Consider the following 72089-nt stretch of genomic DNA (forward strand, 5'->3'; position numbering starts at 1 on the left):
ATTCTTCACAGGCTTTGAAAGAACAATACTCAATTTCATATGGAAAAACAAAAAACCCAGGATAGCTAAAACAATCCTATACAATAAAGCAACTTCTGGAGGCGTCACACTCCCTGACTTCAAACTCTACTATAGAGCTATTGTAATAAAAAAAACAGCTTGGTGTTGACATAAAAACAGACATGTGAATCAATGGAATCAAATCGAAGACCCTGACATAAATCCACACACCTATGAACACTTATTTTGACAAAGAAGCCAAAATTGTACAATGGAAAAAAGAAAGCATCTTCAACAAATCTGGCATAACTGAATGTCAACATGTATAAGAATGCAAATAGATCCATATCTATCACCATGCACAAAACTCAAATCCAAGTGGATCAAAGACCTCAACATAAATCCAGTTACATTGAACCTGATAGAAGAGAAAAGTGGGAAGTAGCTTTGAATGCATTGGCACAGGAGATCACTTCCTAAATATAACACCTGTATCACAGACACTGAGAGCAACAATTAATAAATGAGACCTTCTGAACTGACAAGCTTCTGTAAGGCAAAGGACATGATCAATAGGACAAAACAGCAGCCTACAGAATGGGAAATGATCTTCACCAACCCCACATCTGACAGAGGGCTGATCTCCAAAATACATAAAGAACTCAGGAAACTAGACATCAAAATACCAAATAATCCAGTTAAAAAATGGGGTACAGATCTAAACAAAGAATTTACAATAAAGGAAACTCAATGCAGAAACATTTAAAGAAATGTTCAACATCCTTAGCCATCAGGGAAATGCAAATCAAAATGACTCTGAGATTCCATCTTACATCTGTCAGAATGGCTAAGATCAAAAACACAAGTGACAGCTCATGCTGGAGAGGATGTGAAGCAAGAGGAACATTCCTCCACTGCTGGTGTGGAATACAAACTTGTACAACCACTTTGGAAATCAACCTGGCAGTTCCTCAGAAAAACTGGTAATCAATCTACCTCAAGATCCAGCTATACCACTCTTGGGCATATATCCAAAGGATGCTCAGTCATACCACAAAGTCACTTGCTTGACTATGTTCATAGCACCTTTATTCATAATAGCCAAAAACTGGAAACAACCTAGATGTCCCTCAACCAAAAAAAAATTTGCTCTGGAGTAATCCTTCTGTACACTGTGAATATGTATTACTCTCATTGGTTAATAAAAAGCTGACAGGCCAGTAGCCAGGCAGAAAGTATAGGTGGGACAGCCAGACACTGAGGACTCTGGGAGGAAGAAGGGCGAAGTCAGAGGAGAGATGCCAACCAGCTGCTGAGCAAGAAGGACCTGTAGAAAATGAGGTATCAAGCCATGATCCACTTGGGAAAACATAAATATAGGTTAATTTAGATATAAGAGTTAGCCACTAACAAGCCTGAGCTATCAGCCAAACATTTATAAGTAATATTAAGCCTCTGAGTGGTTATTTGGGAATTGGTGGGTAAAAGAGAGATGTCCACCAATATCATCCACCATCTGGCATGGATCCACATAAGACCTGGGAAATCTTTAAAAAGGTTCTAAATGCACAGAAACAGAGCCACACTGGGCTTCCTAGTCTGTCATGCCAGCCACAGTGCAGAGATGCATCTCCATACAACTACCCATGAGATGGAAACAGCCACCAACCGCCATCAGCTAAGTGGTGTAGCAGGTTTCTGTAATCTCTCACACAACCCGCAATACAGAGAGGAGTTTCTCAGCCACTGCCTTTAGACTTGAGCTACAAGCACCAGCTCACTGCATGACAGATTTGGGGTTTTGCTCATGCAGATAGAAAAGGTTACAGATACACAGTAAGGACAGATTGAGATGGGAAAAAAAAACTCTAAATGGGTTACAGTGTATTTAAAAATATGCATAGGTTTTGGAGAGAGAAGAGAAAGAGTATATAAAATATAGTTTACGAATAAAATAGTAAAGTCCTTTAAAAAGAAATAGAGTAATAAATAAATATAATAAGCCATACAAAGATGGAAAATATACAGAGAGCCTGTTATTGTGTTGTCTTTGAATTTTTTGGCTGGTAAGAGACACTGGATTATAAAAACTACTAGATTCAACCAACCTATATATTTCAAAAATACCTTGACTTCAAAATTTAAGTCAAAAGATATGTTACTTTGAGGAAACGGTTATGCTTTTATTCCCACAGGAAATGAGAGGCTGTGAACTCATTCCAGGTTAAGGAAAATCAGGTTTGGTCAAGGAAGACACCCTGAAAATCCTGGCTACAAACATAAAAAAATAAACCTAAAAGAACTGCAAGACACGTGATGTATATTTTATCTGCTCAAACATAACACAAAAAAATCCTCTTTGGCTGATTTATGTACAATGCACAATCTATATTTGTATTAATGCAGATATGTATGTTACCTTTAAAAGTTTATGTATTTTCAGAGCAAGAGGACCAGACACCAATAAAAACAGATGGTCCAAGTGATCCAGCAACCAAAACAGCTTCAAGGCTGCTGACTCCTCACAGAATCCAGTCAGGACTTGATCATAATCTTGATTTTCTCAGGGTCCCCCCCACCAAAGATTACCAGTGCCCCCAGTCAACAGGAAGTAGTCTAGAAAACTATGTCCATATTCCCAAAAAATGGGTTATGGATATTTATTATCACTTAAGGGAGGTTGATTACAAATTGTTATTGATCATAGTCAGGAAAAAAAGCTAAACAAAGGAGTTAAATTTAAAGATCTCTTTCTAAAGGAAAAAGGGGGTAAGATATAGAAATAATAGGAAAAAAAGGATAGATATTGAATCTACTTTAATCCGAAAAAAACAACTATTAATCTCAAATATTTTACATTGGTGTGGATTTTGGTTTATTGATACAAATTTAAAGATAATTTTGTTATACTGTGTGTATATTTCTACTCTTATTTAAGGTATTGTGTTTATGAAACTCATTTTAAAAATGTAATATATGATTAAGAAATACAGATTAATAGTCATCTGTAAAAGTCAAATTTATAGTCACGTTAGGTATGTTTTCAAGGTCATACACAGATATATTTAGATAGACAGATGGTCTTCAAACATTTCAAAGACCTACAGAATATGACATTTCTTGACATGAGATGTGTCTGCTCCTGGCAGCACTGATGTACTTCTAAAGAGGATGATGGGCATTGAAGAAACTCCATATGGTGTAGCACAAATCTTAAAAGGTCTTATTAATAAAAACAAACCTGGGTATTGGGGTAAATTCTGAAAGATCAGAGAGACAGAACAAGCCACAGCCACCTCACCTCGCCAGTTCCTCAGCTGATCCTGTTTCCTCAGACTGGAAACCTCTGTGTCCTCATCCAAATGGATCTCAGCTGAACTGCTGCTCAAAAGCCTAAAAGCTTAACCAGCTCTAGTTCCTGGTCCTCACTCCTTATATATCTTTCTGCTTTCTGCCATCACTTCCTGGGATTAAAGGCGTGAGTCACCATGCCTGGCTGTTTCCAGTGTGGCTTTGAACTCATAGAGATCCAGATGGATTTCTGCCTCTGGAATGCTAGGATTAAAGGCGTGTGCTGCCATTGCCTGACTTCTTTGTTTAATATTGTGGCTGTTCTGTTCTCTGACCCCCAGATAAGTTTATTAAGATTCACAATACATTGGGGGAACACAGTATCACCACAATATGGAGTTTGCTTTCTTTGTGGCATAAGCTAGCCATTAGGGCAAGAAACTGTCTTTGCCTCAATTGCTGACAGTTACTGTCTAAACTGGACCAACAAGACACAAAAAAGGCAACTGCCAATGTTTGCCAAGACAGGGTAGGACAGTCCTTCAAAATTTCCTACTTCTGAAAAAAAGTCTGTCAGATATGCTAGGCCTGTAGGCCAGAGTTGGATGCCCCAATGTTACAGAGGAACTTTGGGTGAAGTACACTTTCAACGTGCTTATTATCCATCATAATTTCTGAACAATATTAATCAAAGCAGAGAATTTTTTTTAAATTTTAAGACAGGATCTCGTATAACCTAGGCTGGTTTTAAACTTGGTATATTGTTGCAGAAAAACTTAAACTCCTGGTCCTTCTGCATCTACCTCCCAAATGCAGAATTACAGGTGGATGCCACCATTCCCAGATTCAAAAGAAAAGAAAACGGAAATTGGCAATGTGTTCTGTGAGAAGACCTTGAGGGTACATGATGAGCAAGAGCATTGACAGGGACTCATTCCTATAATGAATGGGTCAATGTGTTTCAGTCAATAGTGGACCTATCACTCAGTGTTTTTTAAAAATGTTATTGGCCGGGCGGTGGTGGCGCACGCCTTTAATCCCAGCACTCGGGAGGCAGAGGCAGGCGGATCTCTGTGAGTTCGAGGCCAGCCTGGGCTACCAAGTGAGTCCCAGGAAAGGCGCAAAGCTACACAGAGAAACCCTGTCTCGAAAAACCAAAAAAAAAAAAAATAAAAAATAAAAATGTTATTGTTCTCTGTTGTTCTGGTCTCCCATAAACATGGCTACAAGATATGAGACATGAATTTGCTTATAAAAAATCATCTAGGGAAGTGGCTCAGTGGATAAAGTGCTTGCTGTGTAAGCATGAGGACCTGAGTTCCTATCCCCAGCCCCCACATAAAAGCCAAGAAGATCAGTGCACATATATAATCCCATCACTGGAGGTAAAGACAGGAAGATCTCAGGAGCTTGCTGACCAGCCAGTCTAGCCAATTGGTGAGCTCCAGATTCAGGGAGACGCTCTGGCTACTAAAATAAAGAAGCTAGTGATAGAGGAGGTCGCCTGACATCAACCTCTGCTCTGTGTGTGTGCATTCATGGGCATTCATACACACACACACACACACACACACACACACACACACACACACACACACACACACACACACACAGCCATTCCAAGATTTTTAAATGTTTCCCTTTAAGCTAATTCCGGTATTGGTCGGACCATTTCAGGCCACCAGGTGGCACCTTTGTATAATCCGTTAGGAGACTGAAAACCTGCAGACTACCAAGGCAGGGCTCATTTCTCTAGCTCTGGTCTGCTCTGTACAGGGATCTAATCAGACCAGTGTCTGCCTCCTTCCTGAGGAGAACAGAGGCGCCATCTCAACCAACAGCTTTCCTGCAGCAGCTCCCCTCTCCAGGCTGCCTGACGCGAGTTCCAAACCAGTTTTGTCTCCTGGGACTTTGACACAGCAATCAAGTTTATTGGTGCTGGGGCCACCACAGTTGCTGTGGTCAGATCTGGGGCTGGCTTTGACTCCATGCCAGTCTCATTGCTGGAGTGGGCTAAGGTTTACTATGAAACACAGCTTTTCTATTTTAAAACCAAAACCAAAACCAAAAGTGTTGTCTATCCTTGGCTGTAATCAGTGAAAGAAAACAGTGTTTCACTGGACTGAAACAAGGTATGCAAGTCAAACTTAAAAAAACAAATAACCAACTTGTGCCTCCCATATTTCTTTACTACTGCTTTGGAGGGGGTTGTTGTTGGTTTTGGGGGGTTGTTTTTGTTTGTTTGTTTGTGGGGTGGTGTTGTTGCTGTTGGTGTTGCTGCTGCTGCTGTTGCTGTTGTTGTTGTTTGAGACAGAGTTTCTCTGTGTAAAAGTCCTGGCTATCCTGGACTCACTATGTAGACCAGGCTAGCCTCGAACTCAGAGATCCACGTTCCTCTGCCTCCCAAGTGCTGGGATTAAAGGTGTGCACCACCAATGTCCGTCTGCTTTTTTATATTTTAATAAAGGGAGGTTTCCGTCACTCATTGAAAAATGATCACACCATCAGTAATACAGAATAGTTATATTCAACATAGAAAATGCCAAGCCTTTTTGGCTACAGGCTGTGGAAGTTAGAGGAAGCATATGATAAACAAGAAGTGTACACATCAGGCCGGAGGTGTGGGGAGGATTGTGGCTTGGGAACAAACACAAGGATCTGAAGGTACAAGGATCACCCCAGCTCACTTCTGGTTGCAGGGCATCAATGAATCTCAGAATTCAGTTGCTACAAATTGCGTGGATTCAGATTTATTTCGTTATAGATTTAAATTCATCCTTCAACCTTTGTTTGGGGATAAGTTTAATAGAACAAACACAGGCAATTTCCAATCCAACAGAATATAAATACTCACCATTTCCCAACACACATGTATCTGACCCACAGCAGCCCTCATGGGCTCTGTACAAGAAACATACTTTTCCTCCCACAGGAAGGGCTCCTGCTAGGGAAACCGACAGGAGGGAAGCCTCTGTGAATGCCATCTGTCAGAAGACACGGCCTGAGAGACACTGAGGTCGAAAATCAGCTGGTGCCACTGATTTTAAAACAAACATTTGAACTTTGTCTTTAGTAAGTCTAGGTGTAGTAGCACACACCAGCAACTCCAGCTACACAGGAGATTGAGACAAGATCTCAAGTGTGAAATCAGAACGGTTCAAGGCCAGCCTGGGCAACTTAATGAAATGCTATCCAAAAATAAAAATAAAGAGCTGGGCATATATCTTGGTGACAGAACACATAATCCCCAGAGCTGCAAATGAATGCATGTATGCATATATACATACATAATAAAGTATTGCAGGATCTGGAACAATATCTCAGTCAGTAAAATGCTTGTGTTGCAAGTATGAGGTCAGAAATTCAATCACCAGACCACACATTAAAAAAATTTAAGAAGTCAGGCATGGTCATGCACACGTGTAATTCCAACACTGGAAGGCAAATATGAGGATCCCTGGGGCTCATTGGCCGGCCAGCCTAGCCTACTTGACAAGTTCCAGTCCAGTAAGAGACCCTGTCTCCAAAAAGAGGTGGACAACACCTTAGGAAAGATACCTGCAGTTTTCCTCTGGCCTCCACACATATACATGCACAGGAACATCCACATGAATACACACACACACACACACACACACACACACACACACACACACACACACATTAAGTTTAGGAAATCATGACTCACACAAATCTAGTATCAAAAATGCAATAGCTGGGTACAATTCTGAATTTTAATCAGTCTCTCATGGTAACACCACAATGGAAAAAGGTTATATATAGATTTAAAACTTAAAAGTCAAGGCACATTTACACTGTTGACTCAGGATGCACTAAAACACATTGCAAAAACAGCCTTTATTAAACATTAAAAACACAATATAATACATATATGCATGCAATAACAAATAATAGGGAAAGGGCCATGAATGTGAAGGAGAGCAGGAAACTGTATATGGGATGGTTTAGAAAGAAGAAAGGGGAAAATGTTGTATTGTATTATAATCTCAAAAATAAAAGAAAAAAGAAATGAAATGCAGCAACTGTGATTGGTTGAACTACAAGTATGTAATGTGGCACCAGAGGGTATTTTTTTTAAAAAAAGATAAAGTATAAAACCCTAAAACCGTATCTTAAGACAAAAAGTCCGCCCAAACACACAAACTTTGAAAAAATTCATCTATCTAAATTTAAATAAGGTTTGTCATAACTTGCCACTTTGCCATCCTACGTGATGGCTGCAGCTGAACACAAACAGGGATGATGGTCTTCAGGCTGTCAGCTGACCTAAAACTGAATCGATTTCTTAGGAACTTCCAGTTCCAGGTGTGATCCTTGCCCCTAGCAACAAAATTTCTGTCTGGCGCTGCTTCTTAGGAGTGAAAGTTTTATCCTCCGCTGGGCACCACTGGCCCTGTTTGCACAAGCACTATGTAATCACGGCTGCTTTTCACTGGCTTGCTTGCTTCCGTTGTCGCATACTAGGGTGAGGGTGGAGGACGTTTACTTCCTTACTTGACAGTACTGCCATGGAAGGTGTAGAAGATAGTACCAGATAGCAGCACCTCAAACTTACTTCTGCCTTGATGAGTCCACGTGAACACGCAAGATTAACATCCTCATGCTTCCATTGATGGAAAAGCAGGAGACCCAGACATTGCCCCGCACTGTTCTGCGTGTCTCAGGCTGCTTCTTGGTGGAGTGGTCATGGTGAATCTCATCTTCCACCTGGCCTTTATTGACATTAGGTCCATGGAGGAGCAAGTCACACTGCCTCCCTTAACTACATTGTTGCTAGGTGAGGACAGAAGTTGGGAACTCTATTGAGTATGCTAACTCCCCAAAGCAGAGTTCCCACTCACACCCCTCGGGCCTGCCCCATTGTTGCCTCTTTGACACCTCATTACCACTGGGCCAGGCTGTATTCTCCCCCCAGGCCCCACTAACACTGAAGGGAAGTGGAGTGCTAACTAGCCCTACTTTGCTCCACCTATTGTTCCATGGGAGGGTAGCTTCTTGCTGTGACCCTGAAACCAGGGTGAGGAAAAGCACCTTGCTACTTAATGCTACCTTGTTTCTGTTGGCAGGACATAAGTTCAATTTCTTGCCAAAATGCACTTATACCATCTCTGTAGTTGCAGAGTTCTAACTCATATCACTGGTTACTTCTAAGAGGAGGGGGCAGCTGCACGTCTCACCGGGCCTTGCTAACACCAGATGTTAAGAAATTGGTGCACTGGCCAGTAGCATCTCATGACTGTCTTGTGGGGATAAACACGCAGTTCCTCATCAGTACCCACCGAAATCAGTAGGGATAGCAATGTACTGGCTAGTCCTGCCCCTCACTGACCATCTTCTTTATTGCTGCTGAGTGAAAATGGAAGCCCTGATCACTGCTTGGCCCCACTGTCACCACACAGATGTGGTAATCAAAAACAAAGTCTGTACCACCTTAAATACACTGTTGACTGAAATTCAGGTGTTAATGATTCTGCTAGTGTGGACATAGAAGTAGGGACGCTGTGGTAAGATGCTGTGGGATGTCTTTCTATATGCTGTGAATATGTGTTGCTCTGATTGGTTGATAAATAAAGCTGTATTGGCCTATGGTGAGGCAGCTTAGAGGCAGATGGGAAATCCAAACAGATATATGGAGAGTAGAAAGGAGAGAAGAGACATGCCAGCCACCGCGGAAGGAGCAACAAGATGTCAGCAGACTGATAATACCACAGCCATGTGGCAACATATAGATTAATAGAAATGGGTTAAGTTATAAGAGCTAGCTAACAAGAAACCTGCCATAGGCCATACAATTGGTAATTAATATTAAGCCTCTGAATGATTATTTTATAAGCGGCTAAGGGACTGTGGGGCCAGGCAGGACCCGAGGAATGTGGGACCGCGGGGCAGGGTGGGACCTGTGAAAACTTATGGCTACAGGAAGAGAATACCACCTTCAATTATGGCTAAGTCATCATGAAAAGACTGCTGCTGGAAATGTGGGTATGAAGGGCACCCTGTGAAGAAAGACAGAGACAGTAACTCTATTAAAATGGGCAAAAAACTGTAACAAGCCCTTCAGAAGAAGAATCTACAATTGATCAATAAACATATGAAAATACATTAAGCATCTTTAGATATTGAGAAAATCCATAACTAAACCTCAGTATATGCATGCACATGATTATATAAAGTTAGATATGAGAATCATAAATTTTGGCAAGTATATGGAACAAATTGAATATTGGTGACAGAAACACAAATAGGTTGTCTTTGGAGATCTGCTTTGCTATGTAGAAATTTTCAACATAAATACTCAATTACTCTACAATTCCAATGCTGTATAGTCTCAAGAGAAATGAATGTATCTACCCAACAAAAATGTTTACAAGAATTTTATAGAAGCTTTGTTTTTATTAATAGCTGAACTCTGGAGAAAATTCATCAAAAGGAGAATTAAAACCCTTATTTTCTATATTCATACAATGGAATAAAGTTCATCAATAAATAGGAATCAGTGATTATTCAAGAAGACAGATGTATCTCACAGATGTTATACTGAACAAAATGAGCAATACACAAATTATTTTAATGACATAACAGTAGTGGCAAATTTTACCCATGATAATATAATTCATCTCCAGGATAAGTAAGCTGTGTGTGTAGAAGCTTCTGGGTGACAGAAAATTCTACATTTGATCTGAATAATTGTTATACTTGGTGCATATACAAATAAATAATTAAGATTTATGGACTTCACTTAATTTCATATCTTTTTTTTGAGACAAGGTTTCTCTGTGGAACAGTTTTGGCTGTCCTGGAACTTGCTCTGTAGACCAGGCTGGCCTCGAACTCACATAGATCCACCTGCCTTGCCTCCTGAGTACTGAGATTAAAGGCATTTCCCTCCACCACCCAGTTTAATTTCATATCTTGATTTAAAACTCTACATACTAAGAGGAGGTGTGAGGATAAGGGAGGAGTTAGAAACATCCTTTCTAAGAAAATGTGGTACTCAGTCTGCATTCAGATCTCCCAAACTGGAAAAATGTGAGCACAGAGTGTTGGTCTCTTCAACTGAAATATCTCTGATGACTTATTATTTCAGATACAATGCATCACTTGGATGGCTTTCAAGATGCAAGTACAAACACAGCTGTTTCTGGAAATCGTTTCCCCGGTAACATAATTAGAAAATATTTTCCTAAGAAACCTTTTTTTTTTCGGTGGGGGGGTCGAGACAGAGTTTCTATGTGTAACAGCCCTGGCTGTCCTGGAACTCACTCTGTAGACCAGGCTGGCCTCGAACTCACAGAGATCTGCCTTCCTCTGACTCCCAGGTGCACCACCACACCCTGCTGAACCCTTCTTCTTAAGAACCTCTGTATTGGAATTTTGACCATGGTATACTGTTCTTGAAAGTAGTGATTCTGGGGGCATTATTCCCAGAAACTGAACTCCAAGGTTGTTGCTCAGAACATTGCTCCTAGAAGCATTTATCCTGGGAGTTTTAGCCCCATGAATATTGGTCCCTAGGGTTGCTGGTACAGGGAATAATCTAGGGAGCTTTCTTCCTGGTATTGTTGTGGATGGAGTAGGTTTGTCAGATGAAACATATGATTCCTGGTTAAAGGTGAGTTTTTCACAAGCAACATTTCCAAAACCATACCTTCATCAGCACAGAAGCAGCAGACATAACTTTCCAGTCTGCTGGTTCTCCTTCGTGACAGAAAGACTGCAGAGACATAAACAAAGGCCCTAGATCGATTTTGGTAGTTGTTTTTTAATGCCAGAGATTCTGATTCATGGGGACCACAGTAGGGCCCCAGAATGTAGGCTTTCAAAATTCCTCCAGTGTACTATCAAGATTAGGAGCTCCTATTTATTCTACAGTGGGGTATAAGGGCTGAGGATGTTGCTAAGTGATTATTTGCCAAGTATGTACCAAGCTCTGGGTTCACTCCATCAGTGCCCCCTCTCTCTCCACATACAAATTACCCAGTCTGAACTGGGAGTGATGGTACATATCTTTAGTTCCAACACTCAGGAGACAGAGGCAGGTTGATCTCTGTGAGTTTGAGCCCAGCCTGGTCTACATAGTGAGTTCCAGGACAACCAGAACTACATAGTGAGACCCTATCTTAAAAACAAACAAACAAAAGATAAATTACCCAGTGAAGTAAGTCTTTTTCTCTTTATGTATTTGAAAAAGTAACAAGTGTATTTAATAGTAAACATAGCAAGAAATAATGGGGGAAAAAACACTTTCCCAGTCCTTTTTAGGTGTTTCTTTGGAAGACTCTACACTATATTTCAATCTTTGCTCATGCTATTCTGATAAATCTCCACATATTTAAAGACTGCCATTAAGTCCCATCTCCCACATTACTCATCTGCTAATTTTCTGATGGCAAGTGATGTTTTACTCCCTCTACTTCTGAAAAGGCCATAAAGTACTAGTAGTTCAGTCATCTTTGCTTAAGTAATCCAATTTTTAAAAGTCCTTTCTCTAGCTGTAACCTTTGGTAGCTCGTCTCAAGCACACATTTGGAAGAATAGTCATATTTGCATTTCTAATATATTCTGTTTGATTCATCCCGATTTCTCATTTTCTTCTCTTAAAGAACACCGAACTCAGAGTCACAGATTCATCCAATGTCCCTTGAGGTTCAACAGCCTCGTTTTATATATAAGGAAACTGATTTCAGTCCATTGGTAATACTTAGGCTGGACCCTTCTTGAAGGACTAGTGGGAAGCATGAAGGACTGGGCAGTGTTGCTAATGGAGAATTAAGGATAGAGGGTGATTTAAAAAAAAGAAAAACAAAGATGTACTCAAAATTTTAAGGAAAATGGATGGACTTAGAACTAATAATATTGAGTGGAGTCACAAAATCTCAGGAAAACCCCCCATATATTCTTCCTCAAATTCAAAATCTAGCCAATAATATATATAACAAAAGTACACATGGGTACAGTATAACACGAAGAAAAGAGAACAAGAAAGGCTGAATATTATGAAATGAGGAGAGACTGATTGCAGGTAATGGACATGACGTATGAAGGGGACATAAAGCTAATTGTTTTTCTAGTTCTAACTCTGCCATGGATTTTGTTTTGGTTGTGAATAGGTGCATAAAAATATATTCAACAGTGAAAGTATAAAATCCAATGTGAAGGTCCACAACTTCTGTTTAAAATGGTTGCTCTAAGTGTATGGATGTTCAGTGAGTTCTTGGGTCTGGCTAATTTCAGTGTGTGACTTTTTTATTTGCAATATTTTTATAATAAAATTTAAGAACACACATACTTTTTTAAAGGGTGCTCAAAGTAATAGAAGTGAGGAGAGAAAATAAACCAAATTCTGCATTAGACTATCACTTCCTTCTCTTTCCTTCCCACCGCAAGCAACTGATAGGTGAGTGCCTGATTCCTAAGGGAACGATGCAAGCAATGTGCAGCATGAAGTTTTAAGTTACCTAGCTGAGTTATTGGGCTCTTCAGGGCCTTAATATAGAACTGTTTAGTTAGCATATGGTCACTGGAGTTATTGTATTTCTTCTTTGGTTCCTCTCTCTAAACTTTTTGGTCTAGGGGAAAATGGTCTTTATGGGTTTGCTTAGTTTTGTAATTAAAAATCCTGAGCTTTCGATTGAATTCTAATGTTGTCTCTCAATTTCAATGCTATTTGCACACACTGCAAGGGAAAACTTACTCAGGGAAAATTTAAAAACCCACTTGCACAGGTTTACTTGATCAACGTCAAGCCTCTCCTCAGTAAAGCACAGCCAGGGAATTGTGAGGACTGTAACCATCAACAGATAGCATCGCTATTTTGTATTCCAGCTCTTCTCACTGATTTAAGGAGCTTCCTTCCCAGCAACCCATCCTCCATCCTCTCAGTGTTCTTCAGATAAAAAGAGAATCCTCTTCTCCTGGAAAGATTATGAGACCTTCCTCATTATATATAGCCGGAGGCCAGACTCAACTTGATGAGAGAAAGGAACTGGTAAGGTTTATTCCAGTGTGACCAATGGGTCATAAACACCTCCCTTCTAACAGTTTTTCCTCCTCAAAACAATAAAGACTAGGATAGCCCTTTTATTTGCTGTGAAAATCCTCACCTTTCCTTGCAATATAACCCTTGAAGAAAGGAGGGCTGGGGAGGAACCCTGCTGCATATCAAAGCCATGTGAACTGTTAAAAGGGTCTGTTGCTCCAATATGACAGATAAGACCTCCAACCCCTAGACAAAGTAGGAAGCTCTTTTCTTAGACCTCATAATTCCTACAGAAAGAAAAGCATCAGCATTCAAGAAAAGCTAGTCTTGGGCTTCTCGCTTGGATCTCCTTAGTGGACGTGGGTAAGAGTGTCACCTTCAGATTGATTACATGAGGAAATAAGAGGGGCAGGGTAATGAAGTGACATCCCAGTGGAGAATGTACCTTTTTCCCACCAGGAGGGCCACATGATGATCAACAAAGTCTTCTCACATCAACTCCTACAAAATGCAACAGAGTACACTGTTTTGAGATCATGAAGGTGAAGTACTTATTAGATGTGACCTATTCCTGGACAGTAAACATCAAAATGAATGCCAGAGTCTCCTATCTAAAACAATAAACATGAGTCATGTCTCTGGGAAGCCAGAGCTATAAACTCAATCTTCCAATACACCCCCTAACTCAATATTGTCCCAACTCCTCTCTAAACTCAGAATGGAGCTCACAGAATTTTGGGATTAGGGAATGTCTTAAAATCACTCTAGGGTTGAAAACTGAGTAGGAAAGAATTGCTAAACTGCTGATAACGATACTAAACCTTGGAGTTAATTAATATTGCTTTGTATTTGTTTGGAAAATGTGGTTTGGGCATAGGAAAGGAACAATCAGCAGAATGAAGAGTTAACCTACATGATTATAGACATATTTAGCACCTATACATCTGCCTGGGAATAAAGCCATTATATAAAGAACAGAAACAATTCAATAGGAAAAATGTGGTTTTATAAGTGGTAAAAGAACCAGTGACGCACAAGCCAGGCAGGGTGGTGCATGCCTTTAATCCCAGCAGAGGCTGGCAGATCTCTGTGAGTTCAAGGCCATCCTGGTCTACATAGTGAATTCCAGGGCAGCCGGGGTTACATGCCAGGGCTACCCAGAGAAACTCTAGCTTGAAAAACTAAAAAACAAAAAACAAATAAACAAATAAAAACAAAAACAAACAACAACAACCAGCAAATGAATAACAACTATACAAAAAGTACTTCATATCATTTTTCACCAGGAAGATAAATGTGAAAACCACAATGAAATATCACCTCACTCCTGTTAGGGGGCGCACTATCAACAAAAGAGAACAAAGAAGCCAAGAATGTCGAGGAAAGAGAACCTTTGCATACTGCTCATGTGAATGTAAGCACAACCATTATGAAAAGACTATTGAAGTTCCTTCCACAAAAAATAAAAACGAAACTACCATATGATCCAGCAATCCTGCTACTGGGTATATATTCAAAGGACACAAAATCAGTATGTTAAAGAAACACTTGCATACCTAAAATTTTTCTTTTATATTTAATTATTTAATACATATCAAGTTTACATATTAGTAACTTTCAGTGCGATATTTCAACTTAAAAACATGATCTGCTGTGATCAAATCTAGCCAGTCTTTACCCATCTTCTTTTCTTCATACTTTCCAACCTCTGATAACACTATCCTACCTTTGGATTGACATTTTGGCTTTCACTTATGAGAAAGAACACATGGTATTTGTCTGCCTACGCTAATCCTATTTCAGCTAATGAAATAGTTGTATTCCATACATTTTTCTACCAAAAAAAAAAACACACCAGGATTTCATTCTTATTTATGGCTGAATAATAATCACTTATACAGCACATTTTATTTATTAATCCACTGATGGACACATAAGCTGAATTCATATCTCAACTATGATGATTGCAATAAATTTGAATGTGTCTATCATTTTGACATACTGATTTCATTGCTTTTGCATAGGTATCCAGAGATAGGACAGCTGGATCATATCATAGATATTTTTGAATTTTAGAGCAACTTCCATAATAGTCTCCATAATAACTATAATTTGTATTCCTACCCAAAGTGTATAAAATTCTTTTTTTATGTCATGCTCAGTGTGTTTTTGTTATTGTTATTGTTTGTTCCTGCCTTGGCGGCCAGCCTGCCTCGGCAGAGGCAGTTACATCATCACTGGCCACCAGGTGCCTCTTCACCATCAGCTATGCGACAGTGCAACCCTTAAAAGTGCCCCACCATCCCAGCTATGTGTGGTTGTATTGTGTTCCCCAAAATATTGTGTACCCTAATAAACTTATCTGGGGTCAGAAAACAGAAAAGCCACTAGATACTTAGGCTAGAAAATGTTGGCCTCACGCCTTTATTCCTAGCATTCCAGAGGCAGAAATCCATCTGGGATCTCTGTGAGTTCAAGGCCACATTGGAAACGGCCAGGCACGGTGACACACGCCTTTAATCCCAGGGAGTGGTGGTAGAAAGCAGAAAGATATATAAGGCATGAGGACCAGAAACCAGAAGCATTTGGCTGGTTAAGCTTTCAGGCGTCTAGCAACACAGTTCAGCTGAGAGCCATTTGGATATGAGGACCCAGAGGCTTCCAGTCTGAGGAAATAAGATCAGCTGAGAAATTGGCCAGGTGAGGTTAGCTGTGGCTTGTTCTGTCTCTCTGACCATCCAGCATTTCACCCCAATAACTGGCTCAGGTTTGATTTTATTAATAAGAACTTTTAAGATCCCTGGTACAGCTATGCCACAGTCCAACCCTTAAAAGTGCCCCGCCGTCCCACCCTTAAAAGTGTCCCACCGTCCAACCCTTAAAAGTGCCCCACCGTCCAACCCTTAAAAGTGCCCCACCGTCCAACCCTTAAAAATGCCCCACAGTCCAACCCTTGAAAGTGCCCCGCCGTCCAACCCTTAAAAGTGCCCCGCCGTCCAACCCTTAAAAGTGCCCCACCGTCCAACCCTTAAAAATGCCCCACAGTCCAACCCTTAAAAATGCCCCACCGTCCAACCCTTAAAAGTGCCCCGCCGTCCCAGCTATGCCACAGTCCAACCCTTAAAAGTGTCCCACCGTCCAACCCTTAAAAGTGCCCCACCGTCCAACCCTTAAAAGTGTCCCACCGTCCAACCCTTAAAAGTGCCCCACCGTCCAACCCTTAAAAGTGCCCCACAGTCCAACCCTTAAAAATGCCCCGCCATCCAACCCTTAAAAGTGCCCCACCGTCCAACCCTTAAAAGTGCCCCACCGTCCAACCCTTAAAAGTGTCCCACCGTCCAACCCTTAAAAGTGTCCCACCGTCCAACCCTTAAAAGTGCCCCACAGTCCAACCCTTAAAAGTGCCCCACCGTCCAACCCTTAAAAATGCCCCACAGTCCAACCCTTGAAAGTGTCCCACCGTCCAACCCTTAAAAGTGCCCCACAGTCCAACCCTTAAAAGTGCCCCACCGTCCAACCCTTAAAAGTGTCCCACCGTCCAACCCTTAAAAGTGCCCCACAGTCCAACCCTTAAAAGTGTCCCACCGTCCAACCCTTAAAAGTGCCCCACAGTCCAACCCTTAAAAATGCCCCGCCATCCCAGCTATGCCACAGTCCAACCCTTAAAAGTGCCCCACCGTCCAACCCTTAAAAGTGTGAATCTGTCAGATAGAAGCAATTTTCTCCTTGCCAGACTTTCCATCAACTTAAGTCTTCAACTGAATGAATGAATTCAGTCCATGCTATGGAAGGAAAAATACTCAAAACAACACTCTAGCTCTTTGTAGGGATGCATAGTGTTTTTCCTCTGGGGATAAACAAGATGCTATGGTAATGGTAATGAAGCTATTGACATTCAATAGGAAAAACCCTCCCTTGGGCATTCCAGCCAGTTACTTCCTGCAAAGCTGCAGGTGATCTGCAGAGATGCTGTATTCTGCATAGGAATTCAAAGGTTAAGTAAGATCAGGACTCGTGATAGAGTGGTGATGCAGACTTTGTAGTGATGCAGCTGTTTGGGGATTACCAACCTCCTGTAAGTAACCCCTCACCTAATCTCTGTAAGAAACCCCAATAAACTCATTGGTCTCACTAAACTGGATTTCAGTGAGGGTGAAACTGAACTTTGGTCTGTCATTGGTGCTCATCTGGGGTGCTTGAGTCACCTTAAAACATACTGAATTCAAAATAAAGACAATAATAGTATCATAATTCCTCCTAACATCTTGAACAATCAAACATGCACTAATTTCTTCTCCAAAAGAGGAATTAGTCTTTGATATGTACCCATCTCCCCACCCTATAAATTAAATACTCTGAAGTAATACATGTTAACACGCTTAAATTCATTGATGTAGTCAATAGGTTTTTCTGGGATTTTTGTTTGTTTGTTTTTTGTTTGTTTGTTTGTTTGTTTCTCAAGACAGGGTTTCTCTGTGTAGCCCTGGTTGTCCTGGAACTCTCTCTCTCTCTCTCCTCTCTCTCTCTCTCTCTCTCTCTCTCTCTCTCTCTCTCTCTCTCTCTCTCTCTCCTCTCTCTCTCTCTCCTCTCTCTCTCTCTCTCTCTCTCTCTATACCAGGCTGGCCTCAAACTCAGAGATCCGCCTGGCTCTGCCTCCCAAGTGCTGGGATTAAAGGTGTGCACCACCACCGCCCGGCTAGTCAATACCTCATGTTTCAAGACAAAGGGATAAAGGATTAAAACAAATATGATAGACAGATAGATAGACGATATATATACAGATACACAAAACAAGGAGAAAATATGTAATATTATCAATGAGTCTGAATGGGGAACGTGTATTTATTTAACTTTAAAAGCAACCTACTGTTAGATAATTCTCAAAAGAAGAAAAACAATTAGCCGCCAGGCGGTAGTGGCACACGCCTTTAATCCCAGCACTCAGAAGGCAGAGCCAGGTGGATCTCTGTGAGTTCGAGGCCAGCCTGGTCTACAGAGCGAGATCCAGGACAGGCACCAAAACTACACAGAGAAACCCTGTCTCGAAAGACCAAAAAAAAAAAAAAAGTCAATAAATATTTGAAAACTGTTTAACATCCTTGGCCATCAGGGAATTATAAATTAAAACTGCTTTGAGATGCCATCACACTCCAGTAAAAAAAAAACAAATGACATGGCCTGAGAATGTAGCCTGGTGGTAAAGGACTTGCCTAGCATGTGTGAGACCCTAAGTTCAATCCTCAGCACTGCAAAAATAAATAAATAGTTGAAAAAATAAATAAATAAATAGACAGACAGACAGACTGACAGACAGATAGATAAGGAAGAAAAAGAAAAGAGAAACTCCTCCTATCTGGTCCTTTGTCTTCCACTCTTTTTTTCTTTTAAGATTTATTTATTTATTTATTTATTTATTTATTTATTTATTTATTTATTTATTTATTTATTATGTATACAGTGTTCTGCCTGCATGTATGTCTGCAGGCCAGAAGAGGGCACCAGATCCCATCACAGATGGTCGTGAGCCACCATGTGGTTACAGGAAATTGAACTCAGGACCTCTGGAAGAGCAGGCTGCACTCTTAACCTCTGAGTCATCTCTCCAGCCCTGTCTTCCACTCTTAACTGTTTTATTCCTAAAGGCTTTCAAAAAGAATCATGCCTCTCCCACTTAAAAAGAAGGGGAAGAAGGAGGAAGAGAGAGGGGAGGAGGAAATGACAACAAATGATGGCCGAGACGTGGGGGAAAGGAATCCTTACACACTGTTGGCAGGAATAGAAACGGGTGCAACTACTATGAGAGTGTGAAATTTCCTGAAGGAAACTAAAGCTGGAACTATCACATTGGTAAGCTGTATCATTCCCAGGAATATACTTAAACCAATCTACATCCTACTGTACAGATACTTACACCTCCATATTCATTGCTGCTCTATTTACAATACCTAGGAAATGGAATCAGCCTAGATGCTCATCAATACACAAATGGATGGGAAAAAATGTGGTTTAAAATGGAATTTAATCAGCATTGCAAAAAATGAAATCCTGATATTTTCAGGAAAATGGATCAAACTAGAGATCACTGTGTAAGCAAAATAAGCCACGTGTAGAAATACAAATGCTGCATGTTTCTCTCATATGCAGAGCCTCTCTCTGTGTGTGTGTGTGTGTGTGTGTGTGTGTGTGTGTGTGTGTGTGTGACTGTGAGAGGAGAGGAAGCAGCCTTAAGAGAGGGATAAAGAAGGAAGAAAAGAGAATAATGGAATAGATGTGACATGGTCTCCAGACATGGCGACTACTCCGAGAGAGGTTAGAGACTAAGGAGAGGCAGGGGTGTGCTAGGGACTTGGGGAGGGAAACGAATAAGAACAAATTATAACAGCATGTGTGTGATAGTGCTTTTAATAAAATTCATTTGTATTATGTATGTCTGCTTAAAAATGCAAAAGCAATCTGCTAGGGGAGGGGGGCATACAACACAAATGACACATTTTTTTTTCAGAGCTGTCTTAATTACCCAGCCTCTACCTTTGTTCTCATTTTAGATGCTGGGCAGAGAAATTGAAAGAGAAAATGACCTAGAGTCATTATAGTTTGAGCCCATGGAAAGTGAAGATTGTCTATTAACATGATGGAAACAGCCACTGGTAAAATTCATTGAAACAATTCTACTACCCAGTAAGTGAGATTTTACTTTTCTTTTATGTTAAGAGAGGATGTACATTTAGTCGGGAAAAGGCCATTTCTAGGCCTAGATGTAATAGCAACAATAAAAGCTTTGCCCGGTAGTGATCTTCTGGTCTTTGTATTTCTTTTTCTTTAATATTTTATTTATTTTTATTTTATGTATATGGGTATTTTGCCTGCATATATGTATGCTTGTGCGATAGGTGTGTGCCTGGTGCCTGAAGAGGCCAGAAGGGGGCACCACTAGAGTTACAAATAATTGTGAGCTGCCATGCAGGTGCAGGGAATCAAAGCCCAGGTCCTCTGGCACATCAGCCAGTACTCTCAAACACTTTGCTATCTCTCCAGCCCCGGTCTTTGTCTTAAGGTCCATTTTATTTACGTATGGGTATGATGTGTCTGTGTGAGTGTATGCTCATGTGTGTGCGGGTATGTACGCCTATGCATAGACAGAGGCCATAAGAGGGTGTTGGAGCTGAATTTGCAGGTGTTTACAGGGAGGGTATCAGGCTTGTTACACAAACTCCAGTCCTCATGATTGACAGCAAGCACTCCTAAGCCCAGAACCCTCTCTCCAGCTCCCTTCGAGCATTTGCTCTTACACCTCATCATTGCATTTCACTGTATAAAGGTTTATATAGTAAACATAAGCTAGGTGGTCTAATAAAATCTGCACATAGTTACCATCTGCCTAGTTTTAATGGGCTAGTTTTTAATGGAATTCTCTGCTGACACTGGTATTTCTAAAGCGTACTAACGTGATTCTGGGAAATTTCTGTTAAACTTAGGTGGACATGTCCTTTACAATGTGTAACATATGCTATTTTTCTCTTCTCGGGTGCACTATATGACTCTAGAGTACTTGAAAATTAATCACATGCTTTCCCTCCACTTATAGCTTTATGATTTTACACACACAACACCACACACACACACACACACACACACACACACACACACACACACGAGCATATCTTTTTTCTTTCTCTTTTTTTATGTACATTGGTATTTTGTCTGCATGTATGTCTGTGTGAGGGTGTTGGGTCCCCTGGAACTGGTATTACAGACAGTTGTGAGCTGCCATGTGGATGCTGGGTATTGAACTCAGGTCCTCTGGAAGAGCAGTCAGTGCTCTTAACTGCTGAGCCATCTCTCCAGCATTTTTTTTGTTTTGTTTTGTTTGAGACAGGGTTTCTCTGTGTAGCTTTGGCTGTCCTGGAACTTGCTTTGTAGACCAAACTGGCCTCGAACTCATAGAGATCCTCCTGCCTCTGCCTCCCGAGTGCTGGGATTAAAGGCATGCATCAGCACTGCCCAGCTAAGAGCATATCTTCTATAGATGATTACCAGCTGTGATTCAAGTTATTCTACTAGGTAAACATGGGAGGAAAGCAGAATTATTATTTTTTTCCAATGTCAACGATTCAGAACTATCTTTCCCTATAGTGTTTATTTTGTTCATTCTCGCAACAATTGGTGTTTAGCAGAAGTGCTAAAACCATAACCTTCAGTCAGGACTTGTTAAATGGCAAAAAGAAAAGGCCCTAAATATCATCAGTCTTCTTATTAATGTCTTTAAAACTGTAGTCCAAAATTGAGGATCATATTGGTTCCTTTTCAAGGTCAAGTTCCACTTCATCCAAATGTCTACAGAGTCTCACATTATTTCCAGAAACCCCAAACTTTGGCATAAGTGGCAAGCATTCATGTAGTGAACACATAGCATGTTGTAAGCTCTTTTTGGTCTGTCATTTTCATAATTAAGTTATGAAGAGTAATTTGGCAAGCCAGGTAAGATTCAAGCAAACCAGACTGGAGAGGCGGCTCAGTGGTTAAGAGTACTTGCTGCTCCTGCAGAATGCTGGGGTTTGGTTCCCAGCACCCACATGATGGTTCACAACTTCCTGTAACTCTAGTCCCAGGGTAATCAATGCCCTTTTCTGACCTCCTTGGGCACCAGGCACACATGTGGTACACATACATATTTGCAGGCAAAAAACTTAAACACATAAAATAAAAGTAAGTAAAATACTATTCTGTCTGCATGTATGCCAGAGGGTACTGGATATCATTATAGATGGTTGTGAACCACCATGTGGTTGCTGAGAATTAAACTCAGGACATCTGAAAGAGCAGCCAATGCATTTAACCTCTGAGCCATCTCTCCAGCCCTTCTGAGCCATCTCTCCAGCCCTTCTGAGCCATCTCTCCAGCCCATAAACATTTTTTTAATGATTCAAACTGGATTACTATTCTGGATTTTTGAAATAGGCCAAATTTTAAGAAAAATGATAATGATGAATTATGAATTGCCAATTACAATCAGGACCTAGAAATATTTTTACTTTTATGAAATAATTTACTATTTTTAAACTATCTTCTAATATACAAAGAAAAATGTTTATACTACACTATCAGTTGTTTTGAGGAAGGATTTGTGCAAACATCAAGAAATACCATGCAAGCTACAGCTAAAATTGCCACTGAGAACTCTCTTGAAAGTCCACGTAATCTACTGCCAAATCTTGGCTTCCTTTGCATTAAACAGAGACTACCATCAAGCTTGCCCTGATCTTTAAACAATTCTGCTTCAAATGGCTGTTATCTTTCCCCACACTGATAAGAACTGCCACTCAGTTCCTCCAGTTCCCATAGTTTGCTTAGTTCCTGGGGCGAGAACTCCTGGAATGACAGCAACCCTGTCTCGTGAGTCTTTTCCTGTAGCCATGGGACTATGCTGGTGTCTCTTAGGACAGTAAGACTGCCATCCAGACGCCTACACTTACATCTTCATCTTTATAGGTCTCTACCCTCTCTGAATTGCTCTCCAGCCAGCAGACAAAGGCCCTGAAAATCAACGTGCTCTGGACCTCCTACAAAGGCAGGGTAAGCCAGTCTGAGCTGCTCCTGCTCCCGTCACTTTCCAGTTCTGTCCACTGCCCAATTCAACATGAAATTTCCCCATCGCAAATTAGGCCCGTTCTTTGGGCAATTCTGTTGAATACAACTTTTAAGTCTATGTGACAGACTCATCTGTCTTCAGAGACAAACCAAAGCTGGTGGTTTCCACAGCCCATCTACAGACATTCAATAATTTTGCAGGAACATTTCAGTGTCAACATCCACAAAATCAATGCCGTTGAAGAGGCCTCTCTCCCTCACTAAGGCATGTTGCTAATAGACAGATTGTTAGAATAGCCATAAATGCCTGTTAAGAGAAAATCTCTGGCCTGGGTGGAGTCATAAGAATCCCAGTTGTGCTGAATCAATCACCCAGCCAAGGGGCCACCCCTAGAAAGGCAGGCTAACCTTAAGGCATGCTAAAGAAATAGGCTAAATAATTTTTCCTTTAATGAAATACTGTGCTTTTCCTTCCCAGAATTCCCATTGGGCCACCATGACATTCCACTGGGCCCAGCAATCTTTAGGCACAACCTCTGCTTTTTCTTTTTCTGTCTTGCTGGCCAGAACCTAAGGATGCTTTTTCTGACACTTTGGGCCTCCTCATTCTTTCTCTGAAGCTCCCCTTCCCACCATGTGTCTGTCCTCCATACTAACTTAAATCACGTGGCTTTTCTCCTTTTATCCTCCATTCTCCTCGGCGGCAGCTGCTGCGGTTTACAGCTTGACTGCCATGGGGATTTTTTTCTTTTAAACTGTAATAAAATTGTCCTTGGGCTTCCATTTGAGTCCATTCTTAAATGCCTTTATAAGTGGTGACTAAGAACCCCAAGAGAGGACCCCAATTTCCTCTGTGTCATCTCCCCATATAGTGTGCAAGTCCCTAAAACCAAAAATGGAAGTTTCCATAACTAACCATTGCCTTCCTGAATAATGTGGATAAAACCACCTGCAATTCTTTCCACACTTTCCATGAATTCGTGAAGCACTGTACCCTTGCCAACTGTGATTGACGACTCTGAGAACTCCCTACAGTCATTCATTGTCACTTTGTGAAGGTTTCTTGACAGGAGGCCATGGAGGTGCTGACTGTCGCAGTTGATTGTACTCCCGAAGCTTCTGGTAAAAGGAAGTGCAAGCCGGGGTATATCACAGGTACCTACAGGCCACAGCTTGGAAGACTTAAGCAAACAATGAAGAGAGCCTCCAAGACTGGTAATCAGGATGAGTAGAGAACCTTACACTGGCAAGTGCAGAGAGCCTTAATGAAACGTCTACAGAAAGACAGAATGCCTCATTTTCCTGATGCAAAACTGGACTGGTGATGGTGAATAACCTGCAGGAGCATGGATCCTCCCTGTCTCCCTCACGCAGGCACTCCACAGCCGCCAGCACCTATTGAGAATTTTACAAACAGATGTTGACTTCAAATGTTTCAGCCAGATGTTTCTAGCCACATTTCGAAGTGCACTGTTGTCGGGAGGGGATGACACTCCAGCGGCTCTCTCGTACATCATAGTTACCAAGTTTCCACGGAGAAAGGCAAGTTGGTGGATCTGCAGGGCTCGCCCTGAGCTGCTGGTTAAAGGCTGTGAGCACTGCAGCAAGCAGTCAAGCAGACATTACAGAATGGCCGCAGTGCTCCGCATTGGTTGCCCTGACAACCTCATCTCACACGAAGAGAGAGTGGGTGGGGGAACTCAGCAACAAGACGTAGAGCGCTGCCTGGAATCAATTATAAGGCACAGAGGCCAACACACAGACCAGTATTGACACAACGTGGTCTTTCAATCCGTGGATACATGTTACTTTTCGGTTTACTTACGGATGTAATTTAGATTTATTTAAGCATTGTTTTGTAGATTCAGGGATTGCTTTTCACACGTTCAGATATATGCCGTTAAAAGAAAAAATGAGGTTTCTCTGAAGAGAAAAAAAATTGTCCTTGTGCCAGCTTCAGAACTCTGCTACTGATTTTCGTGCTGTTTTCTGAGTTGGTTCTGGTTTTTCAGGAATTTACTAATCTCAGTGCTAAAAGAGGGCAATAGAGCACCCATGATATGATGTTGCAATAGAGATATGCAAGACATTGTCTTAGTCAAATATTAATAAAATGTGAGGTCTGGATGCCTATGTATCTGATAGCTTAAAATATCTTTTCAAAAATAATGATTATAGTGAAATTAACTTTCTACTCCTGGCTGCATTTGGAAAAGTAAGGGAAGAAAGTGATGAGCACAAAACTACTTGATGATCTTAAATAATGCAAAAAAAAATGGCATTGGACAGAATTCATTGCCCTTTCAAGACAAAAAATAAACTCAACAAATCAGGCAAACAAGAAATATAACTCAACACAATAAAGGCCATATAAGACAAGCCCACAACTAATATCATACTTAACAATAAAATGTTGACGAGTCTCCCTTTAAGGAGGCCAGGCAGTATGCAGCAGGGTCAGAGGTGCTGCAAGCAGCTCCTTCAGAAGGTGGTATTTATGGAGATGTGAAGGTGAAGCCAAAGGAACACAGAGACCGCGGAAGGAAAGAGGTGTCAGGGACATGGACAGCATATGAAAGTGCCTTGAAAAGGTGGTCATGTGTAACTACACCTAGCAAGGTCATAGTAAGTAGAGCCGCCCAACCCCTACCTCAGCCTGGGCGAAGGAAGTGCCAAGCTTACACTTAGGATTCAACGTTTGCCCTGCTACATTTTGGGTTTGTTTGCTCCAGTCTGTCTTTTGTGTTTTCCTGTTCCTCTCTCTTGGAATGCAAATGTTTGCTCTGTGTCACTGCTTCTTGAAGCACACGGCTTGTCTTTTGATTTTTGCAGGGGCTCACAGCCGAGCGTCTACCTTGAGTCTCAGCTGAGACTTTGGATTTGGCGCTTTGAGCAGTGTTGGAACCGTTAAGACTCTGAGGATTCTTGGAGGTGGAATAAACGCACTTTGCAGTATGACATAGATGGAAGCCAGAAGCAAAGTGCTATAGTTTTGAGTTTGGAGTCACCCCCACTCCCAAGTCTCAAGTGTTGAAGACTTAGTTCTCAGCACAGAATTATTAGAAGGTGGTGGAGTACTTTAAAAGGAGGATCTACTAGAAAGTATTAGGTTTGGGGGGATATGCCTTGAAGGAGTCTATGGGACTTCCTATTTCTTCGCTTCCTGGCTACCATAAAATGAACATCTTTTCTACCATGTAGTTCCCACCATGATGTTCTTGACTAGCCCAGGAAAACTGCAGGTTCAAAACTGTCCTGAGATATCCACAGCAAGGCCTTGTCTCAAAAGCAAAACAATAGTATAATATTCTACTGAAGTAATTTAGCAATAAATCAAAACAATGGGAAAGTATGCTATATTCATAAACTGGAAAGTTATTTTTAATAATTTATTTTTATTTTATATGCATTGGTATTTTTCCTGTATGTAATGTATGTCTGTGTGAGGGTGTCAGATCCTGGAGTTACAGACAGTTGTGAACTGCCATGTGGGTGCTAGGAAGATGTCAGGAATTACACACAGTTGTGAGCCATCATGTGGGTGCTGGGAATTGAACCCTGATCCTCCAGGAAGCATAACCAGTGCTCTTAACCACTGAGCCATATCTCTAGTCCCCTAAGTTATTATTTTTAAATGTCTATACTATTCCAAACAATTTACAGATTCAGACTTTAATCCCAGCATTCGGGAGGCAGAAGCAGGCAGATCTCTGTGAGTTTGAGGTCAGCCTGGTCTACAGGGAGAGACCCAAGACAGCCAGGACTGTTTCACAGAGAAACCCAGTCTCTAAAAACCAAAAAAGGAAAAAAAGAAAAGAAAAGAAAAAAATCAAATCAACCAACCAACCAAACAAACTGATTTATAGATTCTTTGCAATAATCACCATCACAATGGTGCCGGGCAGTGGTGGCACACGCCTTTAATCCCAGCACTCGGGAGGCAGAGCCAGGCAGGTCTCTGTGAGTTCGAGGCCAACCCGGTCTACAGAGCGAGATCCAGGAAAGGCGCAAAGCTACACAGAGAAACTCTGTCTCAAAAAACCAAAAAACAAACAAACAAACAAAAAAACTACTAATGGTATTGTCCAGGGAAAGAAAGGTAATCTTAAAATTCTTAAAATTCATTTAGAAGCAGAAAACCTCAAAATAGCCAAAGTAATTTTTTTATTTATTTTTTATTTATTCTTTGTGTCTTTTACATCATGCCTTCCAGTCCTTCCCATCTCCCTCCCCCCACCCGAAAATAAAACAAAATAAAATTTAAGAGAAAAGGAGGGGGGAAGAAAGAAAAAAAGGAAGAAGAGGAAAACCTCATCATGGAGGCTGCAGTGTGACAGTAAACCCCTTTATCCATACATTTTTACATGCAGGTGTTCATCACAAACAGTGACTGGTCTGGTTCAAGGCCCCTAGTCTCTGCTGCACCATCAATGCTGGGCCTTCACTGGGACTCTTCCTGGACATTCTGTTGCTGCCCTGTGTCCTGGAGATCCTATCCTGCAGCCCTGGGCCACAGGTTTTAACATAGAATTTTACCAGACTTTCAAAGAAGAGCTAATACCAATACTCTTCAAATTATTCCACAAAATAGAAACAGAAGGAACATTGTCAAATTCTTTTTATGAGGCCACAGTTACCGTGATACTCAAACCCCACAAATACTCAACAAAGGGTGAGAATCACAGACTAATATCCCTCACAAATATTGATGCAAAAATATTCAATAAAATACTGGCAAACCAAATCCAAGACACACCAAAAAGATCATATACCATGACCAAGTAGGCTTCATCTCAGATATGCAGGAATGGTTCTGTAGATGTAATTCAGTGTAGATGTAACCAACGGTTTTATCAGACAAGAAACACACAGAGCCGATTCAGAGAAGAAAGTCAAGAGGTCAGAGCCAAGAGCCTCACCCTTCCTGATTCAGGGATCCTCCTCAGCCCAGAGAGCTCTCCGAAAGAGGAGCCCTACTTCCTGTGTGTCTGTCTCTAGTCTCCTTGTTCTGGCTTCTGATTGGTTGTAAACCCAATCATGTGACTGCCTCGTCACTGCCTGTATGTACCGCCCTCCAGGTCCTTAAAGGCGTATGCCACCACTGCCACGCACTTGCTATGGCTCTAATAGCTCTGACCCCAGGCAACTTTATTTATACCACCACAATTCCCCTTTTCTAATTTAATAAAAAGGAAAAAAAAGAAAAAGGTTATAACTAACAAAAGAAAAACTACATACAAAAGTACAATAACTATACACAGTATATACAAGTAATAAATGTCTAAATAGTTTCTAGTCCATTCTTCTTGGCTGTGTATATATGGCTTCATCTCAGCATCCCATTCTTCTCCACATCTCTCTGTCAAATGCCATATTCTGTAGATCTCTGAAGGGTTTGAAGATGACCTGTCTAAAATATATCTGCTCAATTTTTAAAACATATCTAATATGACTACAAGTTCCATTGTAATGTCTAACTACTAACTTTCATTTCTTTATATCCTAATAGTTGGTAATAATAACATTCAAGGATCAGAAAATTGCATTGTTAAATGAATGGTATAAGTACAATTAGAAATATACATATAGCATTTTCTAACAATATCAATTCCAACATGGTTCAACATACAAAAATCTGTTAATGTAATCCACCATATAAATAAACTGAAAGACAAAAACCACATGATCATCTCATTAGATACTAAAAAAGCCTTTGACAAATCCAACACCCCTTCATGATATAAGTCTTTAAAAGATCAGGGATACAAAGGAAATACCTAAACACATTAAAGCCAACATCAAATTAAATGGAGAGAAACTCAAAGCAATTCCACTAAAATCAGGAACAAGACAAGGCTGTCCACTCTCCCCATATTTATTCAATGTAGTACTTGAAGTCTTAGCTAGAGCAATAAGATAACTAAAAAAGATCAAAGGAATACAAATTGGAAAGGAAGAAGTCAAAGTATTGCTATTTGCTGATGATATGATAGTATACATAAGTGACCCCAAAAATTCTACCAGGGAACTCCTACAGCTAATAAACACCTTCAGCAAAGTGGCAGGATACAAGATTAATTCAAAAAAATCAGTAGCCCTCCTATATACAGACAATAAACAGGCTGATAAATCAGAGAACTAACACCTTCACAATAGCCACAAATAATATAAAATATCTTGGGGTAACTCTAACTAAGCAAGTGAAAGAACTATATGATAAAAACTTCAAGTCTTTAAAGACTAAAATAAAATAATAAAAGAAGATATCAGAAGATGGAAAGATCTCCTATGCTCACGGATTGGTAGGATTAATATAGTAAAAATGGTTATATTACCAAAAGCAATCTACAGACTCAATGCAATCCCCATTAAAATCCAACACAATTCTTTTTTATTTTCTTTTTATTTATTCTTTGTGTCTTTCACATCATGCATTTCCACCCTGTCCATTTCACTGTCCCTTCATATCTGCCCTTGCAGCCCACCCTTCAAAATAAAATAAAATAAAATTTAAGAGAAGAAAAAGGAAAAAAAGAGAGAAGGAAAAATCAATTTCATCATGGAAGCTGTAGTGTGACACAATGAGTCACGTGGTAAACCCTTTTATCCATTTATCTCTACTTTCAAGTGTTCACTGCAATGAGTCATTAGTCTGGTTCGAGGCCTCTGATCTCTGCTACACTATCAATACTGGGTCCTCACTGGAACTCCTCTTGGATATCCTGCTGTTGCCCTGTGTTGTGAAGATCCTGCAGCTTTGGGACTGCAGAACCAGTCCCTTCACGTACTCCAGCAGATAACAGATGGAGTGATTGTTGGGGTGGGCCAACCTATAACCTCTGGTAGTTTCAGGGTTGGTCAGCTTGCCAGCTCTCTCCTGTCCTCACCACCAGGATGAACTCTCCAGCATTGCCCTGGTTAGTTCACCCCTTGCAGTGCTGAGCAAGAGGCAGAGCCAGTTCTCCTGATTTCATGTCCTCTGGGTTAGTTCTTCCACACCTACACCTTCAAGGCCAGGCAAGGCATAAGGTCCACTCTCCCAAGTGCTGGGAGATGAGGGGCAGGGACAGCTCTCCCGCTCTTGTGACCTCAGGGCCAGCTCTCCCACCTGCCTCAGGCTTTGATGGGGGTTGGGGAAGCATCTCTCCCTCTGCCCATGCCGACACAAGACAGATGAGTAGTGGGAACAGCTCTCCCATGCTCACAACATTGGGCCTCACTCACCCACACCTCTTCAAACAGGGTTAGCTCTATTGTGCTGCCCAGGCAAGGTGCAGGGCCTGCTCTCCTGAATGCTACAGCTGGTGAAGGGTTGCCAAAGTAATCTTAAAGAAAAAGAAAGAACAAAGTTTGAAAGAATCATGTTTTGTATATTCAAAATGATAGTAACCATAAAGCATGCCACTGGTGTACAAATACATGCACAGATCAATGGAATAGAATTAAGAGCCTCTGCATTTATTTGTTTTTGGTTTTGGTTTTTGTTTATTTGTTTGTTTGTTTTGTTGTGTTTTTGAGACAGGGTTTCTCTGTGTAGCTTTGCGCCTTTCCTGGAACTCACTCTGTAGACCAGGCAGGCCTCAAACTCACAGAGATCCGCCTGCCTCTGCCTCCCGAGTGCTGGGATTAAAGTCATGTGCCATCACCAGCCCGGCGAGCCTCTGTATTTATAACCAACTGATCCTTAACAAAAGTTTCAACATAGTGTCAATTCACATGGAGTAGACTGAAACCTGACCCCTTCTCTCCATACTGAAATTAACACAGATGGATAGAATATCTTAATGTAAGATCTGAAACTACCAGAGGGAAAGGTGGAGGGTCAAAATCTCGACATATGCAATGGAATGGTCTCCTGGATGAGACTCCAAAGCACAGAACACAAAGCAAAAAAAAAAAATGGCAAATAAGATCATATGAAATAACAAAGTGTCATTGCTGTGAAAAGACTACTGTCAAAATGGAGAAAGTCTATGCAGGATATACACCTGACAGAGAATCAATATGCAGAGCATATGAAGATTATTTTTAACAGACTAACAAAAAAATCAATAAAATTTACATTGGACAAATCATCAAAAGAAGAGATACAAATGACCAAAAAACACATGAAAATGTGTAAAGTGAACCAAAGCTATAATGAGATTCCATCTCACCACAGTTAAAATAGTAATTACCAATTTTTTGAAATTGTTTTTGAGACAGATTCTTAGGTAGGTAGCCCAGGTTGGCCTTGAGTTTGCTATTAGCCAAAGATAAATTAGAGTTCCTAATCCTCCTACCTCAATACCTCCCAAGTACTGGAATTATAGACTCGTGCCTCTGTCCTAAACTTGGCACTGTTGTTTTTTGTGAAGTTTGGGGGAGGTGTTTATTTGTTTTTTTTTTTCTTTTTCTTTTTCTTTCTTTTTTTTTTTTTTTTTTTTTTTTTTGGTTTTTTGAGACAGGGTTTCTCTGTGTAGCTTTGCGCCCCTCCTGGAACTCACTTGGTAGCCCAGGCTGGCCTCAAACTCACAGAGATCCACCTGGTTCTGCCTCCCGAGTGCTGGGATTAAAGGCGTGCGCTACCACCGCCCGGCTTGTTTGTTTTTCAAGTCAGGGTCTTGATATATAACCCAAGCTGGGTGGGAATTCATATTTCCCAGACTGGCTTCAAATTTGTAATCCTCCTGGCTCAGCTTCCCTATTGCTGGGATTACAGGTGTACACTCAAAAATATTTTCATGAAAACAACAGATGCTAGCAAGAAAACTCTTATGCATTTCTGACAGAAATGTGAACTAGTATGCCCATTACAGAGAATATCATCTTAAAGTTTCCAAAGGAAACTAAAAGCAGATATATCACATGATCAAGCTATATCATTTTGAGTATGGTGGTAGTTTGAATGTAATTGGCCTCCATAACCCCATAATCTCATAGGCAGTGGCACTATTAAGAGATGTGGCTTGTTGGAGTGTGTATGGCCTTGTTGGAGGAAGTATGTCACTCTGGGGGCGGGCTTTGAGGTTTCATATACTCAGGATACCACCCAGTGTGACAGTCACTTGATTTCCTGTTGCCTGCAAGATGTAGCACTCTCAGCTCCAGCACCACCTCTGCCTGCAAGCCGCCATGCTCCCTGCCATGATGATAATGGACTGAACCTCTGAAACTATAAGCAAGCTCCCTCAATTAAATGTTTTCTTTATAAGAGTTGCCATGGCCAGGGGTAAGGGGGTGGCACACACCTCTAATCCCAGCACTCAGGAGTTTGAGGCCAGCTTGGTCTACAAAGTGAGTTCCAGGACAGCCAGGTGTACATAGAGAAACCCTATCTTGAAAAGAGCTGCCGTGGTCATGGTGTCTCTTCACAAAAAACCTAACTAAGACAAGTATACATCCAAATTAAATATTGGCATATCAAAAACACACTAAAGCCCATTTTATTATAGTACTATTCACAATAGATAAGATATGAAAATAACCCAGATGTCCATGAACAAATAAATAGATAAAGAAAGTGAAGTATACACATATACAATAGAATGTGAATTAATCTTAAAAAATGATATTCTATCATTTGTGGCTAAGTGGATACAACCAGAAGACATTACATTAAGTGAAATAAATCATAGGCAGAATGACACAGACTGCATGGTCTCTTGTATGAACATTTTAGAGTTAATTGAAATGTGAATTTGTGGGGCTGGAGAGGTTGCTCAGTGGTTAAGAACAGTGGCTGCTCTTCCAGAGGACCCAGGTTCAATTCCCAGCACCCACATGGCAGCTCATAACTGTCTGTAACTCCGATCAACAGCCTTATATTGATATACATACTGATATTGGTGCAGGCAAAACACCAATGCACATAAAATTAAAAAAATAAAATAAAAGTGAAATGTGGATTTGTTATCATTAGAGATCAAAGAGGGAGAGACTAATGAGGCTATGGGAGGTTGGATAGTAGATACCCAAAGACAGTAAGATAAATTTAATATGTTCTAGGGTTCCAGAACTCTACAAAAACAGCTCACAATAACACATTGTACATTTTATGAATAACTGGATGTTAGGAACTCACAGACTCCAAACAGAAATAATAGTGAGGAAATTAATATATTAATTACCATGGTTTGATCATTACACATTGTATATATGTATCAAATTATTATATTACCCAATCAATTTATGGGAATAAAATAATAAATATTTAAATGCCCATTTATAAACTATTCTATATTTCATCTACATGCAATGCATTTTAATATAGATTGATAATTGTTTAACTCTCTCATAACTGCCCCAAATAATCATCCTTATAAACTAAAATAAAAGTGAAAAACTGGAAAATACCCTGATAAACCTTTCTCTAAAAACAACACACATCAGAGCAGTGCAAGTGAAAATCCACAAACATGTTAGGATGACTGTTATCAAAAAAGTAAAGGATAATTATTACAGAGGTTTTGGAAAAAAGACAACATTTACCCAGTGTTGAGGGGAGTATAAGTTAAAATAGTCATTGTGTACAAGCAACTCTATCTAAGTAAGCTCTGTGGGTCAGTCACACAGACAGAAAAGACGTGAAAGTAGGAAGACTTGTTGAGAAGAAGAAAGGGGAATAAGAACGGCCAATAGTAGGTGAAAATGACTAAAATTCTCTCAAGAGATTATGGAACTATTAAAGAATTTAATTTTTTAAAGAGCAATTATGATTCGGGTGGTGCATGTGTTTAGTCCCAGCACTCGGGGCAGAGGCAGGTGGATCTCTGTCAGTTTGAGACCAGCCTGTTCTACATAGAGAGTTCCAAACTAGCCAGGGCTGCATAGTAAGACCTTATCTCAAAACACATAAACAAATGCTCAAGAAAATATAGCCATTGTGTAAAACAGTATGGGGACTCCTTTAAAATACAAATATTACTACTATAGAATCCAGATTTTCTACTTCTAGGTATATAGCCAAAGCATATGAAATCTGTGTTCCCAACCAGTACCTGCACACTCATACACATGTGCTGTGGAACAATAATAACTAATAATGATAACTAATAAGTACACCCTTTGTACGCTGTAAAGATCTGTCACTCGAATTTGTTTAATAAAACACTGATTGGCTGATAGCCAGGCAAAAAGTATAGGCAAGGTGATCAAACTGAGGATGCTGGGAGGAAGAAGGATGGAGTCAGAGAATCGCCAGCAGACACAGAAGAAGCAAGACTGGCATGTCATGCTGAGAGAATGTACCAAGCTACATGGCAAAGCATAGATATAAATATGGGTTAATTTAAATGTAAGAGCTAGCCAGTAACAAGCCTGAGCTATCTGCTGGGCATTTGTAATTAATATTAAGCCCCTGTGCTGGTTATTTGGGAGCAGGTGGTTGAGATGGAAAAACTCCACCTACACATATGTGTTAGTATTTAGTCACTATAGCCAATATATGGGATAAACCTAAGTGTCCATCTCTAGATAAGTGGATAAAAAATGTGTAAGGAGATGTAGCCTTCAGGAGTTCTGCAGCTATGGGAATTATGTTCTTCCAACAGCCTGAATGAGTTTGAGGAGACCTTTGAGCACCAAAACGCCAAGAACACAAGCTACAGAGAATAGCACTCCCACTCATCTCTCCTGCATACAGCATCCTGTGGAGCCTGCTAGAGCCAGTGGGCTCTGAGAACATCACCTTTCAGCTCAGCACAGCTGTGCCAGCAATGCACTCCACAAATTAGTGTAGCTCTAAACTTTGGCCAGAGAAGCTTCTTTCTGAAGTTGGCAATAGTTAATGGAGCTATGGTTGTCTGCTCAAGATCAAGGCAGTCAACGTTCCAGAATATAAAGGGGAGGTTTTCACAAACCTTCACCCCTAAATGAGGAGCTATGGACAGCTGATGGCTTGTGGAGGAGGGAGCATTAGTTTTCTCTAAAAGAGCAGCTCCTTGTAGAATGACCATTCTCCAGTGGATGAGCCTACACCCTGGAAATATATTGGCTGCACAAATTGAAGTCAGTGTATTGTTTTTAAAAGGACATGAAGGTGCAAGGTAAGGAGGTGGAGTGGGTCTGGGAGGAGTTAAGGGAGAAGTGGGGAGGGGGTGAATACGAGTAAAATGCATTCTTGTGACATTCTTGTAGAATTCATTGAAGTAGTTTTGTATTTGAGCTGGCCAGATGACTCAGAGGGTAAGTGTGCTTGCCGGGCAAGCTTGATGAGCTGCCCTAGATCTTCATAACCCATAGAAATGTGGAAGAAAAGAACAAACTCCACAAAGCTGTCGTCTGACCTCAACACATGGGCCACAGTGTGTACAAACACACTAATAATTGTAGCTAGAGTTTTCCTGCCTGGCCCACAGTCAGGACAAATCTTTGTTACCCCGCCAGTCCCACAGCCGCTCAGACCCGACCAAGTAAACACAGAGACTTATATTGGTTACAAACTGTATGGCCGTGGCAGGCTTCTTGCTAACTGTTCTTACAGCTTAAATTAATCCATTTCCATAAATCTATACCTTGCCATGTGGCTCATGGCTTACCAGCGTCTTCACATGCTGTTTGTCATCATGGCGGCTGGCAGTGTCTCTCTGACTCAGCCTTCCACTTCCCTGCTGTATTCTCCTCCTTGTCCCGCCTATACTTCCTGCCTAGCCAATGACCAATCAGTGTTTTATTTATTGACTAATCAGCAACACATTTACCATACAGAACATCCCACAGCAAATAATCAATAATATAAATATTAAAAGAAAGAAATCTGCCATCTACAAAAACATGGGTAAATATAAAAGACATTGTGCTAAGGGAGATAACCCAGTGACAAAGAAATATTGTGTTGCACTTTATTTCAGCTTACAATTTCAGGCTACAGTCTGTCATAGCAGAGAAGGCACAGTGGGAAGAAATTGAAGTGGCTGGTTACATCATATCTACAGTCAAGACCAGAGAGGAACAAATTAATGCAACCGTACTTGTTCTCGGCTACCTTTTGCCATTCTTATACTACTGATTACCCACTGCCTAGGGAATAATATTGCTTACACTGGGCTGGATATTCCTATATCAATCAACAATCAAGACAGTCCTTCACAGGCATGTCTATGCCATGCCCACAACCTGATCCAGATAATTACTCATTAAGACTCTTGCTCCAAGATGGGCATAGTGGCACATGCCTTTAAACCCAGCACTCTGGAGACAAAGGCAGGCAGATCTCTATGAATTTGAGGCCAGCTTAATCTACATAGTGAGTTCCAGAATAGCCAAGGCTATACAGAGAAACTGTCTCAAAAAAAAGAAAGAACAACAACAACAAAAATTCCTGAAGCCATGTTGATATCCATGAGCCATGATGGCACCCAGTGCCATGTGGATGTCTGTGGTCCATGCTGCTGTTGCTGAAGGCCATATTGGGGTCAGTGGTCCTGCTGAAGCCAGAGGCTGAGTTGATGTTAGTGGTTTATACTGTCACAGGAGACCATGCTGAGGTCCATGGCACATGCTGCACAGGAGGCCATGTTGATATCTGTGGTCTGTGCTGTTGCTAGATACCATGTGGAAGTCTGTGATCTGTGCCCCTGACGACTATAAAGGACAAGGAAGCTTCTTTCTGTGGTGATATTGATGACTGTAGACTCACAGTTGAGAGAGACTTAGAAGGCTTCTGTGACAATCCCTCTCCCCACCTCCCAAAAAAAGTAACAAACTAAACAGAAAGCTGTGGCGATATTTTATTTGTGCTGAAATGTGATATTTTATTTGTATGTTAATAAATAAAGTTTGCCTGGAAATCAGAGGTCATAGTGAGCCATAAACAGAAGTCAGGCAGTGGTAGCACACACCCTTAATCCAATCACATGGCAGGCAGAGTCTCTGTGTGGTCGAGGACACAGTCAAGCATGGTGACACGAACCTTTAATCCCAGTACCAACCATAGAGGCCTGGAGGTCTGTATAGACAGGCAGTGACAAGGAAGTCATGTGGCTGGGCTTAGAGCCAATGAGAAGGCAGGACAGGAAGGCACAGGTTAGGCGGAAAGAAGGTCTCTCTCTCTGGGAAAGCTATGGCATGGTGGTAAGCTAAGGCTAGTCGTGGCTATTTGCTCTGATCTCTTTGGCTGTTACCTCTGTATTTGGCTCTGTGTTTCTTATTCAATAAGACTGCTTAGAAATTTGTCTACAGGAAGCCTTCAAAGAGAACTCCTAAAAATTGTAATAAGGATGCTCAAGTGTAGCTCTCCATAATAAATGGCTACTGGCAGGGATGTGGGGAATGACTCACTTTTCTTTAAGGGGCTGGCCACCAGGAGTTTGGCCATGCTCCAGTGACTATATGGACAACACAGATTGGACTTTTTAAAAATCTTTTTGGAGGGGAGGCCACACGGGTGGAGGCTGGACCTGGAAGGACTACAAGGTGAGGGTAATTGGGGTGCATTATGTGAAATTCACAAATAATCAATAAAAATATGTTTTAAAAATACTCTCTTCCCAGTTGATTTTAGGCTGTATCAAATTGACAGTTAAAACTAACCAGAACATCTATCATCTCACATACGGAATCTAAAAATGTCAAATTCATAGAAATAGAGTATAAGTGTGATTACAATGGACTAGGGCTGTGAAAGAAATTGGCAAGATTTGATCAAATGGTACAAAATTTCAATTGTTAAATGAATAAAGTCAGGATATTTAATGGGCAGCATGGTAAGTGTATTTAACAATAATGTATTATATACTTGAAATTTGCTAAGAAAAGTGATCCTCATCATTCTCACCACACTAAGTATAAATATAATTACCATATGAGGCAACAGATATGTTAATGGATAGATATTTCACAAAGTATGTGTTTATCAAAAAATCACATCATATACCTTCCAGGTATACAGTTTTTATTTGTAAATACCACTTCAGTAAGGCTGGGAGAAAGCATATGAAAGAAGCAAATACTAGTAGAAAATATTTACAAGTTACACATTTGAAAAAGAATACAAAAATTCTGCCAACCAGTCCCAGTGAACTTGAAGGCATGTTCTTCCTAGAGACTTCAGATAGAAATGAAATCCAGATAATATATTGATATTGATATATATGTGTGTAACACAAATTGCTAAATGGTCTTATTAATAAAAAAAAAACCTAGAGCCAGATATTGGCATGAAAGCTGAAAGATCAGAGAAGCAGAACAAGCCACAGCCAACCTCACCTCACCAGCTCCTCAACCGATCCTGTTTCCATAAATTCTCAGACTGAAAGCCTCTGAGTCCTCACCCCTGTGGGTCTCAGTTGAACTGCTGCTTAGTTCCTGTTTCCTCACACCTTATATACCGTCCTCCACCCAGCCACGTCACTTCCTGGGATTAAAGGCGTGTGTGCTTGCCAAGCAAAGGCATGAGATCTCAAGTGCTGGGATTAAAGGCATGTGCCACCTCTGCCTGACTCTGTTCCCAGGGTGGACTTGAACTCACAGAGATCCATACAGATCTCTGCCTTCCAAGTGATAGGATTAAAGGTGTGTGCCACCACTGTCTGGCCTCTATGTCTAATCTAGTGGCTGGCTCTGTCCTCTGATCCCCAGATAAGTTTATTAGGGTACACAATATATTGGGGTACACAATATATCACCACATATGTGTATAAAGTTGACTAAAATGATAGGAATCCCATTAACTGCTGGTGAGGAAAAGGAGTAAGTTTAACTCTCATATATTATTACTGGTGAGTAGGCAAATAACAGTGTCTTCTGAAAACCATTTGGAAGTTTAATTTACAAATTTTATAAAATTAAACAGAAATGTACTCTGTGGTCCAGCAATCCCACCTCTCCCAATTTGTGCAAAATAACTTAAAGTTTACATTCACAGTAAAAGTCATGTATAACTTTTATTGCTGTTTTATTTGTAATAACTAAAAATGGAAACAACATTGTAAATGGATAGATGATAATCCATGATTCAATAGAGTGCTAATCAGGAATGAGATTGAATACACTTGTGACATATACAATGAAGGTAAATTTAAAATGCATTATACTGAGTAAAAGAAGCTAAATTCAAAAAGCTATATAATGCAAAGCTCCACTTATAATATTCTAGATAACGCAAAACTATAGAGACATAAAAACATCAGTTGTTTCAATGATTGGGGTAGGGTTTGACTATAAAAGATAATTAAGAAATTTGGAGTTTGATATAACTTTTCATCTTATCTTGATTGTATTTGTAGATATATAACTCTATTTGCATGGAACATAGGGCAAAACATAGATTAATAGAAATGGGTTAATTTAGGATGTAAGAGCTAGCTAGCAAGAGGCCTGCCATAGACCATATAGTTTGTAAGTAATATAAGCCTCTGTGTGTTTAATTGGGTCCAAGCAGCTGCGAGACTAGGTGGGACACAGAAAAATTTCCAGTTACATTCTTCAGTTATTCTCCACCTTATATTTTGAGGCAAGATCTCTTAATGAACCTAGAGCTAGCCAATTCACCTAGCCAATTCATCTAGTCAGCTTGTTCCCACCAGGATTCCAGGAGGGCTGCCACACTCACTCTGGCATTGATGTGGGTGCTGGGGAATCTTAGTCCTCGAACTTGGGACACACTGAGCATTTCCCCAACTCACAACATTACTGTTTTTAATTATTTATTTTTATTTTATGTATATGAGTGTTTTGCTTGTGTGTATGTATGTGTACTACATGCATGCCTGGTGTCCTAGAGGCCAGAAGAGATGTCTGTTAGATACCCTGGAAATAGAGTACAGGTGTGTAAGAGTCAGTATAAGACCAGGGGATAGAACCTTGGTCCTCTGCAAGAGCATGGAGTACTCCTAACCACTGAGCCATCTTTCCAGCTTTGAACTTTTTTTTAATTAATTATATTGTTTTTTGAGACTGAGTTTCTCTGTATACAGTTCTGACTGTCCTGCAACTCCGTTTGTAGACCAAACTGGCCTCAAACTCAGAGACAGAGATCTGCCTGCCTCTGCATTTCAAGTGCTGGGATTAAAGATGAGTATCACCACCACCTGGCTTCTAGCTCTGAACTTCAATCTTGTATTTTGTATCTTAAATATGATATCTCTCTCTCTCTCTCTCTCCCTCCCTCCCTCTCTCCCTCCCTCCCTCCCTCTCTCCCTCTCCCTCTCCCTCCCTCTCTCTCTCTCTCTCTCTCTCTCTCTCTCTCTCTCTCTCCCTCCCTCCCTCCCTCCCTCCCTCTCTCCCTCTCCCTCTTTCACTCTGTTATGGGAATTCTGTCACTGGTCCAATAGCCAATTGAGAGGAGCATTTTGGTCAAAGAGGCAGTGTTTTCATTGGGGATGGATGTGACTGAGGGAAAGGCAGTCTTTTCAAGTGAGGAGTGAGCAAATGTGGGTCTAAGTGGTGACTTGTGACTCGGTTCAAGTTCCCCATTTGTTCTTTAATATTTGTGCACATATTTTGTTTGATAATAAACGGTTAAGAAATCATTTATCGCCAGGCAGTGGTGGCACACACCCGTAATCCCAGCACTTGGGAGGTAGAGGCAGGCAAATCTCTGTGAGTTCGAGGCCAGCCTGGTCTACAGAGCTAGTCCAGGACAGGCTCCAAAGCTACAGAGAAACCCTGTCTTGGAAAACCAAAAAAAGAAATCATTTATCATCTGGCACCCAATGTGGGACATAAACCCATGACCCTGAGATTAAGAGTCTCATGCTCTGAGTTGGCTGTTTGAAACCTGGGGCCTATGCAGGATCGCTTGACTCGGCCTGGGAGGAGGGGACTAGACCTACCTGGACTGAGTCTACCAGGTTGACCTCAGTCTGTGGGGAAGGCTTTGCCCTGGAGGAGATGGGAATGGGGGGGGGGGGGGCGTTGGGGGGAAGGTGAGGGGGACGGGAGGGGGGAGAACAAGGGAATCCGTGACCGATATGTAGAACTGAATTGTATTGCAAAATAAATTAAAATAAATTAAAAAAAAATGAAAAAAAAAAAAAAGAGTCTCATGCTCTACCAAACTGAACTAGCCCAGCTTTCAAATATTACCGGTGTTGGGCCCCATAAGGCCCAGGCAGAAGGTCCAGTGTAACTTCCCAAGCCTAGCTCCAGTTTGGCGACCTGTCCTGGGACATGACTTCCGCATACAAGTGACTCAGCACTACCCGACCTAGAATCGCCTCTGCCTAGTAACTGCTGAGATGGCATTATCTCATTGGCCCACTATCCTCACCTCATCTCCCCCCCACACACACACACCCCCACACCCCGTCATCCCAACCTATATAAGTTCACTCCTGATGCAATAAAGCTAGTTTCTGCTTCAACAAGACTCCCAGCCCAGTGTGCTGCTCACTGGGGGAATGGGGAGGTCTGGGCCATCTGACACTCAACATCCTACTCAGCCCCAGGGAGAGACAGGCTGGACTGCTCCTGCCTCCACCCTACCTGTTGGTCAGATCAACAAACTGGAAGACATTGACTGGCTACAGCCCACAACTGGATTAACAACTCAAGAACTAAGTAATTTATTTCACACCTTACAAGGTTACAAGTGCTTAAATAGTCCAAGAATATTATCAGTTGAAACTGAAAGAGAATTGGCTCTGGGAGAGAAAAAAATTATAGGATGCCCATGTGGATCACTTGGATCCAGAGATTGATCATATCCTAGTTATTCTACCTTCTGCCCATTCTCCTACTGGAATTCTTATGCAGAGAGAAGATAATATTCTAGAATGGATATTTTTGTCACACAAACAGAATAAAAAATTAAATACCTGTGTAGAAAAGGTTTCTGGAGGTGGAGGCGGCAGGGCTGCAGAGGCAGGCGGGCGGAGGCAGCGGGCAGTGGCCAAGACGCAGTTGTAATAAAGACCAGAAACTGAGCTATTAACCACCGAGGAGTTAGTGAAAACAAGCTCTTAATCAAGAGCTTGGAACAGGAACGCCTTTAATCCCAGCACCCGGGGAAGGAGCCATCTCCGTGGGACAAGACCAGAATGGATCTGAACACTCTGTCTGAGGCCAACCCAGGGCCCAGCTGCTGATCCTGCGAAACCCAACAACTTGGAGGTATTGGTGAGACTACACTGCTCAGCTGAAATCCATCTGGGAGAGGATTCAGAATCCTATAGTCTGAAGTCTGAGGAAACAAGATCAGCTGAGGAGTTGACGAATGAGCAAAATGTGACCTGAGAACACAAAAGAAGGCACCACCCAGCCACTGAACCAGATCACCAGAATGGTAAGTATACACTTCACCAACTGAGAACAGGTAAGCTCTCATCCCCAGCTCTCATCCCCAGTCTCTACTCCCTAGGCCCTACCTATCAGAGTCCCAGCGACCAGACAGCTAACTTTCCCTGCTCCCCCATAAAAAAAAAAAACAAACAACAAAAAAAAAAACTAACCCCTACGAACCTAACAACCACTGAAACCATAAGCACACCCTACACCAACTGGGAACAACTGCTCCCAGAGACAGAACCCACTAACACTGATTGGACTAAGCTGCTCCCGAAGAAACAGAGCCCAACAGCAACAATTTAACCAAGAACTCCTAGTGAACCAAGACTAAAAACTAGAACCTTCAGACACAGACACAGCCTGCACGGAGCAGAGGAAGATATGAGTAGACGCCAGTGCAAAAATACAGGCAACAACATAAAGACCTATATGACAACATCAGAACCTACCAATTCTACACCTGCAAGACCTGAACATACCAAGGCAGATGAAGCAGAAGAAATCAATCCTAAAAATGACTTTAAGAAGATGATAGAGGCCCTTAAAGAAGAAATAAAAAATTCCCTTAAAGAGGAAATAAAAAATTCCCTTCAAGAGGAAATGAAAATCTCCATTAAAGAAGAAATAAAAATTCCCTTAAAGAGGAAATGAAAAACTCCCTTAAAGAGGAAATAAAAAAAGTCCCTTAAAGAGGAAATAAAAATCTCCATTAAAGAGGAAATAAACATGAAACAAGGATGACTTGTCTGCTACTCACATCACCAGGGAGGCTACCTGGAAAACAGGACCCCAAGAAAGACACAGGGATCACCCAATGACAGAGAAATGGAATGAGATCTACATGAACAGCCTGGACATGAGTGGGGGTAATGAAAGGCGAGGGTTGAGGGAAAGAGAGCTTGGGGGAGCAGGAGATCCCAGCTGGATCAACAACAGAGAGGGAGAACAAGGAATGGGAGACCATGGTAAATAAAGACCACATGAGAATAGGAAGAAGCAAAGTGCTAGAGAGGCCCACAGAAATCCACAAAGATACCCACACAACAGACTGCTGGCAGTGGTCGAGAGACAGCCCGAACTGACCTACTCTGGTGATGGGATGGCCAAACACCCTAATTGTTGTGCTAGAAACCTCATCCAACTACTGAGGGATCTGGATGCAGAGATCCATGACTAGGCCCCGGGTGGAGCTCTGGGAGTCCAATTAGCGAGAATGAGGAGGGTTTATATGAGCGAGAATTGTTGAGACCAAGGTTGGATAAAGCACAGGGACAAATAGCCAAATGAATGGAAACACATGAACTATGAACCAATGGCTGAGGGGTCCCCACTGGATCAGGCCCTCTGAATGGATGAGACAGTTGATTGGCTTGATCTGTTTGGGAGGCATCCAGGTAGTGGGACCAGATCTTGTGCTCATTGCATGAGTTGGCTGTTTGAAACCTGGGGCCTATGCAGGATTGTTTGGCTCGGCCTGGGAGGAGGGGACTAGACCTACCTGGACTGAGTCTACCAGGTTGACCTCAGTCTGTGGGGAAGGCTTTGCCCTGGAGGAGATGGGAATGGGGGGGGGGGGGGGTTGGGGGGAAGGTGAGGGGGACGGGAGGGGGGGAGAACAAGGGAATCCGTGGCTGATATGTAGAACTGAATTGTATTGCAAAATAAATTAATTAAAAAAAAAGAAAAAAAAAGAGGAAATAAAATATTCCCTTTAAGAAATGGAAGAAAAAACAAACAAAAAATTGGAAGAAATCAAAGAAAGCCAAGAAAAAGTAATTAAACAGATGAAAGAAACATTCCAAGATCTGAAAAATGAAATTGAGACAATAAAAAAAAACACAAGCTGAGGGAATGCTGGAAATAGAAATCCTGACTAAACGAACAGGAACTACAGAAACAAGCATAACCAACCGAATGCAAGAGACGGAATAGAGAATCTCTGACACTGAAGACACAATAGAGAAAATAGATTTGTCAGTCAAAGAAAACACTAAAGACAAAAAAGTCGTAACACAAAACATCCAAGAAATTTGGGACACCATGAAAAGACCAAACCTAAGAATAATAGGGATAGAAAAGGAGAAGAATACCACTCAAAGGCACAGAAAATATATTTAACAAAATCTTAGAAGAAAACTTTCCTAACCTAAAGAAAGAAATACCTATGAAGATACAAGAAGCTTACAGAACACCAAATAGGCTGGATCCAAAAAAAAGTCCCCTCAACACATAATAATAAAAAAAACTAAACATACAGAACAAAGAAAAAATATTAAGAGCCACAAAGGAAAAAGACCAAGTAACATATAAAGGCAAACCCATCAGAATAACACCAGACTTCTCAATAGAGACTATGAAAGCTAGAAGGTCCTGGACAAATATTATGCAGACACTAAGAGACCATGGATGCCTTGCTTGCTGACCTTGATCTTGATATCCTCCCTGAGCTAATTCCCTGCCGGGTTCCACCCTCCTGAATGCTTAAGGGAAGTTCCTTGTCTGTGTATCCTGCATATTGGGCGTTAACAGCTTAGATGCAAGATTGCAAAACATCAGTAGCAAACTTCTGCCCTCTGGGGTTCTCCCATTGTGCTGAAAGCCTGTATTTAAGACCTCCTCCCTCCTTCAATAAACGGCATTCAGAAAAAAAAAAAAGATTAAGGAACAGATGGGAAGTATGCAGACTAGTTTATGCCAACTTGACACAAGCAAAAGTCATTTAGGAAAAGGGACTCTCCACTGAGAAAATGCCTCCACAAGATTGGGCTAGAGGTAAGGCTGCAATGCATTTTCTAATCAGTAATAAAGGTAAAAGGGCCCTGATCACTGTGGGTGATGCCACTCCAGGGCTGATGGTCTTGGGTGAAAGGAGGTCCTGGGTAAAAAAAAAAAAAAGCAGGCTGCACAAGTCAGGAAGAGCAAGCCAGTGAGCAGCACTCCTCCATGGCCTCTGCTTCAGCTCCTGCCTTTAGGTTCCTGTCCTGCTCCAGTACCTGTCCTGACTTCCCAATACTTACAAGCTGACATAAACCTTTTCCTCCCCAAATTAATTTTAGTCAATGGTGTTTTATCACAGCAATAAAAACCCTAACTAAAAAAAAAAAAGAAAGAAAAGAAAAGGTTTCTAAATCAATTCTAAATTGAGATTTCATCAGTTAACAGGAATGGATCCAACACAAATTGTAGTATCTTTTACTAATGCTGAAATCTCCTCTTTATGGACAGAAAATGAACATTGGCAAAGAGCTTGCAGTAATTTTTTGGGGGGGGAAAGATTAACAACAAATATCCCAAAAGCAAGAGACTTCAATTTATAAAAGAACCAATTGGGTCTTTTCTCACATTGTACAGGGAACACCAATATCTGGAGCCCCTACATTCTATACTGATGCAAATAAATCAGGAAATTTAAGTAAAGTGGCTCAAAGCCCTTATGATTTTGTTCAAAGGTCAAGATTATATGCTATTCTCATGCTATTAATGGATTTTACAGAACCTCTTAATATAGTTACTGACTCTCAGTATGCAGAAAGAGTTGTTTCACACATTGAAACTGCTGAACTTATTCCTGATGAGTCAGAATTAACTTCATTATTTATACAATTACAGTAACTAGTCAGGAATAGTTATATATAAAACACATATCAGAGTCCATATGGATCTGCCAGGCCCTCTAGCACAAGGTAATGATGAAATTGATCAGTTATTAATAGGAAATGTGATCAAGGCCTCAGAATTTCATGCAAAAACATCTTGTCAATAGCAAGGGGTTGAAAAGGATTTTTTCATCACTTGGCAACAACCCAAGAAAATTATAAGGAAATGTCCTACTTGTTCCTTGTATAACCAAACTCCACTACTGCAGAGATTAACCCAAAGGGTACTCAAAGAAATGAAATTGGGCAAGTGGATGTGTTTCATTTTGCAAGTTTGGAAAATTAAAACATGTACACCATACCATGGATACATATTCAGGATTTCAATAGGCAACTGCTTTAAGTTCTGAAAAGGATGATTCTGTAATTACACATCTATTAGAAGTTATGGCCATCATGGGAATACCTGTGCAGATTAAGACTCACAATGCTCCAGCATATGTCTCTAGTAAAATGAAACAGTTTTTTTTGCATATTACAACATAAAGCATATTACAGGTATACCACAAAACCTTACAGGACAAGCAGTTACAGAAAGATCTAATTGCACTCTAAAAGATATGCTTAATAAACAAAAAGTGGTAATAATGACCCCTAGAGACAGATTGCACAATGCTTTATTGACTTGAAATTTTTTAAATGTTAATGAAAAGGGAACAACAGTTGCAGAGAGACATTGGATAATGGAAAAAAAAAACACTGAACTAAATCAGCTGGTATACTTTAAAGATGTGTTGACCTCAGAATGGAAACTAGGATATGTGTTACATTGGGGAAAAGGTTTTGCTTTTGTTTCCACAGGAGAAGAAAAACTATGGATACCATCAAAATTAATAAAGATTCAATTCAAACAGGAGATTGATGAGGAGAGGTGTGGTGATATATTGTGTACCCCAACAAAGCTTGCCAGAGGATCAGAAGATGGAGCCATCCCCTAGATTAGACATAGAGGCCAGACAGTGGTGGCACACACCCTTAATCCTATCACTCGGGAGGCAGAGATCATCTGGATCTCTATGAGTTCAAGGTCACACTGGAAACAGAGCCAGGAAGTGGTGGCACACACCTTTAATCCCAGGAAGTGACAACAGGACAGAGAAAGGTATATAAGGCATGAGGAAACAGGAACTAAGGCAGTTCAGCTGAGACCCTTTTGGGCGAAGACTTAGAGGCTTTCAGTCTGAGGATTGGTAAAGTTGGTGAGGTAATAGGTGGTGACTGTGGCTTGCTCTGCTTCTCTGATCTTTCAGCTTTCACCCTAATATCTGGCTTTGGGTTTTTTAATTAAAAAGACCATTTTAGATTCAAACAACAGAGAGGTGATAGTTCATCAACTGCTGTGGTGATTCAACCTAACGAAAGGGAAAATTCGACAAATTAGGGTTGGGGCGGGGATTTGTTTTTGTCTTTCCAGGAAAATAAAAACATCCAACTGAGGAATCTAAAAACCTGTGGACAAATGAAGCATTGAAAAAAGAAGGTAGAATCATCCAGAAAAAATTACCAAGAAAAGGAGTAATCTGGCCTAATGGTATAGAATGCTTCCTACAAGGTAAAGTTTCATAAACCTTTCAAAATGTCTGTTTTTCTGATTTCTACAGACATGATAAACAGGTAGTCTTTATGTAGTTCTGACTCAATTAAAAACTAAAGCTGGATTTGGAGTTGGAGTGTGGCTCTCTCCTTCTCTAAACCCAAGAATGTTTGTTAAAAGAAAATTCAAAGTCTCCATCTCATATCAGAAGAGCCACCTGGTATGGGACAGAAGAAAACCAAAATCTAGGGACTATTATGTTGTCACTAATCTCATACACTTCAAATTAATTTTGACTCTTTAAAACTTTTCTTATGGTATAAATGCTATCTCAAAATTTAAACTTTCTGTTTTGATATTAATGATATTATAAAGTACTAACTAATTCTAACCTTAGGTTTCATGTAGTTTCTTATATGTGATTTCAGGCCTGAATTTAAATGGATATTTAAGAATTAAGACTGAATATCCTGGATGTATTTAATAGATCATGGTCTTTTAACATCCCTAAGATTTGCAGCATATGGCATTTAATATGTTTAAGTTTTCTACAGTGAATGATAAACATTCCTAACAGTGATCTCTGAAGTTACTAAAAAATTGATGGGGCCCCTCAATGATGATTCTACCTGGATTGTGATAATGCCACTAAGCCAAACTCCACACAAAGATCAGCTTTGGACTACAAACTACTCAGGATAATTCCAAGGTGGCTAGCTGAAATGGCCCATCCTCATGTACTACGCCAGTCAGAACTTCAGATAAGCCCTACACTTTCCCATCACTCAGAGACTGGCAACAAATGATACAGCTAGCTCTCCCAGGACTGACCACTGTTTTGGTTTTTTCAGGGTCCCCTAGAGATGCTGTCACCCCACAGACAGCAGGAAGTAATTTTTAAGAAAACAGTGCCCACATTCCCAAGAGGTGGGGTGGGTAGTTTTGGGTCTTTCACTGGGTTTTGGATATTTGTGATCATGTAGGGGGGGTTGGTTACAAGTTGTTATTGGATATGGTCAAAAAAAGCGGGGGATAGATATGATAAATAAAAATGTAGATTATTGAATCTACTTTCTAACTAAAAAGCAACTACTAGTCTTAAATAATTTACATTGGTATGGATTTTTGTATATTGATAGAAATTTAAGGTTATTTTTATTATACTGTGTATATGTTTCTACTTCTGCTTAAGATCTTTTTTGTATATTGTTACAAATTTGAGGTGAAGCTGGCAGTGGTGGTGCATGCCCTTAATCCCAGCACTCAGGAGGCAGAGGCAGGTGGATCTCTGTATGTTCGAGGCCAGCCTAGTCTACAAAGCAAGTTCCAGGACAGGCTCCAAAGCTACATAGAGAAACCCTGTCTCAAAAAACAAAAAACAAACAAAAAGAAAAAAACAAATTTGAGGTTATTGTCCTTGTACTATACATCTGTTTCTATTTTTGCTTAAGGTATTACCTATATAGCTCGGACCTATACAGCTTGTTTAATTATGCAATGTGAAGTTTTAGTCCTTAAAAGCTATTTAGGATAATAAAGAAATATAGGCTAATAGTCATCCATAACCATCAAACTTATAGTCATGTTAGTTAGGTTTTCTAGGCATACAGAGATATATTTCAGATAGATAGGTAATCTTCAAACACTTTAAAGACCTACAGAATATGGCATTTAAAATGTTTTAATAACTTAGACTTTTCTCATCATGAGATGTGTCTGCCCTAGCCCCCTAGCCTGCACTGATCTACTTCTAAAGAGGATGATGGGCATTGAAGAAACTCCATATGGAGTTTGCTTTCTTTGTGCCATAAGCTAGCCATTAGGGCAAGAAACTATCCTTGCCTCAAGTGCTGACAGTACCCTGTCCAAACTGGACCAGCAGGACACAAAGAAAAGCAACTGCTGAGCTTTGCCCAGACAGGGTAGGACAGTCCTTCAAAATTTCCTGCTTCTGAAAAAAGTCTGTCAGATATTCTAGGCCTGTAGGCCAAAGATGATTGACCCAACATTGCAGAGGAATATTGGGTGACTGTCTAGGCAGCCACCTGTTTCTGTCATTTCTCACTTTTTTTTTTTTGGAATTCATTTGTTTGCACTTCCTGCTTACTCAGGTAATACAACTTCTTTCTCAGGTCTTTGATGGGGCTGAAGACTAGACAGTTACAGTTATAGTTCTCCTGAATCTTGGCAAAAAAGCATATTAGGTATAAAACTTTGGACTCTTCAGGAAAGGACAGATAATGGAGTATTCTCTATAAATTCTTCAATTACTTATGGACTGGACAATGAGAATGTGTTTCTTAGTTGATATGTTTCTTGTTGTATGTAGTTTCATTTTGTTAAGGTTATTACCTTTCTTTTCTATTTGGACAATATTTGATAATGATTCTTATTGTATATAGTTTTATTATGTTAGATTTAGAACCTTTCCTTCTTAATTAGACAAAAATGGGGGAAATGGTACTGGAATGGTCCACTAGCCAATTGAGAGAAGTGTTTTGGCCCAAGAGGTGGGGTTTTCATTGGGGATGGACGTGACCAAGGGAGAGGTGGTCTTTTCCAGTGAGTAGCGAGTAGTGGCAGATGTAAGCAGTGATTTGTGACTCAGTTCAGTTTTCCCCATTTGTTCTTTAATATATGTGCATGGATTTTGTTTGATAATAAATGGCAAAGAAATCATTTATCATCTTTCTCTCCCTCTCCTTTCCCCTCTCTCTCCCCCACCCACCTCTCTCTCTCTCTCTCTCTCTCTCTCTCTCTCTCTCTCTCTCTCTCTCTCTCTCTCTTCCTAAGGTTTCACTTTATAGTCCAGGCTTGCCTTGAATTCAAGATACTTCTGCCTAAACCACCCAAGTGCTGGTATTATGGGCATACACAACCACTCCCAGGCCCAAGTTTTTATGACAATACTATAGCTCAACAATCCTTACTAAGTTAGGGACAAGAAATGGTGGAAGGGGGTATAATTGAAAGTATAGTCTGTGAGCTCAAAGCAGCTACTGAGTTTGACAATGAACCATGATTTGCATCTTTTCACATGACTTCTCCTCTACCAGAATTTCCTTTTCCAATTTCTCTGCCTGACATTGAGTATGTACATCAAATATTTGGCAAAGCATTTCTCACCTTTCACTATTTCTCCACCCTCTCCTTCATTTCTCCAATCAAACAGTCACCTCACATACCACTCCTATACTTAGTCCATAGTCAAAGTTAGCTACTTTATCCCTGGTACTTTCATAGCATCTTATACCCCTCTGTCACAACCATTCTGGCATTAATTACAAATATTTGTCTTTATTTGTAATTAATTATAAATAATTGTCTTTCTCATTGGACCTATGACTCCTTGGAAGCATGGATTATATGTCTTTTTTTATCTCTAGAGTCTAATAGAGAGAATGGTGAAAAGCAATCAATAAGTATTTGGCAAATGAGTAGCAAAATGGAGCTTCTAATATGAGCCTAAGTTTTTGAAAAGATACTAATTGCAATTGTGGAAATAACTATATACAGGGCACAGTTACTTTGGTACAATGTAAATAGAATTCTATTATGAGACATTTTTGCTTCATTTCTTAATCAGTTAATTATTCCATACAAGTTGTTTATTTTCATTTTTAAACAATAGATGAACAAAGTCTCTGAGGAGCAGACGGGTCTATTTACTAAGGATGTTCAAGTACATCCTAGCTTGAAGGGAAAGATGACTCATAAAAGAAAAACAACAGTAACTGAAAGAGGAGTGAGTCACCTGTAATAGCCACCCACAGAACTGCAAGGAAACAAATATGTTACATTCAACAAGCAAGGGAAATCAATGATGTTCTTTATGGTAAAATGTTAAATACATGAGATACCAATCTATAAAAACTATACTTCTTTTGGCTTAAAGTAAATCAATCTATGTTAGTAGATATGTCTCAACGTCTCCTCGCTTATACAATACACTATTGTAGAATACTTTCATATTTCCTCATTATTTTATATATAAATATATGAAAGTGAACCCTATTCTCCCCAACCCTATTCTCCTTGCATATCATATCCTAACCTCTCTGTCCAGACAGACCCTGTGCATTTTGTGCCAAGGTATAGCTGTAGCTGGGGTTTTCCTGCCTGGCCCACAGTCAGGACAAATCTCTCTCACCTGCCAGTCCCACAGCCGCTCAAACCCGACCAAGTAAACACAGAGACTTATATTGCTTACAAACTGTATGGCCGTGGCAGGCTTCTTGCTAACTGTTCTTACAGCTTAAATTAATCCATTTCCATTAATCTATACCTTGCCACATGGCTCGTGGCTTACCGGCATCTTCACATGCTGTTTGTCATCGTGGCGGCTGGCAGTGTCTCTCTTTCTCAACCTTCCACTTCCCAGCTTTATTCTCCTCCTTGTCCCGCCTACTTTTCCTGCCTAGCCAATGGCCAATCAGTGTTTTATTTATTGACTAATTAGCAACACATTTGCCATACAGAACATCCCACAGCATATAGCCTTGTCTCCCTTATCCTTTCTCCCATCCACATAACCTCCTCAAACCCCTAGGTCTATCCCAGGTGTCACATCAGTGCTCTCACCTAATCTGGCCACCCCTGCTTATGCTGCTCCCCACCTACAGGCCCCTCACGTGTCCCACGCAATCTCTCTGCCTAGCCTCGCACTAGGGTCTCCTGAACATCTTGCATTAGGGTCTGACATGGTGAGTCCAACAAATCCTCCCCTCCACAAACTCTCTTCAACCCCCAGATCCACCCCCCAAACTCCAGGCTAGGATCACAATGCATACCCTACATGTCAATCCAGTCCCCTGAGTCCACCTGACTTTCTTTCACTTAAACTATATCCAACCCTTAGGCCCAGCCCAGCCCACACTCTATGTGCTCTCTGTGCTCCTCCCCAAACTACTGTGTCCATTTCAGACACAGGACCGAAAGAAGATGTCCATGTGCCCAGATTTCATCACAAAAATACAACCAATATGAAAGATCAAGGCAGTATCTTAGACTTCATCAAAGAACTCAGAGTTTAAAGAAGATACAAAGAAACAGCTAATGAACTTAAAGAAAATAATAATTGTCTGAGTGATGATCAAGAAAGCATAAACATAAAGCTAGAGGAAATGACAAAAGCAATCCAGAATTTGAAAAGAGAATTCGATAAAGAGAAACATTGAAAAGAACTCAAGCTGAAATGAAGATAGAATTGAAAAACCCAATAACTCAAGTAGGAAACTCAAGGGAAAGCCTTCCAAGTTGAATGAAACAAGAAGATAAAGATCAGGACTTGAAGATAAAGTTGAGGATCTAGACTAAATAAGCAAGGAATATGAAAAAAGTACTTCTAAAAACATAGGAAAAGAATTTTCAGGAAATGTAGGACACCAAGAAAAGATCAAACCTTCAAATTATAAGTATCGATGAGGGAGAAGAATCCCAGGTCAATGGCATAGACGAGACCTTCAGCAAGATCATGGAAGAAAACTTCTCCAAACTAAGAAAAAGCACACTCATACAAATACTTAACATACAAAAACACACTTAACACCAAATAGACAAGACCAAAAAAGAACATCTCTACAGCATATCATAGTTAAATCACTAAGTATATAAAACAGAGAAAGAGTATTAAAAGCTTCAAAGATAAAACACAAGTCACATAATAAAGGAAAGCCTGTCAGAATAATAGGTGATTCTCAATGGAACCTTTGAAACCCAGAAGAGTCTGGAGCAAAGCATCCCACGTCCTAAAAGACCATAACTGTCAATCTACACTACTGTGTGTAGCTGGAGTTTTCCTGCCTGGCCCACAGTCAGGACAAATCTCTATCACCTGCCAGTCCCACAGCAGCTCAGACCCGACCAAGTAAACACAGAGACTTATATTGCTTACAAACTGTATGGCTGTGGCAGGCTTCTTGCTAACTGTTCTTACAGCTTAAATTAATCCATTTCCATTAATCTATACCTTGCCACATGGCTCGTGGCTTACCAGCATCTTCACATGCTGTTTGTCATCGTGGCGGCTGGCAGTGTCTCTCTGACTCAGCCTTCCACTTGCCAGCTTTATTCTCCTCCTTGTCCCGCCTACACTTCCTGCCTAGCCAATGGCCAATCAGTGTTTTATTTATTGACTAATTAGCAACACATTTGCCATACAGAACATCCCACAGCACTTCCCCTTTTTTTTTTTTCAAAAAGGAAGGTTTTAACCTTAACAAAGTAAAATTACATATAATTTGGGAATTTGGGCGTAGCTTCTCTTACTACTTCCTGCTGGAGGGGGGCGCTGTATCTTATGGGGAAACAAAGAAAATTTTAGGATTATGGAATAGTCCATGAGGCTGTATCGTCTGAGCCAGATGCCTTCAAACCGTTCTGGATGTTGGATCATCTGGGCCATGGTGTCATCGGAGACTTTCAGGGGGTCTTGGCTGGTCAAACCTGATGTATCTTAATCTGTAACAAATCCATAGCCTCTGGCTTTCTGTGGGAACAAAAGCAGAGTCTCCTTTCCAAAGCAACATATCCTTATATCCAAATTTTGAAGTCATGGTATCTTTAAAATATACATATTGGTTTAACTCAACATCTTTTATGATCAAATGTTTTTCTGCAGTTAAAAATCCCAAAGACAACACAATCCAGATTCTCTGTGTAATATTCATCTTTACGTGGCTTATTTTTTATATTAGTTTTACTGTCTCTTTAAAGACTTTATTTTTTAAAACTATGTATTTGTTTCTATAACTCTATATATCACCTTTTTTGTCTCTTTCAAGCCTACGTATCTTTTACACACATTGTAAACTATTACATCTGAATCTGTCTTATTGTGAATCTATTGCCTTAAACTGCAGCAGCTGTGGCTGCTGGCTCCACCCACCTTACTTCCCAACATGGCAGTGTTACCTTTTCCACCAGCTCTGGGAGCTATCGTGGGTCTATGCTTTTATCCAAGCAGTGTGTAGTCCAGAAACCTCTTTTTTTGTTTTGTACCAGCAAAGGCTAAATCCACCAAGCAGCTTAATGTGCCACTTGCAGAGGCCTCATTCCCGCCAAACTGCAGGTCGAGTGCACACACTAGGAACCCACAAGTAGCTCAAACCGGGAGCTGCCGCCCATTTGAGAGAGACAATTAGGAACTGTTTTTAGCTCCGTTTTAGAATCTTTTCTCAGGTTTTAGGTGGAAACTCTTGCCACCACGTTGGGCGCCATTTGTAGCTGGAGTTTTCCTGCCTGGCCCACAGTCAGGACAAATCTCTATCACCTGCCAGTCCCACAGCAGCTCAGACCCGACCAAGTAAACACAGAGACTTATATTGCTTACAAACTGTATGGCTGTGGCAGGCTTCTTGCTAACTGTTCTTACAGCTTAAATTAATCCATTTCCATTAATCTATACCTTGCCACATGGCTCGTGGCTTACCGGCATCTTCACATGCTGTTTGTCATCGTGGCGGCTGGCAGTGTCTCTCTGACTCAGCCTTCCACTTGCCAGCTTTATTCTCCTCCTTGTCCCGCCTACACTTCCTGCCTAGCCAATGGCCAATCAGTGTTTTATTTATTGACTAATTAGCAACACATTTGCCATACAGAACATCCCACAGCAACTGTGCCAAACAAAACTACCTGCTATAGTTGAAGGAGAAAGAACTTTCCATGATATAAAAAAAAAAAAAAACAGCCTTTAAAAATCACATCCAGCAGACCAAAACTAAAGAAAACACAGGAAGCAATATTTCTGGATGAAAAGAGGAACAAGCACAGCTAAAAGATTGTAGAAAGAAAACAGACAAAGCCATAATTACTTAAACACAAAATACCCCGAGAACACAACACCAAAAACCAACAATACAATAACTACAACCAACATATACATTCTAGTAATATCTTTAAATATGAATGGCCTCAATTCTCCAATCAAAAGACACAGACTGAATGAATGGATCAAGAAACAATAGCTGTCTATTTGTTGTCTAAATGAAACAAATCCTAGCTTTAAACATAGGCAGCACTTTAGAGTGAAAGGATGGATGGACAAAAGTACTCCAATCAAATGGGACCAGGAAAGCAAGCAAGCCCTGCTATTCTAATATCTGACAAAAGAGATTTAAAAGTAAAACTAATCAGAAGAGATAAAGAAGGACACTTCTTTAGCTTCCTGGCTACAAATATTCAGATGTTAGTATACAAAGTGGAGTAACTACAGAAAACAGGAGAGTAAAAAGGGATCATATTAGGGAAGCAATAGAAATGGAAATAGCAGTATGCAAATTATTTGAATGGGAAAAATGAAGGGGTTTTAATTAGAGAGAGGAAGAGTAACAAATACAGAAGAAGGAGGGGGGATGGTGAAATAACTGTAAGGATGTCTGAAAAAATCATAAAGAATCATTATTATCTATTTATCTAAAATTACATATCATACATACATACATATATACATACATACATATATATATACATGTATACATTGTTATTCATTTTCCCATCCATGCTAATAATGAATGGTTCACCCAAGAGCCAAAACACACACACACACACACACACACACACACACACACACACACAAACCAAACACCAGGCATGAGAAGCCTCCTTTTGAGTTGTAGATGAGAGCTGTCCAAGAGACTCCCAAAATATTGTAGGCTATTGTTGTTGCCCTTGATTGCCTCCCAGAGACTGAAGGTGAATCCATATTACTGAAGACACCAACTTACTTCAGGACACAGAACCTAGAAAATCAGAACTGGATCTGACCTGAAAGCCTCCTCCCTGAGGAGCTTTTATGTTACCAGTAGGTGCCTTGCAAGCTTCCAAGAAAGGGAAGCAAACAGCAGTCCTCCCCAACTATGCTGTCTATGAACTACAACAATGACCAGCATGACACAATAACACTAAGGATGCAGTAGTGGCATGCATACCTTTGTGGTAACCAACAGCTCTCTAATTGGACTTAAGACCTTCTTAATAACAAGAGGGAAATCATGCCTGGTCCTGGAAACCTAACCAGTTACCCATGGCTAGTGAAGTCATAGATCTCAGAGGAGAACCTACAACCATCATGTTACTAAACCAGCATAATCTTTAACTATATCATAAATATTTGTCCTTTTCCCTACAGATAAATATAGATATCACCCCTCATCAAGGAAACATCTCTTTGTAACAGGAGACCATTACAAAAAAAAAAAAACCACAACCAATCAAAATTCAAAGAACAAGAGATTGTTTGATGCCAGCCCCAACTGATCTGTCTACAACACAACTCCTGTGCCGAAGGCTTAGAGATCAGAGCAAAAGGGGAGTGGGCAGAAAAATTGTAAGAATCAGAGGAATAGGAAGTTTGCTGTGAAGGTCGGGTTTCCTAGAAATGCCAGAGAAGCTCTACCTGTGAAGTCTCACCAACATGACTGCTTACATAAGACCTGAACAAGGATGACAAGGAACTATAGGCAACCAGCAAATGCTGAAAGCAGAGAAATCGTCTCCTCCCAGGAAAAGCCCCACAGTTGGTTACCCAATACCAAATGGTTAGTCCTGAAATCATATACATATATACATACAAGTAACATGTTATAGACTGAGAAGGTTGAGTTTATATATTGTGTTATGATATAAAACACAACAATTAAAGAAAAAGAGGCCATGAATTTGAGAGAGATCGAAGGGGTCACATTGGAGGGGTTGGAGGGAAAAAAGGAAAGAGGGAAAATGATGTCATTATATTTTAATTTCAAAAAATAAAAAATTATTTTTAAAAAAGTAAAGGTATAATTCCATAAATAAAATTATAGGTATAAACAATCATAATGATCTGGGCTTCTGTGAAACATAGTGGCCAGCTGGGACAGTAGCACAAGGACCTACATGATGGAAGGAGAAAACTGACTCCCGCACGCAGATGGTTCTCTAACCTCTAAATGTGTGTCATGGCAAGTGTGTGCCCCACCCCAATAAATCATGACTATATGAAGGAAGAGGGAGGTTTTCCTGAAGATGAGGTGACTGAGTTGGGGGGTAAAAAACAACTTAAGTTTGGTGAAGGAGTTGAATGCTGTTGCCAAGGTTCCTGACAACTATGTAAAGATGTCAGCCAGTTGGGTGACAGTTTCTCTAATAGCATTTACCACTGTGGCTTTATTAACAACAATGGAATTCTCAGTGTATCGAGATACATGGCTGAAGTACAAATATGAAATAGACAAAGACTTTTCTAGCAAGTTGAGAATCAACATAGATATGTCTGTTATCACGAAGTGCCAGTATGTTGGAGCAGATGCACTGGATTTAGCAGAGAAAATGGTTGCATCCACAGATGGTCTAGTTTACGGATCAGTAGTATTTGACCTTTCGTCACAGCAGAGAGCATGTTACAGCTGACTCAGAGTAGGCTGCAGAAGAGCATTCATTTCAATATGTGATATTCAAAAGTGCTTTTAAGGCACATCAACAGCACTCCCACCAAGGGAAGATGATTCATCACTCTCTCCAGATGCATGCAGAATCCATGGTCATCTGTATACCAATAACGCAGCACGGAATTTTCACATAACTGTGAGCAAGGCAATCCCACTTCCTCTAGGACATGCACATTGGGCAGCACTTGTCAACCATGATTCTCACAGTATTTCTCACAGAATAGATCATTTTTCTTTTGGGGAGCTTGTTCCAGGAATTATTAATCCTTTGGATGAATCTGAAAAAAAAAATGGCTATAGGTGACAACCAGATGTTGAAATATTTCATTGCAGCTGTGCCAAGAAAACCTACAAACATACAAGATTTCAGCAGACATCCATCAGTTCTCTGCAACAGAAAGGGAACAAGCATGCTCCAGGCAACCATGAAGTCTCTGGAACATACACGAAATGCTATCTCAGTTCTCTCAGCTAACAGCTCTTTGCCAGGCTTTGCGGATTCTTTTCAACAGTAGGCACATTACATGGAACTGGAAAATTATAGTAAAAATAATTTGTTGTCATTTCAGACTTGGATCCTTCGAGCTCATCTATTCTGTGCTGTTTGTTGATGGCCACACAGACAACCACTTACCTTTTTAGAAAATAATACATATTAGCACCTCCTGAGTGGAGAAAAAAAAACCTTTGCCTGAAACATAATACCTTCTAAATAATAAAATGTTGAACAATATATTCAAAGAAAATATGAGAACCTGAAAACAAGCTTATTTTTAAAAGAAAGAAAAAAGGAAAAAAAAAAACACAGACTGAAGTCCTGTCTTTGTTGTGTCTGTTACACAAGTCCTAGGAGAAATTATGCTGCTAATGGTGAGTCAGCCCAGGCAAAGTGACTGGTGAACACTCACGGCAAATGGAAAGCAGAGCCTGGAGGCAGAAGTGAAGCCATATTTAAAGAAAGGGGTGTTGATAAATGCAAATGTATGCATATTTTTGTTTTTAGAAAATGATGTCGGAATAAAATGTGTAAAACATAAAAAAAAATCACAATGAGAGTTGGGCAGTAGTGGTGGTATATGCCTTTAATCCCAGTACTTGGGAGGCAGATGCAGGCGGATCTCCATGAGTTCAAGGCCAGCCTGGGCTATAGAGTGAGTTCCAGTAAAGGCGCAAATCTACACAGAGAAACCCTGTCTCAGAAAAAAAAATCACAATGACTACATGGTTTGTACTGAAGAGTAACAAGACCTGGTATTTTGATCCTTGGGACCTTATAAAAAAACATTTTCTGTTGACTCAGTAATCAATAGGTAACTTCTGTATGTTAGGTGCTATTAATGAATGCATGGGCTTTCAGGAAGTGAAGCAGGGAAAGACATCCCAAACAGAAAATAGTAGTGTGTAAATAATAGAAATTACACAGACAATGTTTAGGGAGCCAGTTTCAGGGACTGGCATAGAAGATGCATGTGACAGATAGGATTAAAAATACAGCAATTTGGGTTGGGGATTTAGCTCAGTGGTAGAGCGCTTGCCTAGCAAGCGTAAGACCCTGGGTTTGGTCCTCAGCTCTGAAAAAAAAAATACAGCAATTTGGTACCATTTCAAAATAATCGTGTGCCTTTCTGAGAAGCCAGAGATTCACAAAAACAAAGAAAAGGTCTCACTTGAAGGTCTCTTATTAATCTGCTACAGCCTACTAAGAAGTCTACATACACTCCAGATTGTTTGCCTCTCTGATCAACAAATGATAAACATATAGCCAGTTGACTTTACAGAAGATACAACTAAATATTGAGACACATTTGTCCTACCTTAAAACAAAACTCTCTTCAGTAACCTGAATAAATCCTCCAGAAGAGAACAATTATCCTTCAAAAAATTTATGTGCTTCCCCTAAATAAGCACACACAAATATGGGCAATATCCACAGCTTAAAAGTTCAGCTGCAAATAGAAACGCATCTTGCAGGGCTGGAGAGATGACTCAGCAGTTAAGAGGACTGGCTTCTCTGGACCCAGGGTCAATTCCCAGCAACCACATGGTGGCTCACAACCATCTCTAGTAGGATCTGATGCTCTTTTCTGGCTTAAAGGTGTACACGCAGATAGAGCACTCATACATAAAATAAATAAATAAATCTTTTTAAAAAAGAAAGAAACCCAGCTTTCTCCTTTCAAAAACATGCACAAGGGCTGGTGACATGGTTTAGGCAGTAAACGTGACTGTTACCAAGCCTGATTGATCCCCAGAACCCATATGGTAGGAGACAACTGATTGATTGATTGATTGACTGATGACTGATTGGTTAAGTGCAATTAATTGATAAAGTGCAATTAAAAATTAAAACATGTATACTTGCTAGTCAATACAGCTTCTCTCTGAAAGAAAAGAGGTGAGTTATGAGCATAATTTGATTTCTACTAACTCTGCTACACTCAATCCACTTATGCAGAGAACACTATGTGATTAGTATGTCATGGAGGCTTTTTCTGGTCATCAAAAGCGCTCTCAGTTCCCATTACAGAACAAGCAGGAAAGTGTAAAGGTGACACAGTGACACAGCACTTCTCAACTTCACGTGTAAGTTTTTCTTTTTGGTCTTTTGTCAAGGTTTCTCTGTGTAACCCTGGCTATCCTGGAACTTGCTCTGTAGACCATGCAGGCTCTGAACTCAGAAGTTCCCCTGCCTCTGCCTCTGGAACAATGGGATTAAGGCATGTGCCACCACACTGAGCTGTTACCTGTTTTCTTAAAGACTGCCATTGTGATTACAATTAGATGGAATCTCAATGTAATTTTAATTCACATTTCCTGAATGTCTAGTGTGTTAGTTACTTTTCTTGTTGTCGGGACAAAATAGCTGAAAAAAAAAAAAAAACAATTTAAGGAAGGAAGGATTTATTCTGGCCCACAAATTGAAGATATAGATTGAGGAAGGCATGGCAGCAGGAGTATGAGGCAGCTAGTCACACTGAATCCCCAGTCAGGAAGCAGAGACATGCTCATGCTCATGCAACCAGGACCCCAGTCCACAGAATGACGCCTCCCAGAGGTTACAGTGGATCTTTCCATCTCAATCAGCCTAATCTAGATAAACCTTCACAGACATGCTCAGGGACTTGTTTTCATGGTGATTTTAGATCCTGCCAAATTGACAATCAGTCTTAACCATCACAGCTAGTGAGGTTGAACGCCTTTTTTTTTTTCATGTGTTTACTGGCCATTTGTATTTCATCCTTTGAGAACTATCTATTTACTTCATTGATTGTTTGATTTATGTAGGTTTTTTCCCCCATTCTTTATGTAGTCCAGATATTAAGCCTCTGTCAGACGTACAGCTGGCAAAGAAATTCTCCCATTTTTCAGGCTGCCTTTCACTCAGTTGTTTCCTTCGCAGCATGAAACTTCCTTAATTTCATGAATCCCATTTGTCAATTGTTAGGCTCATTTCCTGAGCAAGCCGAGTCCTATTCAGGAAAGAAAGTCCTTGCTTGTGCTTATATCTTGAAGTATTTTCCCTACTTTTTCTTGAGAGAGTTTTAGAGCTTAAAGTTTTATATTATTGACTTTCATCTGCTTGGAGTGCTGGTTTTTGTATAGGCTAAGAGATAGGGATCTAGTTTCATTCTTCTTTATATGGATATCCAAATCTCCCAGCATCATTTCATGAAGAAACCCACCTTTCTCCAATGCATTTTTTTTACATCTTTATAATCAGTTGGCTCTATTTGGATGGGTTTATATCATGGTCCTCCATTCTATTCCATATACCTACATGTCTCTTTTTGTGCCATTAGCATGCCACTTTGTTCCCATAGCTGTATAGTACAACTTGAAATCAGTTTGGGTGATATCTACAGCGTTATTCTTTACGTTCAAATTGCTTTGACTAGCCAGACTCTTTTGTGCTTCCATTACTGTCCACCCATTCCTTTGAGACAGCCTCTCAAATTGAGCTTGCAGCTAGGCTGGTGACCAGCAAACCCCAGTGATCCTCCTGTCTCTGGCCCTAACAATGCTAAGGCTATGGACACATGCACAGCCATGCCTGGGTTTTTTTTTTAAAGTATATGTTCTGAGGATTCAAGCTTAGGTCCTTTTCTCATTTATCAAGTGCTCCTACTCACTGAACCCTTTGTTTATAAGATTTTTTGTTTTGTTTTTCGAGACAGGGTTTCTCTGTATAGCTTTGGAGCCTGTCCTGGAACTCACTCTGTAGACTAGGCTGGCCTTGAACTCACAGAGATCCACCTGCCTCTGCCTCCCAAGTGCTGGGATTAAAAGCATGCGCCACCACTACCTGGCTGAAATAGACAGGTTTTTTTTTTTTTAATGTAAAATGCTCTGTCTGCATGCCAGAAGAGGGCATCAGATCAGATCAGGGCATTATAGATGGTTGAGAGCTGCTATGTGGTTGCTGGGAATTACTAAGACATTTTTAAGACAACTGCAAATGGGGTTATTTTCTTGATTTAATTCCCAACATGTTTGTTATTTGTATATCTAGTGATTTTTGTGTGCTAATTTTGTATCCTGCCACTTTGATGAAAGTATTTGTCAGATCTACTGTGTATAGAATCATATCATTGCATATAACAATACTTTGACTTCTTCCTTTCCTGTCTGTATCCCTCTTATTTCCTTAAGACTTCAGATAAGACATATTCAAGATATATATTGAAGAAGGTGGACACACTCACCTTATTCCTGACTTTAACGAAAACACTTTTTCCTCATCAGTATAGTGTTGATGATAGGTTTGCTGGTATAGCCTTTATTATGCTGAGATAGGTTTCTTCTATTCCTAGTTTCCTCAGGGCTTTTTATCATGAAGGGATATTGGATTTCATCAAAAGACTTTTCTGCATCAATTGAGATGATCATGTGATTTCTGTCCTTGATTAAAAATTGGGGACTGATGATATAGCTCAGTAGTAGAGTATATGCATATTGTATTATGTGCAAGGTCCTGAATTTAATCTCTAGTATATTAAGACAAACTAATAAATATAAATCAGGAGTTGTGGCTGTAGCTCAGTGCTGTGGGATGGTCTGTATGTCGAATGTGTTGCTGATTGGTCAATGAATAAATCACTGATTGGTCAGCGGCCAGGCAGGAAGTATAGGCGGGACTAACAGAGAGGAGAATGGAGAGAACAGGAAGCTGGGTGAGAGAGACACTGTCAGCCGCCATGATGAGAAACAGCATGTAAAGATGCCGGTAAGCCATGAGCCATGTGGCAAGGTATAGATTAATGGAAATGGATTAATTTAAGCTGTAAGAACAGTTAGCAAGAAGCCTGCCACGGCCATACAGTTTGTAACCAATATAAGTCTCTGAGTTTACTTGGTTGGGTCTGACGGCTGTGGGACTGGCGGGTGTCAGAGATTTGTCCTGACTGTGGGCAAGGCAGGAAAACTCCAGCTACCAATGGTGCCCAATGTGTTGGCAAGAGTTTCCACCTAAAACCTGAGTAAAAAGATTCTAAAACGGAGCTAAAAACAGTTCCTAGTTGTCTCTTTCAAGTTAGCGGCAGCCTGCCGGTTTGAGCTACTGGCGGGTTCCTAGCGTGCGTGCATGCTTGACCTGCAGTATGGTGGGAATGAGGCCTCTGCAAGTGGCACATTAAGCTGTGTGGTGGATTTAGCCTTTGCTAGTACAAAACAAAACAAAAAAAAGAGGTTTCTGGGCTACACGCTGCTTTGATAGAAGCATAAACCCACTATTTCTGAGAGTTGATGGCTCCCAGAGCTGGCGGAAAACGTATCACCACCATGTTGGGAAGCTAAAGTGGGCAGAGCCAGCAGCGCCAGCGCCGTTTCAGGCTTAGAAGTCTGCAGTTCAAAGCAATAGGCTCAAACTAATATAAAAAAATAAGCCACGACGTAAAGATGGCTACCACACAGAGAATCTGGATTATGTTCTCTTTGATATTCGTAACTGAAGAAAAACATTTGATTACAAAAGCTGTTGAGTTATGCCAACATGTATATTTTAAAGGTACCTTGACTTCAAAATTTGGATGTAAGGATATGTTGCTTTGGAAAGGAGACTCTGCTTTTGTTCCCACAGAAAGCCAGAGGCTATGGATTTGTTCCAGATTAAGACACATCAGGTTTGACCAGCCAAGACCACCTGAAAGGTCTCTGATGACACCATGGCCCAGATGATCCAACATCCAGAACCATTTCAAGGCAACTGGCTCAGACAATACACTCTCATGGACTACTCCATAACCCTAAAATATTCTTTGTGTCCCCATAAGATACAGTGCCCCCCTCCAGCAGGAAGTAGTAAGAGAAGCTATGCCCAAATTCCCAAATATACCAAGCTGACTTTGGAGATGTGTAAAGGTTAAAACCTTCCTTTTTAAGAAAAGAAAAGGGGAAGTGCTGTGGGATGGTCTGTATGTCAAATGTGTTGCTGATTGGTCAATGAATAAATCACTGATTGGTCATTGGCTAGGCAGGAAGTGTAGGCGGGACAAGGAGGAGAATAAAGCTGGGAAGTGGAAGGCTGAGTCAGAGAGACACTGCCAGCCGCCATGATGACAAACAGCATGTGAAGATGCCGGTAAGCCACGAGCCATGTGGCAAGGTATAGATTTATAGAAATGGATTAATTTAAGATATAAGAACAGTTAGCAAGAAGCCTGCCACGGCCATACAGTTTGTAACCAATATAAGTCTCTGTGTTTACTTGGTTGGGTCTGACGGCTGTGGGACTGGCGGGTGTCAGAGATTTGTCCTGACTGTGGGCAAGGCAGGAAAACTCCAGCTACAGCTCAGTTGGTCATGCGTTTGCTTAACATTCATGAAGCCCATGGGTTCAATCCCCAGCACCGCACAAAATTAAGCATTGTGATACCAGCATTTGGAGGTAGTGACAGGAGGATCAAAAATTCAAGGTCGCCGGGCTGTGGTGGCGCACGCCTTTAATCCCAGCACTTGGGAGGCAGAGGCAGGCGGATCTTTGTGAGTTCAAGGCCAGCCTGGTCTAGAGAGCGAGATCCAGGAAAGGCGCAAAGCTGCACAGAGAAACCCTGTCTCGAAAAACCTAAAAAAAAAAAAAAATTCAAGGTCATCTTCAACTCCATAGTGAATTCAAGGCCAGCTTTGGCTATGTAAGAGATTTTGAATGAGAATATCCCCTATAATCTAGAGCATTTAAATACTCTTTTTATGAAGCTAGTATTACACTGATTCCAAAACCAGATAAAAACATTACAAAAGAAAAACAGGAAAATTGGTGATGGCTAACCAGTCTCCCTGATGAACACAGATGCAAAATGCAAACTGAATTCAATAACATCACATCAAAAAGGCCATCTATCGCAACCAAGCTGGATTCATTACAGAGATGGTTCAATATATTTTAGTAAAATCAATAAATGTTATCCAGCACATAGGCTAAAAGACAGAAATCATATGATCATCTAAGTAGATGCAGAAAAGGCATTTGACAAAATTCAACATCTATGATAAAAAATATTTATGTGAGACACAATTTATTTACAAAACAAGGTAAAATTCAGCATCATATATGCCATGTTTTATTGATACTCATGGGAGACCTGCCCTTTCTTAAACAGAAACAGAAGAGGAATAGATGGGGGGGCAAGAACAGAGGGAGGTGGGGGAGGGACTGGGAGGAGAGGAGGGGGAGGAAACTGTGGCTAGGATGTATAATTTAAAAAGTAAATACATTTTTTAATGAAGTTCAACATCAAAAATTCAGTGTCTGAGCTGGGCAGTGGTGGTACATGCCTTTAATCCCAGCACTCGGGAGGTAGAGGCAAGCAGATCTCTGTGAGTTCGAGGCCAGCCTGGTCTACAGAGCAAGATCCAGGACAGGCACCAAAGCTACACAGAAAAACCCTGTCTCGGAAAAAAAAAAAATCCAGTGTCTGGAGAGCTCTGCTTTCTAAGGGCTGAATTTTTCTTCTTTACAAACTCACCCAACCCTTGTCAAGGAGTCAAGCTAGCTGTACAATCCCTCCATCTTCAAATGTTCCTCCTCCCCCAGCTCTAGCGGAAGAGAGTGAGAGCCAGACGAACCTAGGGCAGTGGGACAGACACCACAAGTCACCAAGTGGGAAGTGGCTCATCCTAGGAACAAACACCCAGATCCTCTACAGCAGTCAAATCAGGAATGGGGAACCCATCAAAAAATCTCTCCCAGGATGCCAACTATAAAATAGATTAGACATAAGCAAGGGTTAACTGCCTTGAGGACAGTTGTGCAGGCATGTCACCTTCCTGTGGAGTAGCAAACAACCAGAAAATAGCCCACTAGGGTCTGCTTGCCTCTCATCTACCAAGGATCCTTAGACTGAGGTCTTTCTACCTCCCTCTCGTTCCTCCAGCCAAGCAAAGTGGACCTTACAAAACCCACTGGGACATGATGACAGAGAACATCCCTGGGAGTGTGGGACTCTGAGCAGGAATTCGGCCTCTGAGAGTAGCTTACAGGAGGTAGCTCCAGTCTGGGACAAGGAATAAGGTCTGTAGATCCCTGGGCTCTCTTGCAGACACAGGGAGGCAGTGCTTGCAACAGCCTAAAGCCAGGCTCATACAACCGACAGCTCCCCCCCTACAGGCGTCTGAGTTCTTCCAGCTCCTGCTTCTGGTGGTCTGTCTTGTGGGCCACCAAGGATCGGTAGAAATGTAGGGCAAAGGCTGTAAACACAAGTCCCACAGGTACCGTGATTGCCGTGGAGATCATAGATGCCTGCCAACCTGGCTCATGAGCACCACCACACACTTGCTGGGGTGGGCAGGCTTTGGAAGGCTGCTGTGATGTGCCTACAGAAGCAGAGGTTGGTGTGAGGTTGGAAGCTAACCTAAGGGAGACGGTCAGAGGTGGCACCTAGGACATAGGTACCACGGGAGCTGGTTTGTCCGTGGGTGCCCCAGTGGGCACAAACTTGACCCAGCCGACCAGAACAACTTCGGCTAGGAAGAGAAAGGTGCCCAGGGGCAGTGGAGAAGCCCCAGGCCAGCTCCACGTAGCGATGGAGTTGTTGCTGTGGTGACTGGTGGACAGAGTTGAGATTGTGGATGTTGCTCACGGCTTCGATGTGGGGCAGCAGACATGTGGAGACCACGAGTGCAAAGAGATGCACAGCCGCTAGCACAGTGGTGCAGGCGCTGAAGGCCACCAGCAGGCCCGGTGGGTATTCATGATCACTCTCCAGCTGCACCTCCACCATGGCCACCGTGGCAGAGTCCGACAGCAGAGCAGATGGGCGACTGGAGGCTTTGAGCTTAGCCTGGCTGAGGTAGAGGCTGTGCCAGCTGAGTGCCCGCAGAGAGCGCTGACTGGCCCCCACCCCGTACGGTCCAGGTAGCCCCAGTGCACAAACTCCCAGTACCCGGCCGAGCGTGCAGGGCTGTCCACCTCCGAGTTCAACAGGACCAGTTTGCCCGCGTCCCCCTCGCTGCCCTTCATCCTGAGAGTGGTTCCACAACCAGCGCTGACGGCCAGGCCACAGAAGAGCCAAGGCACCTTGGGGCCCCCAAGAAGTGCAGGCCCAAGCGTGGGTGGGACTCCATCCTCTGTGGCACAGCAGCCCCAGCCAAAAAATATTTTAATTATATAAAAAAAAGTACTGCAGAAAAAAATCGTGGGGACACTAGGAATGGAGGGAGCATACCTCAATATCATAAAAGCTGTATACAAGCCTATCGCCAACATGCTAAATGGAGAAAAATCTCAAAGCATTCCCCCTAAGATTAAGAACAAGACAAGAGAGGCCACTCTCACAATTCCTGCTCAATATAGTGCTTAAAGTCAGCTAGAGCAGTAAGACTAGTGGAGCAAATAAAGGGGTACAAGTAGAAGACAGCCCGCACGATTCTTTACACAAGAGACTCAAAGACTCAAACCACCAACGTGCTGTTTAAACACTTTCGGTAAAGTGGTGGACTATCAAATTAATGCACATAAATAGCCTTTCTATAGAGCAATGACAAACAACCAAAGAGAAACCAGGGAAACAGTCCCACTCACAATTCCCAGTCAAAGAGTAAAATCCTTAGGAATAAACCTAACCAATGAAGAGAAAGCCCTCTGCAATGAACACATGAAGACACTGAAAAAAGAGCTTGAGGAAGACACCAGAAGATGGAAAGACCTTCCATGCTTATAGATTAAAACAATTAATCTTGTGAAAATGGTCAGCCTACGAAAAGCAAACTACAGATTCAATGCAACCCCAGTTAAAATTGCAGGCCCATTCTTCACATAGAAAAACCAACCTTAAAATTTATATGGCAGCAAAAAAAAAAAAAAAAAAAAAAAAAAAAAGATAACCAAAGCAATCTTTTAAAAGAACACAATGGTTTTTTATTTTTAATTTTTCTTTACTCTTGAGAGTAAAAATATGCATTATACAATGTAATATGATCATTTCTACCGCCATTTCCCTTTCCAATTCTCCCAAAATTCTCTCTCTTCAACATGTCTTTTTTTTTTCAAGATAAGGTTTCTCAGGTTGGGGATTTAGCTCAGTGGTAGAACACTTGCCTAGCAAGTGCAAGGCCGTGGGTTCGGTCCTCAGCTCTAGGAAAAAAAAAAAGATAAGATTTCTCTGTGTAGACCCAGCTGTCCTGGAACTCACTCTGTAGATCAGGCTGGCCTAGAACTCAGAGATCTGCCTGGCTCTGCCTCCCAAGTGCTTGGATTAAAGGCGTGCGCCACCACTGTCCAGCTCAGCATGTCTTTTTAAAAAAGAAACTTCATGTCTTTTTTTTATAACCCACTAGGTCCAGTTGGTCCTGACCATAAGTATATGGATATGGGGCCATCCATGGGAATCGTACCATTGGTCAAATCCTCAAAAAAGAGTGATTGTCCCTACACCAGCGATTATCAACTGCCAATAGTTCCTCACTAAGGGATGGAGTCTAGAGATCATCCACCCCATCTATGCTAGGATTTTAAGTGGCTTGATCTTGTACACGTCTTTGTGCTGGTAACTCCAGCTGCTGTGAGTTCATGAATGCCATGGCTACATTATATCCGAAAGATGGCATTTCTCAGCACTCCTCCCCAGTCTCTGTCTCTTGCATTCTGCTTCCTCTTCCATGATGTTCCTTGGGCTGGGGAATGGGGGAGAGAGATGTCCTCTTTACGGCTGAACACTCAGTCTCTTATTCACAGTACTTTGACCAGCTTGCAGTTGGCTGCTGTCCATGGCAAAAAAAAAAAAAAAAAAAAAAAAAAAAAAAAAAAAAAAGCTTATCTGATCAAGCTTAAGAGCAGCCAGGTCTCTGGATATAAACGGAAGTATTTAGAAGGTACTTTGACAGCATGACAATTTAGCAAAATAACAGTAAGAGATTCTGTCCTAGGGTCTATGACCTCCTCAGCCATGGGCTTTCCACCAGAAAGAATTACAATAACGGGCATGAAATCCCCTTCTATGAAACAGGACATTTGTTTACAGTATCTTTTTCCACTCTTTTTTTTTTTTTTTTTGGTTTTTCGAGACAGGGTTTCTCTGTGTAGTTTTGGTGCCTGCCCTAGAACTCACTCTGTAGGCCAGGCTGGCCTTGAACTCACAGAGATCCATCTCTCTCTGCCTCCTGAGTGCGGGGATTAAAAGCGTGCACCACCACCGCCTAACTTTTCTTTTTTCCACTCTTTGACTTCATGGTGGTGTTCAATATTTGGTGCTGAGATATGTTTCTTGGCAACATCAAAAAGATGGATCCTGTTTTTTTTTTTTTCAATCCAGTCTGCTTGTCTCGATCTTTTCATTTGGAGAAATGAGACAGTTAATACTGAGTGACTGTTGGCAGTTGTGTTTTGATTCCTGCCAGTCTATTGGTTTTGTGGGGTTTTCTTAAACCTCTTTTGATTAACCGCCCTGGTTTTGTTTACTTATTCCTGTGGGATCTTCTTGTGGCTATCCTTCCCTTCAGATTGACGTTCTCCGTCCAGTATCCTCTGAAGAGCTGGCTTAGTGGTCATCAATTCCTTTAGTCTATTTTTATCATGGACAGTTTTTATTTAGCCTTCAATTTCAGCACACAGTTTTCCTGAGTATAATAGTCTGGTTTGGCAGTTGTGGACTTTCAGATCTTTGAATACATCTTCCCAGGTCCTTCTGGCTTTCAAACTTTCTGCTGAATAATCAATCAGGTGTCAATTCTGATGAGACTGCCTTTATAAGTTATTCAACTCTTCTATCAACTTTCAAAACATTCTTTTATCTGTGTGTTTACTATGATGTGTCACAGGAAGTTTCTTTTCTGGTCTTATCTATTTACTCTTCAGTGGGCTTCTTTTGCCTGTCTGGGCATCTCTTTCTCTAGGTTTAGGAAATGCTCTCCTGTGATTTTATTGAAATCTTGCTCTATGCCTTTGGTGCGGCATTCTTCTTTCTATGCCCATAATTAAAAGATCTGGTCTCAGGGCTGGAAAGATGGCTCAGCCATTAAATGCTAGGCTCACAACCTGGTCTCTTCATTGTGTCCCAGAGTTTGCAAATTTTTTAAAATTCCTCATTGATTTTTACTGAATGAGCTAATTTCTCTACCTTATATTCCAGCCCTGATACTGTTTTCCACATGATCCATTCTGTTGGTGAGGCTTTCCACTGAGTGTTTAATTTGGTTTACTGAGTTTTTAATTTTTAGCATCATTTCAGTTTGTTTTCCCTTCAACAATTCATCTTATTGAATTCAAGTTTTATAACTTGGATTTGCTTCATTTCATTCAGCTCTGATTTTGTTCTCTTGGGATACATGCATGCCTTCTTTAAGTTTTTTAATCTACTTATAATTATTCTTTCAAATTCTTTTTCTGGAAGACTTTTTCCAAATTGTTACCATTGGGAGCCATTACTACAGGACTAGTGGGTTTTTTAAAACATGCTATCTTGTTTTTCATGTTGGTTCTTTTTTTTTTTCTTCCATCCTTTCTTTCTTCTGTATTTTGCTCTTTTAAATTCAAGCCCTCTTTTTTTCCATCAGTGACGGTTTTTACAGTGTTCCAGGGAAGACTAAGTTTTGGTAGAATTGAGGTGCAATTCCCCTTTGGGCTGGTATTTAGGGCCAGAGACTCTCTTATCTTCCTTTGGAGGTCTGGCACGGCCCTGTGTCAGTGTGGGCCTTCTTCCTGGGTCTGCAGCTTTCACTGTTTATCTGTGTGCCCTACTCTGAATCAGATCCAGTCTCTATCACATGTCTGCAGTTTCTGCCGAAGCAACTGTGAGATGTGGAACTTCACACATGCTTGTGAACCTAATCTAGAGTTCAATCCTGTCTCTGCTCTGGGTCTGCAGCTTCTGCTAAAGCAGCTGTGAGATGTCCAAGGCAATCTTGAATAAAAAGAATCCTTTAAGCGGTATCACCTTATCTGATTTTTAATTATACCTCGGAGCCACAGTAATAAAAAGCATTATGGTGTGGACACAAAAGGGAAGTCATGGATCAATGGAATGGAAGACCCAAATACAAAGTCTGTCAAACTACAGCAACATGATCGTTGACAAAGATACCAAAAAATATACACTATAGAAAAGACATATCTCTAAGAAATCGTGCTGGGAATTCTGGATCTCAACATGCAGGGAAAAAAACTGGATGTTTGTCATTCATACTACACACAAAACTCAACTCCAAATGGATCAAGGACCTCAATATATGACCTGATACTGTGACATTGCTAGAACAAAAATTAGGGAAAATATTTTGATTTACAGGTACAATCAAAGACTCTCATTGTTCACAAAGACCAACAATTGACAAATGGTATCTCTTGAAATCAAAGGGCTTCTCAGAGGAAATTGTCAGTCAAGTGAAGAGGCACCCCACAGAATGGGAGAAAATCTTTGCCATCTAGGCATCCAATGTCAGTGTCTAAAATACGTAAAGTATGGGGTGGGGGAATCTAAAAATCAAGAAAAGGAACAACCCAATTAAAAAATGGGCTACGGAACTCAACAGAAAGTTCTCAAAACAAAAAATACAGATGGACGATAATAATAATAATAATAATAATAATAATAATAATAATAGGGGTTGGGGATTTGGCTCAGTGGTAGAGCGCTTGCCTAGCAAGCGCAAGGCCCTGGGTTTGGTCCTCAGCTCCAAAAAAAATTAATAATAATTAGCAGGGAAATACTGATTTAAACTACCTTAAGATTCCTTACACTTAAGGTAAGAGTAGAGATAACTTGGAATACAAATAACAACAAATGCCAGCCTGGATGTGAGGAGAAAGGCACCTTTATACTGTTAATAAGGGTATAAACTAGGGTCACTTTGGGAATCAGTCTGAAGGGTTCTCAAAAAACTAGAACTAGATCTACCAAGTGACCCAGCTATACCACTTCTGAGCATATACCAAAGGATGTTATATCCTACTCCAGAGACGC

At 40.9% G+C, this 72089-nt stretch overlaps 4 pseudogenes; 2 read left to right on the plus strand and 2 right to left on the minus strand.

Annotated features, from left to right (window-relative positions):
• The first annotated feature begins 4101 nt into the window (after positions 1-4101).
• LOC128116783 (ATP synthase F(0) complex subunit C1, mitochondrial-like) lies at positions 4102-5384 on the plus strand (annotated as a pseudogene).
• Positions 5385-22579: 17195 nt separating this feature from the next.
• Positions 22580-24396, minus strand: LOC128116790 (UDP-GalNAc:beta-1,3-N-acetylgalactosaminyltransferase 2-like; annotated as a pseudogene).
• A 112-nt stretch (positions 24397-24508) lies between these two features.
• LOC128116799 (endoplasmic reticulum-Golgi intermediate compartment protein 2-like) lies at positions 24509-58358 on the plus strand (annotated as a pseudogene).
• Positions 58359-66295: 7937 nt separating this feature from the next.
• LOC128116808 (protein orai-3-like) lies at positions 66296-67153 on the minus strand (annotated as a pseudogene).
• Between the last annotated feature and the right edge of the window lie 4936 nt (positions 67154-72089).

The sequence above is a fragment of the Peromyscus californicus genome, unplaced genomic scaffold, assembly GCF_007827085.1.
Source record: "Peromyscus californicus insignis strain IS unplaced genomic scaffold, ASM782708v3 Scaffold_10__1_contigs__length_136768540, whole genome shotgun sequence".
Lineage (NCBI taxonomy): Eukaryota > Metazoa > Chordata > Mammalia > Rodentia > Cricetidae > Peromyscus > Peromyscus californicus.